Below are 72,089 nucleotides of genomic sequence, written 5' to 3' on the forward strand. Positions count from 1 at the left end.
CCTATTTACCTGTTCTTTGCTCCTTTATGCTCATGTCCTCTTATCTTTCAGCCTTCAGCTTCCAAGGGCTCAATCGACTAAATGACACACAGACTTACGTAAATGAACAACATACACAAATTAGTGCACTAATAGATGACCTCACTCAATTCGATCGAAGATCGAGGGTAAAACAGTCCAACAACCAGACTGTATATTCCTGGACTCTCTCGATCGGATTAAAGGCCAGTCTGATCCTATTAAATGACCTTCAATCCTATTGACAGAGCCGTTGAACTAGTCATTTTATAACTGTTGTAAACTTTTTTCCTATAAAATGGGCATTTGGTTCTTGGAAAAATTGATGGGTTTTTGGTACAATTGGAGCCTAGGTGTTTTTTCACTCAATATCCCTTTCCTAGATTTCAAACCAAAGAGATTCATGACACCCTTATGATTAATTACTTTAATAAGCATTCCAAGCTCCTTATAAAGGCGTTCATATACTCTCTGATTTTTTAGATATTAGACATACACTTATAGGTAAATCCTTGTCCAAACATTCTCTAGAATACCAATCTTGCTGAATTCCTACTAGGAACGAATAACATCATTAATTGTAGGAGAAAAAATCCAACTCCCATTACCTTGGTACTTCATAGGTACATCCTCAAGGTAGCCGATTGTTTAAAGCCAAAGAAGATTAACATCAAAGTTTGGGGGAGCACAAAAGAGGCAAATTCAAGAAATGAAGACACATCTCAAGCAAGGTGCATCAATATGGCTTAATCTGACAAGTTAGGTTGTCAATTTAGAGTCTATATACTCTTTTCTTATGTAGGATTGAGTATAGAGTTTGTGACTCAAACTTGATCAAATCCTTATCTATGCCTCCAATAGGAGTGTACATGTGTTAAGTCTTTATGTAGTCCTCCAATGAGTGTACGTTTGTTAATTCCTTGTGCAGGCCTTTGATAGTAGTGTACATATGTAAGTCTTCATGGGAGCCTCATGTGAGAGTGTACACTGTAAAGGTTGGAGATGAACCTATTGGAAACCTACGAGATAATAAAATCTGGTACACTAAAAAAGAGTGCATCCACTGGGAGGGAGTAGGTAAGTAGCCGAACTACTATATATCCTTGTGTTTGTAATTATAATTTGTGCACATTTCTATTCATGCTTGTGATTTTAATTAGTTGAATTATATAAATGCTTGAATGAATTTTATGCTAGGCATCTAATTGATTGCATACGTACACTAAAGATATCTATCTCACACATAGACTAGTGGGTCAACTTGTTGTATCATTTGTAGTTTATGTAATTGGACCAACTTGACTTGGAGGCCTAAGTGTTTATAGTTTTTAATTAAAATATTTTTTAAGTGGTCATATTCACCTCCTTTAGGACTTAGACATAATTCTAAGCACCCCCAAGCTTCCATGTGCTGTGGTAGATAATCCATGCAATTTCAATTAGTATTAGAAAGAGTTTTTCTTCAAGGACTTAACCATCTAGAATAAGATTTTTCTGGAGCTTTAGAATCATGTCTACACATGAGGAGAGTGTTGTTACATAATCAAATTAATTTGATGGGTCTAACTACACCTATTAGAAAGCTGGGATGATGGTATTCTTGAGATCTCTTGACCTTATGGTTTAGGCTATTGTTGAACAAGGATGGACTGCACCCATAAAACATGTTATCCTTGATGGTAGAACAATTAGCATTGACAAAGACAAATCCAATTGATGCGCTGATGAGAGTGTTATGTTTGCCTATGATGCCAAAGCTCTCAATGTGATTTATTATGCAATTTTCTTCAATGAATTTAAACGTATTTGTACATGTGAAATGGGAAAAGAAGCGTGTAACATTTTTAAAACCACTCATGAAAGAACTTGTATAGTAAAGCATTCCAAGCTTCAATTCATGACTACACAATTTGAGTATATAAAGATGAAGAGTTTGAAATGTTTATGGAGTTTTATAGTAAACTGAATGATATTTACAACTCCATGTGGGGTTTAGGAGAGAATTCTTGAGGATCACATATATACGAAAATACTTAGATCCCTTTTGAATAAGCTCACCTCCAAAGTAACCTTTATAGAAGATTATAGAGATATTGATGGTATGAAAATATAAAAACTTATAGGTTTCATATGTACATTTGAACTACACTTTAGAGAAACTCCCTTTAGAAAGAAACACACTGTCCTAAAGCCTTGATATAGGCACAAGAAAGTTGAATATGAAGATAACAGTAATGAAAAAGATGAGGATAAAGAAATAGTTAGAAAGTTTAAAAAATTCCTTGAGATTAGTAGAGGAAAATATTGTGACAAGAAGGGTAAATCTGTTGAACTCAAGCAAATAGAAAATTTTTTCAAGAAACTGAAAGATATCTGATGTTACAACTGTGAGAGTCATGGACATGTTGCCTTTAAATGCACTATAAAAGTAAGATAAAAAGGCAAGGCTATGATAACAACATGAGATGATACTAAAGAGTCCAATTCAGATTGTGAAGACTCCCAGAGTGATGAAGACCTTAGATATCTTAGAGTTTTAATGGCCTCTATCACTACTTCCCTCACTAAAGACTTAGGAGATGAATCCGACCATAGCACCTTAAGAGAAGAAGAAGAATCATCCTCCAATGAAGAAGATGAAAATGAAGGAGATCAGGATTTGCAAGAGGCTTACGACCAACTCTATGCTAAATGCATGAAGATTTTTAAACAGCCGAGTCGAGTAAAGGCAGAAAAGAATGAATTGATTAATGATCTAAAAAAAAGTAATATATGAGAATACCTTCTTTGTGCAAGAAAAGAAAAAACTCAAGTTTGATTTAGATGAGACTTTGGGGAGATATGCCGACCTTGAATATGAGCTTGAAACAGTTAAATTTGTAAATCATGGCCTGAGTCAAGAGGTTAACCAACTTGAATCTCTTCTTACCAATACTATGGCCAATGTTACCCGAAAAGACCGTGTAGGTAAATCTTTAAGTATGGGCAAACCTTTAGGGGATTTGAGAGGTTTTGAACTTGATAGGAAAACCATTACAAGAACCTCAACCCCTCCGGTAATCTAAAAGGACTTGTTTACTTTAGAAAGTAGATCAAGAGCCTCTCCCGTGTACCACAATTATAAAGATGTGGGCCATTTAAAGTTTGAATGCTTAATGTCTAAATGGCCACAATCCACCTCAGTTCAGAATTGAATAGGTAAATATATCTTGATTGAGAAATTGGCACACCAATAGAGAAGTCCCCCTAGAAGATCGCTGAAAAAGAAGAAGAAGTTTCCAACCCTTCCAAAAATGAACAACCATATGAGAGAGTTATTAAAACAAGTTGATCTTCTCAATGAGAAAATGAAGAAAATATTAAGTTTAGGTAATAACAACCACGGTAGGAACAACATAGAAAAATTTCCTACCAAACATATATCTCCAACTAGGAATTCACCCAAGGGAGATGCATTTAGAAAAATCATTCTCCCTCCTAAAAATAATTAGGGTCGTAGGAAATTCACACCTAAGTAAATTGTGAAGAAGAATATATGAACTTAGAAGGTCTGTGTAAGCTTAATAGGTAAATCTGAGGAGCATAGCCTCATATTCATTTTGATAGTTTAAGTTTTAAAGTTGCTTAATTTTATATCATATGTTTTTTGCTCAAACTATCATTGGTCCTGATTGCTTAATAGATATATTTTTTAAATGATCATAGTATACATGCTTCATGAAATTAATGTTTATATGTATCCTATATTCCTTTGTTAGCATGTACTTATAGGTGAACGTATGACTTATATAGTTTTTCATTTTATATACTTATAAGTATATTTATGGAATTGCCTCCTTGTCATTTAATGACAAAAAGGGAAAAAAAGATCAAATCTTATCAAAACAAGTTGAATGTTATTTTGCGGGTTGTATTTATTGTAAGGAATTGATGAAGTTAGGGGGAGCAATTGAGGGGGAGCATTCCAAGTGGTTATATGTCTTATTGTATTCAAGTTATAAATCGTTGTAATTGAAATATAATATTTTGAGTTGTTTTGATTTGTCATTGGTATGAACTATGAACCATGACAAGGTTTATATTAGTTTTTATCACGTAATTGACAAATTGAGAGATTGTTAATACATTTATTTTTCAATCACATATGTCAGTGAGTCGGTTGAGCCCTTAGAGGCTGAAGACTGAAGACATATGAAGACTTAGAGCATTAAGGAATGAAGAAACATATAAATTGAGGTACCTTGGTGACCCTAACTTTAGACCCATTTTGGTCCAAAACAACCTTATCATCTGGATGATATATTATCTAATAGGTAAACCTTTGCTTAATCATCCCATAGCCTTAGGATTTTAATTTAATCATAATTAAATAAGCTTTCGAGGTATTAAGATGCTAATAAATAAATGTCTAAATCAGTAGTCTTCAAGTGGAGCTCGATCGGATAGACAGGGACCTGATTCAATTAAAGACCTCACTTAATTTGATCAAAGATGGAATGCAAAACAGTCCAACAACCAAACTGTACATTCTTGAATTTTCTTGATCAAATCGAAGGCTAGTTCCAACCTCTCGAAGGACCTTCGATCATATCGAAGGCTCATTCAATCCTATCGATAGATTCGCTGAACTAACCCTTTTATAGTCGTTGCAAATTTTTTTCTATAAAATAGGCATTCGATTCTTGATCAAATCGATGTATTTTTTGTGCAATTAGAGCCTAGGTGATTCCTCACTCAATATCCCTCTTGTAGACTCCAAACCAAAGAGATTCATGACACCTTTCATGTGATTAACCACTCTGATGAGCATTTCAAGCTCTTTTATAAAGGTGTTTATGTATTTTCACATTTTCTAGAGATTAGACACAAACTTATAGGTAAATCATTGTCTAAACATTCTCTAGAACACCTATTTAGGTGAATCTCTACTAGGAACCAACTAAGATCATTAGTTGTAGTAGATTCAACCCAACTGCCACTACCTTGGCACTTAATAGGTACATTCTCAAGGTAGTCGATCATTTGAAGTCGAAGAAGATCGAAATTAAAGTTCAGAAGAGCACAAGAGAAGCGAATTTAAGGAGTGAAGACGTACCTCAAGGAAGGCGCATTAATGGGGCTCAATTTGATAAGTAAAGTTGTTAATCCCCACCACCATATCTCGTAGTTAGAGTGTCATTCGCGATAGATTCCTTCGTAGATCGAGTCTATTATTAGCGGCTGACAGTCCCAATTAACCAATTTTAGATCCGTCGAGAGGGAAACCAACTAGAACACCAATTAAGACCCCTAAATGACCGCTCAGTGATAAAGTAGGTAGGGGTGCAAAGATAGCCAGTAAGTTTGCCTAGAAGCAGCCACCGTATGTAGTATAAATATGATGACTATAAATAGGTAGGCCTTAGGATTTTTGGTTCCATTATAACGATGAAAAGAGGAGTGTATCCAACGAGGAGCCGGGTTGTAAGAAATAGGCAGAAAGAATGAAATGATGTGGCTTCTCACCATACCAACTTAGCTGGCCGGTGTTATTATTGGCAACTAGTACATCATAGGTTGGTTTGTTTCTTACAGTTTTCACTTTAACACTAAATTCCAAGTATATTTTAATAAAAAGTGACTCCAAATAAAAGGCTTGCTCGGGAAGACCATCGTAGAGTCCATATGCTCTTTCCTTATATAGGATTGAATATAAAATTTATGACCCAAACTTGATCAAGTCCTTGTGTAGGCATCTAACAGGAGTGTATGTGTGTTAAGTCCATATGTAGGCCTTTGACAGGAGTGTACATTTGTTAAGTCATTGTATAGGCCTCCTATGGGAGTGTACATATGTAAGTCTAATTAGGAGTTTCCGGCAGGATTGTACACTTATAAAGGTTTGAGGTGAACCTATTGGAAAACTCTGAAATAGTGAAATCCGATACACTCGAGAAGAGTCATCTGCCAGGAGTTGAATATGTAAGTAATCAAACCACTATATATCATTATGTTTGCGATTGTGATTTGTGCACATTTCTATTCATGCTTGTGAGTTTAATTGGTTGAATTATATGAATGCTTGAATGGATTGTATACTAGGTATCTAATTGATTGCACATGCACACACATGATATTTATCTCACACATAGATTAGTGAGTTAACTTGTTATATCATTTGTAGTCTATGCTATTGGACCCTCTTGGCTTGGAAGCCGAAGTGTTAATAATTTTTAATTGGTCCCATCCCCCCCTCACCCAACCTTAGGACTTAGCCATAATTCTAAACTCCACCAAGCTTCCATGTGTCGTGGTAGACAATTCATGTAATTTCAACTTGAACCTAAATCCAATTAAAAAATTGATGGGCGGTTGTTTACATCTACATCTTCCAATAGTGACGGCATGCCTACCGTTGATGTTTGGGGTTGATTATGTGTATGAGATCCAAATAGCCCATCAAATGCACCACCTTATCTTTGAACACAAAAATCATATGCATCCAAAACTAAAGTGAGACAAACCCTAAGGAGTAATATTAAATCATGCAAGAAATTTCTACATTCATGTTATGAGGTTAGGTACAACCTGAGTTATGAGTCGTTCCTTCATCCTCCTAAGTTGCAGCATATGAATGGATTGGATGGTATATACACACCACAATGGGTCTCACAGACAACTAATGGTTGGCGTTCCATACCTACTTATTACTTATGGTGTGGCCCACCTGATTTTTTTGATCAATCTGATTTTTAGGATCCAAGGTGAAAATGGGGCAACATATTTGATGGACGGTGTTAATCTCATGCAAGTTCCTTCTCCCCACCTAGCTATACAAATGCAAGCACATTCTTATATTCCAGTCTTTTTTTTTTCCCCCAAAAAAACTAGTTATTTGTACAGTGGAGCAATTAACACTTGGGGCATATTAGGATACATTGAATTCATATGGAATGGAAATTATTTTCCACAAATAAGATTGTTAGGCCGTTCGGACATGTGGATTTCACACAATAATTATTTCTTTTATTTATTGCTAGAAATTTTTATAAAAAGAACGAGGTGACCATTGTCTGATAAATTTGAAAATTTCACTTGCTATCTAAATATAGACTCATTTTTGGAATTCAAGTTTCTGCTTTGTTGGGGGACTGCAGAAGCACACATAGATGAATCAAAGATAGCTATCCAATAGCACTAAGCAAAATGGAGCAGAACACATAGAAACACTTTTAGGAAAAAATCACGGCACATAAAAATGCTTTCAATATTAGGATACATTGAATTCACATAAAAACGCTTTAAGGAAAAAATCACATAAAGCGACAGGTGATCACTATGAAAGTAGAAATTACAAAGAGAAAGAGCTTATTCGATTCGAACAACCTCGAATTTCCCCCTTGCTACACCCTTTGAAACCCTAGGACAATTTAGAAACACTTATAATACCTTCCAATCCCATTTACACCCATATATATAGCCTTGGAAAGAATTCCAAACGAAATCGGAAACAAATTCCGCAAATTCGCAATTTTGAAAAAAATCTGCGCAGAATCTGTCGATGCCATCGAACACTCATAGATGGCATTGAAACTAATCTTTTAATGGCATTGAACATTCATTGATGGCATCGAACTAATACCTCAACTGTCTAGATACGAAACATGATTTTTCAAAAATTCTCGATGGCATCAAACACTCATCGATGACATTGAAAAGGTGCCCAGTTAGTCCATCTACCAACTGAAGAAAAACGAGAAAATATCAATGGGATCGAGAACTGTTCGATGCCATTGAAGGTGACATCGTACAGTCTGTTGATGGCATCGACATGCCTTGTATCTGACTCGATTTAAGACATGAAATACAACAATCTCCACCATGTCTTCAATCATCAAAGGTGTAGATTCTTATCATTTTCTCTTATCTCTGCATTGCATCATAGCTCTATCAACGCTTCTCATACACACTCCGTCTTCCTTTTGTGCCATCGTTAAGCACGAAGAAGTCGCATAGAACTTAAACTTCTCTGCATGAACCACCTTAGTGAGCATGCCCGCCGGATTCATGTTGTCACGCCTCCTTCTTCAAGCACCTATCGGATAAAGTGGTGACGAATATTAATGTGTTTAGTACGAGAGTGATAAACATAATTTTTAGGCAAATTGATAGCGCTCTCGCTATCATAATTAACTGGCACAATCTCCTACTGAAGCCTCGATTGATTTATCATGCCTCTTAATTAAACACCTTTCTTAAATTCTTTCATCATTGTCATATACTCTACTTCAGTTGTGGAAGGAGCTACCATAGACTGAAGCTTTAACATCCAACTAATTGCTCTACTTGCCAGTACAAACGAGTAACCTAAAGTCAACTTTCTAGAATTCATACTGCCTGTGTAGTCTGAATCCACTTACCTAACCAACTTTGCTCCTGTCTTCTCAAAAGTTACGACGTAGTTTTTTGTACCTTGAATGTATCAAAGTAGTCATTTCACTGCTTCCCAATATTGCTTGTCGGGGTTTGACATGTATATACTCACAACACCGACTGCCTGTGAAATATCCGGTCTCGTACAGACCATGACATACATCAAACTACCAACCACATTCGAATAAGGCGCATGAGACATAACCTGCTTTTCCTCATCTATTTTGGGACATTATTTAGAGGAAAGCTTGAAGTGAGCTGCGTGGAGAACGTTGACTGACTTTGCTTTGTCCATCCCATACTTGATCAACACCTTCTCAAGGTATTCTGTCTGAGTTAACCAAAGCCCGCTCCTCTTCCTTTCTTTAGGAATATCTATGCCGAGAACCCTCTTTGCAGCCCATAGATCTTACATCTCGATTGTTCCTGATAACTGAGCCTTCAGTATATTGATTTCAGACATGTCATTGAAATTGCGATAGAATCGCTATAGTAGAAGTATGGACGTATATCCAAGTGTCCTAAAGGAGGATGAATAGGACTTTTCAAAAATTATTTTCTTATAATAACTAACAATGCCTAACTTTAATAAAAACAAATAAAGCAAAGTAACGTTATGGCTTCCAAGCTAATATAGAGTCCAAAACACATAGGCTTACATAAAATTTACATGTAAAAAACAAGCCTGTAAGGATAGTGTATATGATAATGTGTGGGATGTGATTCCTATCAATACTTATACATTTACTAAATTATTTATTATACTAATCATTTGATAGACATAAGCATAATTGGACCAATGCACAAAAAGCAATCCCAAACACAATCATATATAGTGGTTCGGCTACTTGCCTACTCCACTCCTAGGAGACGCACCCTCTCCTAAAGTCTACCGGATTTCACTATCCAATGGTTTTAAATCAGTTTAACCATAAACCTTTACAACCTACACAAGGTTAACTAAGAGACCTACACAAGGTTGCCTTAGGTGCCTACATAAGGCGACGAGTCCTACACAAGGACATAAAGTAGGAGCCTACACGAAACAACCTATATATGCTTACACAAGGCAACACGTCCTTCACACGGACAATACGTCCTACACAAAGACAACATATTCTCCCGTCGGAGGCCTACAATTAGATCTTAGCGAGTTTGTCACTCAAACTCTGAATCCTAATCCTACACAAGGAAATGGCTTCAGACTCAATGGACTCTTTATACTTATAGATAAGTGATTGAGCTCATTTCTCGCACAATCTGAAGATCTTCAATGTTGATGAAGTGTCTTCAGCTCCCTTGAACCGCAACCGCTTCTGATGCTTCGATCAATGCTCCAAAGTTGTGAGGTTTAGGGTTTTGTTATTCTTCTTTATTTAGATGATATGTTTAAACACATAAAGAAGATTCCCATGAGCTATGCATTTTGGAGTTCCAACACAAGGATTTACCTATAATGAGGGCAGTTGGAAACTTATTGAATGCTAGAATTCATAATTCAATCTAAACAATGAAGATGTTGAGTAAATACTTATGCCAAAGATTTAATGATGAACTCTAATAGGAAAGAGGGAATGAGGAAGATGGTATAAACGCTTCAAAACAACTCTCGCAAACTCTCTTAAATTCTAGCTCATTTTTTCTAAGAAGCAAATTATGACATTTATAATAGAAGAATTATAACAGAAGGAAATTATCTTTTGTATTGTTTTTTAATATATATTTATCTTTCAGAGTTAACAGTTTAGCATAGAATGGACAAATCAATATAAAAGATAATTTTCATTTACATTTAGAATATACAAGAGGCTGCCCATAATGACTTATACAAACCAATGTCTTTGAAATTAACAAATACAGGATTTACATGATTTAATACAAGAGAAGTAATAGAATGCATGTAAATTTGAGCCGCAAGACCGCGCAACTTCTCGTAACAATACAGTCGTGCATCCCTGACCTTGTATCTGGCTCCTTATCAGTCTGAACTTGAAAATTTCTTAAGCTACCTGTGCTACCTGTATGATTATATATTTGATAGATGAGTGACCAACTCAGTGTGAATTCTCCTCAAGATTTCACACCGCCGTCTTAGCTAAGCATAGTTAAAAACAACAAGGCAATCAAAACAATATATGATGCTGTTTTTTAAATGTATGGATGCGTGAACGCACATCGATCTAGGGATGCTCATCCAGTCGAACTTGGGCTCGTCACCGACGCAAAGACTAGTCACCAGCATAGCATATCTCGTACAGTGTGGTGCCAAGTCATCGTACATATCACGTACGTAGGTCACTAGCGTAGCATAACTCGTACAACATAGTGACCAAGTGTCGATAGTCGGTGGTATGAGAGTTAGCGAAATGATACTCCAATAAAAAGGACACGTGCTACAACATACAGAATTAGCCACCCGTCATCGCCAATATGCTATGAATGCGTGATTAGCCAAACCATTATTATTTCAATTACAATTAGCTAATTTAAATAACTCAGTCACTACGGGGGGCTCGTCACCCAGCGTAGGCCGACAGCTCAGGCATAGTGTCCCATGATTACCATCCCCGACTCATGAGATTTTCTCATCTTAAGATGCTTAATGGATGCCCATCGACCAGTGGCCAATCAAATTTGATAATTAATGATTACCATCGTATGGTCATAGGCCATTGAAGTCATACAAGACAATCATTAAAACATGAGACCGGTATTAAATCGCAGTAGTAAAAGGATACTCAGAACATTAAATCGAGACGGCAAATGGGTCAGGTAAGGTTAAATCAGAGCGGCAAAAGCGGTCATTTCCAAGTTACTCAAGCCGTATGACCTATGGATGGTAAGTCCCACATAAATGTTCTGTGTCCCATATAACCTCCAATCGAGGGTCCATTCTTTACCACACTCCATCTAATTACATCCTAAGCATGGGTCCACATACATAAGGGGGATCACCCACCATTAAGTGCAGTGAATAGAGATTCATAAGCAACTCACAAAATCCATGATAAAGCATATAGTTATGGCATGCCAAACATAAGTTGATTCATAATAATCGCAATGAGTCATGAAAAGAACTATTGATTAAAGTTCAAATGAAAACCATCATGTAAGTAGTTATTGTATGAAATCATGGTGCACAACTATCAATATAATTCAAGTTTAAGCCATGCATTAAGAATTGATAAAAGATCGCATGCTATGAGATAACATCTGTGATTCTAATAAAGACTATTACTTAAGCTAATTTGGTAATGGAAAGCTTAAGGGGAAAAGTCATCACCTTATAAATCGGATCGCCACTAATTTTGCTAAGAAGCACGTGTGCCCTTAGAATCAAATCCTACCATGAATTGTAAAATAGTATGGTCAGATATAAGTTTTATATGTTTCTTATAGTTAAGATCATAACCTAGGGTTCGGATAACTTAGGTTTAAGGTTTTGTCTTAGGGTTTAGTTCTAGGCTTAGATTCTAGGTTTTGATTATGGAATTTGAACTCTATTTTGTGTGGCCATTAATGATATTATTAATGGAAATAATAAATGAATAAAATTAATCAAATATATTGGTTATTAATTTTAGGAATATTAACAATGGCTACTATTATATTAAATTATCTAACAACAACCCACGATGACTAATAATACTCATAATTCCAAAATAACTATTAATATTATAGTTAATATTAGCTAACATGACAGTAATAATCATTGTGATGGAAATAAATAGTATGCTCTAACGTCAATAATAATATTTTAAGAATGACAAATACTAGTGTTTTAATAATGATAACTTTTATATGTATTAAGTAATGTTAGTATGGATAATTTACTAATGGTTAATCATATCTAAATTTAATAATCCTAAAAATGATAATAATAGTAACAATGATAATTGAAATAATTTCAATTTGGAAAGAAAATGTGGACTCACCTTAGCCGACTCGGTAGTTCAACTCGACCTCAGTTTGCACCGCCAACCCGTTCTACGACTCAACCTGACTCGAATCAACTAAGTTGACCCAACTCCGCACAATCCTGACCTTAACAAAGTTTGGGCCAGGTGCAATCATGACCCGGCCTAGCTGGACTCGGTCTCAACTGAGTTGACTCGGTCTTCTCTCTCTCCCTTCTTATTTTCTCTCTTTTCTTTCACCCTTCTTCTGCTTCTCTTCTTCCTCTTCTTTCTACCTTCTTCCTACTTTTCTTCAAATGTTGGAATGTCCAGCAATGGACACCCAGCTCGACGTGACTCAGGCCGGACATGGCTGACTCGGCAGTGAGTCAACCTCACTCCAACCCAAACTCTCCCTCTCCCTCTCTCTCATTCCTTTCTCTTCTCTATCACTCTCTCCTTTCCTTTCTCCATTTATTCTCCCACTCTCTCTCTCTTCTTCTCATTTAGAGAGGTCCAGCAACCTCTGGACTTGACCGAACCATGACCCAATCGAGTCAGGTTGGTGCAACAACTTGGTGTCTGTGCAGCCGCACCACCTCTACTCTACCTCATTTCTCTTTTTTCCTTTCCTTCTATCCTCCTCCTTTCTTCCTGATTTCTCTCTTTTTCTTCCCTGGGGTGGACTGGACCGAACCAGCCTGTCCCAAATTTTGAAATGAGTCAGCGACTCGGTTCGCTGAACAATAGCATGGTGTAAGTCCACCACCCTAACTCTCTTTCTCTCTTTTCACTCGGAATCTTACACCAGTGAGTTGCTAGACTAAACTAGACTCAAACCAAGCTTGGCCTAGATGGATTCGGTTTTGCAAGTTAACGACTCGATTTGAGTCGGGCAAGTGCGGCACTAACTTGAAGGGTGTAAAGGGCAGTCTTCCTTCTCTTGTTCCTTCTCCTTTAATCTTTCTTTCTCTCTTTTCTTTTCTATTCGTGTTCAACAAGGCCTGGACGAGACCAGATAAGGGCCGAAACCACCGGTGCTCGAACTATTTCTCAGTGAAGAAGAAGATAGCCATTAATGGCGTCTTTTACATCACCGCTCCTTCTCCATTCTACTTCTTGCAAACGGTCCTAATGGACTCTAGGAAGCTTCCAGAAGAGGTTTTTCAGAGCTTGGGGGTGGTTTGGACAATGAGTTTGTGGCTGGAAGTTTTCGGCCATTTTATAGGTTTTTTGGTAAAAGACTGGTGGAGAGGCATTTCCTCTTCCTTTTTATAGGAAAACCTAGCTTTCCTAGGCCGTCGGATTGTCAATGAGCATTCCAGATTCCATCTGGTAGAAACGACCTTCAAAATAGTGGGTAGGGCCGAAAACGGCCGTTTTTTATTTTTCTGGTATAAGGGAACTCTATGTTATATTTTGTTTTAAAATAATATTAAAATTTAAATTTTCAAATTTTCGGTGATTTCCCTCCACATTTGAAAAGTTTTGGTACTTTTGTGTTGTGGGTTTTATCTCACATCAGATTTGACAAAGTAAACTATCTTGTTTATAAGATAGTCTTTTTGCCTAGGGCTTGAGCCCCTTTCAGGGGGCATGTGAATTTGGTCCTATAGGGGGGCTATACCAATAGCTCTAATCTATGTCACTGACCACACATGTGTGCGCGCCAAGCCGTGCCGAGCCGAGTCCGACGCGACGCGACGCGATAGGATGGGTTGGGCTGGGCATGGGCACGGGTGCGGGTGTGGGTGTGGGTGCGGTGTGGGTGTACTTCTGTGGGTGTGTGTGTATGAGTACTTGTGGGACTTTATTTACGAGAGTGTACTCGCACTTGTGCCTTTTCGTTTTAAACCAGAGAGATGCATCCATTCCAGTTGGTCGCACTTGTTGGGTTTAAACCCAATGGACTTAACCTTTTGTAAAAGGTGTTTATACACCACTTCAGAGTTTATATAAAGACTACCGATTCCAGTTTTAACATATACGAAATTATTATCTCTCTTATAAAACTCTTTCTGATACAGTTTTAAGAATTTTATGAGTTCATCGCTGAGTCAACTCAGCACTTTCGGATTAAACTATAAGTGGTTTGAGCCCGTGTACAGTGAGTGCACCACTGGGACCGGGTCATAGTCATTGTATCCTGGAGGTCGATTGCTCTGGAAACCTGTTGCACTTGGGACGCTATCCAAGGGGAGCAAATTCGATTTCAAGTTGAGTTACTTAGTCACGCCTCGACTCAATTCAATAAGTTCTTCTTTCTTAAAATTTTATTTTCCTTTTTTGGTTCTCGATTTTAATAGTCTATTTAATTCAACCAAATATTCCAACACTCTAAACCACGTAGCTAGGAGTGGGTGGCTAGGATTTCTCTGGCATGAACGGTCAAGATGTAGAGAGGGGAGCTTACACGGATCGCCAGCCTGGCAAACAGGAGAAGGAACAAAAATTTTTCATTTTTGGGAGATGCCGCACCCACATGCCTATCGCACTGGAAATCATGTGCATGCACACGTGCTCCAAGGTCCGAAGCTGGGTGGGGTTTGTTCGGACACGGGCCCTCCATTAGATGGACGGTTTGGATCATGCATGTGGGCACGATGGTGGGCCACGTTCGCAACAACGAACACCCTTTGTTTTTAAAAACGCCCGCAAGCAGGAACAGCGGGAGAGAGAGAGAGAGGAATCTCTCTTGTTTTGGAAAGTTTCGGGTCAGAGCAGTTTGATTGCCCTTGCTGGCTCGGTGCAGCGAGTGCATGTGAACTGTGCACATGCATAGTCCCAAAGTGGGGTCCATTGTGATAACCAGTGAGATCCACTCCATCCATCAAGTTCCTTTGGTCCAAAATGGGTCTCTGACAAAGGATGAAGCAGATCCAAGGCTCGAGTGATCTATTCGCCTATGTTTTTAGCTCTCAGTCGTGGAGTTTCATTGATCTGATGGCCAGATTGCGTTGTTCTTAAACACCAATGGTCAGAAAGGTCCTAGGGACTATTCAAGTGGGTTTCTAATGGCTGTTTGTATGTCTTTCTAAATGGTTTACTAACCAATACTAATATTAATGCTAATTTGATTATTATTACTTTATTATAAACTATATATTGTTATCATTAGTTGTTTCACTTTATTTCTATCATTATTGTTATTATTATTCTTATTTTCTCCATCACACATGCATGCATTTTTATTCATGTCCGTCCCACTCTGTAAGTTAGGACTATCCATCTCATGACTTTATATTATTAAATATTTAATTATTATTATTATATCGTTATCATTATTATTACATATACATTGTTATTTATTTATCTTCTTATTGTACTTATATTTAATATGTGGGACTACTCACTATGAGTCATTTAGCTACAAACCCTGATATTGGGGTTACTTTACGATAAAGCGGGCCGCTCCAAGTGAATGTCAAATTCCTAATTTTTGACATTTGGTTGGTTCGTTTAATTCAGCAGTACGATCGCTTGATTTAAGAATGAGGATTTCTCCCAATGGTCGGATTTAAACTAGAATGAACGTGAACACTTGTTTAACCTAGGTTTGTATTTATACTAAGTTAGGTTACACGGTAACACTCGAGTACTGGAAAGTACGGGGCGTTACAAGAATCCCAACAGTAAAAAAACAGGCAGAAATCTATCATTGTCGATGATATCGAGTAGTCTTCGATTCAATTGAAATTTGAATTTCAATGTTATTGAGCCTTCATCAATTACATCGATTTCCTAGACACATATATTCATTTTTGTGTAGAACAGATTCTTTTCAATTTTATCGAACACCTTTCGATTCTATTGACGTGCACTTCGATGTAATCGAGAGGTAGTTTGATCTCATCAGATTTTTTTCTTTCAGAAAATTACCTTTGGTTGCTGGAAGATTTTGTCATGATATTTAATGATATCGATTATCATTCGATGCTATCGAATTTTGAAGTTTGATGACATCAAATGGTCTTCGATGTAATCGAAAAGATGGATATTCCTTAGTGGCTTGCTGGACAAAATGTTCCTAATTTTCGTTGTAATCGAACATCCTTCAATATTATCGAGAACTTACTCTCGATGTGATCGAAGGTGACTCGATTATATCGATGAACACTTTAATAATGTTTTCTGTATAGAGGGAGTGCCCTAAGTCGATGTCATCGAAGATGGTTCGATGCTATGGAAATTTGAATTTCGATAAGATCAAATTCTATTCGATATAATCGAGATTTCTCAGCAGATGGTTATTTTGTTGCTGGACAGAATGGACCTATTTCTCGATTCAATCAAATCATGTTCGATATAATCAAAAATGGCTTCGATTGCAAATTGATGCAATCGATATTCCCGTATAGTTCATGTTTTACTCCTCTAACATTCTAAGTGTTCAACACTTTAAGCTTACCAAAGATGATTTACAATGAATTGGGGGTAAGGCTTAGTTAAATGGGGTTATATACCTCAAGGATTTGGTTAGAGAAGTGAGGCTTCATTTACTTGTGTGGAGCACTCAAGCTTCTTCCTGGTTGAGGTCTTGATCTGTAATCTTTATCTTGGGGCTCACTTGAAAACTGACTCAACACTCACGTAATTTGACAAACCAGGGCACTTTCAATCATAACTGGCGATCAACATATCATCAACATACTGTACGAGGATGATGAACTTGCCTTCACTCAGTGTCTTGTAATAGACACAATGATCATATTCACTCCTAGTAAAATTTTGACTCAACACGAATGAATCAATTTTTTTATACCATTGCCTAGGTGACTGTTTCAGGCCGTACAACGACCTCATTAACCTGCAAATTTCGTTCTCTACCCCTTTAATTCTGTAGCCCTCTAGTTGCTTCATGTAGATCTGCTCTTCCAATTCCCCATGCAGGAATGCAGTCTTCACGTCCATCTGTTCCAGCTAGAGATTGTATTGAGCAACTAGTGCTAACACGAATCTGATAGACACTTACTTAACCACCGATGTGAATATCTCTGTGAAGTCGATTCATTCGCTTTGAACATAACCCTTTGCTATCAACCTCACTTTGTATCTATCTTGTTTCCTTTTGAATAACCACTTGCATTCGATCGCTTTTTGGCCCACTGGAAGCTCCACCAACTCCTATGTGTTGTTTTTATGCAACGAGTCTATCTCATCATCTATAGTCATCTTCCACTTTTTCGCATCAAGCTCATTAAGAGCCTCCTGAATAGTAGACGGGTCCCTCTCATCTGTAATGAGATTACTATATCTTGCCGAAAATCTACGATCACGCAGTGAGTTTTCTTACAGGTGATTGCTCCACTTAATCCTGTATCTTTGTAAGTACATTTGTCTCAGCTTACATGCCCTGCTCACTCATGTGGCCTAGACGAGCATGCCACATATGAGCAGAAGTGAAATCTGCTACAGCCACTATATCTCCACCTATTGAAGTGCTCCCGATCAACTTGTAAAGGTTTCTGAGCTTCTACGCTTTCATGATTACAAGTGCCCCCTTAGATACTTTAAGGGCACCATCAAATTTGGTGAACTTACATCCTATTGTCTCAAGTGCACCGAGAGAAATCAGACTCTTCCTCATGTTGGGAACGTGCCTCACCTCAGTGAAGGTACGCTCTATCCCATCAAACATCTTGATGCACACCGTAACAACAGCCACAACATTACAGACAATGTCATTGTCCATAAACACTTGTCTACCATCACACTCTTTGTAGCTGGAAAACCAACTCTGATCAGGAATCATGTGATAAGATACCCTTGTGTCTAGAATCCACTCGTCTCTACGATTATCGTATAAGTGTCCGATCATAGACACAAAGAAGACATCACCTTCATATCCACTCATACATTCATCAGACATGGTAGCGTTGGCTTCCCTGGAAGAAGCCTCGGAGTATTCTCTCTTCGATTTAGGATTTGTGCAATCCTACTTCATGTGTCCAGTCATCCCACAGTTCCAGCACTTTAACTTGCCATTGCCCTTGTCCTTGGATTTGGATTTAGATTTAAAAGATCTTGTATCTCACTCAATATTCCTGCCTCTCATGAGCAGTGCATTAGAAGAGGTCTTTATACTACCATTTATCTTTCTCATAGCCTTCCCCTGAAGGGATGAGATTATGGTGTCCACACTCAAGAACTTATTACCGGTGCACAATGAGTCCCTGAATGACTCATACGATGCCGGAAGAAAATTCAGCAAAATACATGCTTGACATCATTTCTGACCACTTCCTCCATGTCTAGCAACTTGCAAATCAACTTATTAAAATTACTGATGTGGGCTTCCACATCTCCACTTTCTTTCATCTTGAAGTTGAATAACTACAACTTTAAGTGTAGGCAATTTTCAAGGGACTTTTTAACATAAACGTCCTCTGACTTCACCCACATAACCACTATAGTTTTCTCCCTCATAACATTGTAGAGAACCTCATCTGTTAAACACAATTGGTTAGAGGATTTGATATTCTTATTAATAGTCTTTCAATCATCGTCACTCACAGATGGTCGTCGTTCCTCAAGAGCCCCATCTTCACCCTACTTAGTTAATAGGCTAATCATCTTAACCTTCCATAACTCAAAATTATTTTTGCTTGAGTACTTCTCAATATCATACTTAGTGTTTCCCATTAATACTAATCCTTTAGATTCAAGTCTGCGCCCCAACGTTAACTTTGATACCACTTGTTGGGGGACCACGGAAGCACACAAAGATGAATCAAGGATAGCTATCCAAAGCACAAAGCAAAAGGAAGAAAAACACAGAGATTTTAACGTGGAAAAACCCTTCCGGAAAAAACCACAGTACAAAGCGACAAATGATTACTATAAAAGTAGAAATTACAAAGAGAAAGAGCTTACCCAATTTGAACAACCTCGAATCTTCCCCTTGCTACACCCTTTGAAACCCTAGGACGATTTAGAAATACTTAAGAACTGTTTGGCTAGCTGCATTAACTGGAATTAGATGGGATTGCATTCGTAATCTCATATAATCTGTCAGATGGTTATGTTTGGAAACTACATATATAATGACATTTAAGGCGTTTTTGGGTCTCCTGCCCAAACCATGAGCGGAAAGAAGGATTTCGCAATCCTTCCTGGATTCGCGTAATCCTTTTCTATATTCCCTAAAAATGACACGTCTTCCCCAAGACATGGATTACATCCTACTTTCGCTCGAATAATATGTGAAATGGCAGGGCTTTGTGGGGCCCACCATGATGCAAATGGTCTTATCCATGCCGTCCATAACTATTTACGGATCATTTAAGGGCATGAACTCGAAAATGAGGCAAAACCAAGTATGGAGAGGACCACAAAGTGAGGATTGAATGCCCACCATTAAAAACTTCTTGGGCCATGCGGACCTTTTGGATCAAGCTGATAGATGTGTTTCCACTTCATCCAGGTTTACATGACCTTATGAATAGGTTGGATGGTAAAAAAAACAACACCGTGCCCTTGGAAAGGTTTCAATGGTAGGTGTCATTGTAACTGCTGCTTCCTTTGGTGTGGTCCAGTGGAGCTGGGACCTGACTCATCTTTTGGATCATGCCGTAAAATGATATGAGGAAATAGATGAACAATGTGGATAATAGCCTTACATCATAGTGGGTCCCACCAAGACCTGCTCGAACAGATGTGATGCAGGCGGGAGGAGGACGCAATCCGCTTCCACTTCCCCATATGTCTCTATCACCACACATTGCATTTTTGTATGTGGATTGGATGTTCATGCGCTTAGATGGTAGGCGGGGCCCATCGGAAGATGTTTGAAAAAATCCACCCTGTCCGAGGGATTGTCCTCATCATTTTAAGATAAAAGCTTGAAAATCTAGTTGATCGAAAACATGGTGGGCCAATGAATGTTTCAATGGTAGGAAATACTCCCACGGGGTATTCTGTATCGTTTGGGTGCCTTAACTTTTGGAAGAACCTATTTTTTTGTATCATTTCCAAAATAATTTATACAAATGGAAGGACGGTTTGGATCTTTCATAAACTTCATGATGGGCCCCACCTAGCATCACGACGCCACAGGTACATGATATGTACTTTCCCTGTGTTAGGTAGATTGCGTTCTTATCCCAGCCGAGGGGATTATGTAACATCGCAGATCCACTGAGTTGGGTGTGATGCCTGACTGTGGGCCCCCTATGATGTATGTGATTACATCTACACCGTCTAATCGTATTGAATTCTCCTTTTAGGGCCCCACCCAAAAAATCTAGTAGTTCCTTGGAATCCATGAAGTTTTTAATTGTCACCGTTCAATCACGTGAACGCACTGTAGTGTAGTCCACCTAAGAGTTGATTGAGGTTTATTTTTGGGATGATTAGTCACCAAATGAATGGTTGCATCAACGAAATCAATGACATCCTTTGGTTGTACTCCATCCCCAATGGGTCCCACCATGTACTAAAATATTTTCATTTAATTGAACAGCTTGGAAGACTCTTTGAATATCCTTCTTGTCGTCATCAGATATACAGGTATGTCTGTATTACCCATTTTCCGATTGTACTAAAATATTTTTATTTAATTGAACAACTTGGAAAACAATTTGCAATTTTAAGTTTAGTAGCTGTGTGTTTGAGTAAAATACTTATTTTGGATTTGCTTAAATGTTATTATGATATTTGGACATGGACTTAGCATAGGTGGACTTGTAATATTTTTACTTTTGTATGTGGTGGATATGACACTTAGACCTCTTGGACTCGTATGATTTACTATATCATTTTACTGTCATTTTACTATATGTTTACTTAAACTAATTGTATAACTATTGGTATGTCATATGCGTTTATCCTTGTATTAATAATACTGTAAGTTCTAATTGTTAATGCAGATGCCGAAGGAAAAGTATTATGTTATATTAGTTGGTTGTTGGCTTGACATATATACTTCATGGGAGGAAGTATGACTGCAGGTCGAAGGATTTAGCGGCACTAATCATCGTTCGATCACATGTTTGAAGGATGTGACGGAGGAATGGGAGAATTTTTGGAGATGTCGTACAACAATTGGATCAGTCCAAAGAGGAGTGATGGAGATGTCGTATAACAATTGGATCAGTCTAGAGAGGAGTGATGGAGACGTCTCCCCATGTCGACATAGAGTCCTACGTAAATATTTGGACTCTGAACTTAGACATCTCAACCCAATCTCAATGTCAGGCGACAACAATGGTTCCACAGGGAACATCAACGGAAGACTTGAATCTAACATTCAGGATACCAACAACAGCTTCAAAGGGTACATCCACAGATGACTTAAATACGACCTTTGGGATGACATTTGTTTTCTTTTTCGCTTCGATCCTAGTTCTTTTTTTTTTCGCATTATATATTGTGATCAAACTATAATAACTTTACTTACTGGCGCTGCGTATTTGTTGTTATCTACTGTTATTTTAAATACGACTACAATATTACATGTTATGTTACATGTATGTATTTAAGTATAGGTGACTGCAATACATGATCTATCTTGTGATAAGGCACAATTTGCCTTCAAATCTCCCTCATTATTTGTATTTTATTATAAATTAATTCCTACGCTGAGTCGATGGTGTGGATTCAAAACAACATATGTAGGTCATGCATATCAATAGGATGAAGTCACATCTAATGTAGGACCAAACCCAGTATGACATCTCCAAACGTGGATTAGTTGGTGATAGAAGGTTTCAAAGTGACCATATGTTACATCCCAAATATGAATATGAAGAATGGTATGTACCTTTTGCAATCCCAAGTCTATTTCTAAACATGGATTTAGTTCAATACTGCAAGATGAAAGATATTCCCATATCTTCCAAACATGGCATTACAAAGCATAGGATAAACCCAATCCATAGATAATACCTTACACATGCATTAATTGCAACTTTTTCAATTCCATTAACTTTAATCCAACCTAATGCAGCTGGCCAAATAGGCCCTAAGAGTACCTCTCAATCCCGTTTACACCCATATATATAGCCTTGGAAAGAATCTCTAACGAAATCCGAAACAAATCCCTTAAATTCGCAGCCATGCAAAAAATCTGCGCAAAATCTGTCGATGCCATCGAACACTCATAGATGACATCGAAATTAATCCTTCAATGGCATCGAATATTCATCGATGGCATCGGACATTCATTGATGGCATCGAACTAACACTTCAATTGTCCAGAAACAAAATATGATTTTTTGAAAATTCTCGATGGCATCGAACACTCATCGATGATATAAAAAAGGTGCTTAGTCCAGCGACCAAATGAAGAAAGACCAGAATATATCGATGGTATTGAGAACTATTCGATGCCATCGAAAGTGACATCAAACAGTCTGCTGATGGCATCGACAGGCCCTGTATTTGACTCGATTTAAAACATCAAATAAAACGTACTTCAACAGAGAACTTATCATTAGACAATCCTTACATTTACTGGATTCCATGCATCCAAACGCGCCCTTACAAAAACTGAAATGAAAACAGTTGTATCTTGATAACACTGTTATTCGCACAGCATATCAGCGTACGAAACACAAAATAGTTTCTGTTGATAGCACTCTTCCTCTGGGACTAGCAATATCAGCTACTCAAAACCTCACCCAAGCCAACTTATTTTATTTATTTCTCCACTAATTTTCTTTGAAAACATATAGATATTTATTTCACTTGCATTACATAGGCATCCATTTCACCTACGATGGGAGAGAAAACTCAGGTAATCTTCAATCCTTTGGATGAATAAAAAATGCCATTCGAGAAGAATATAGCCTTCCCCTTCAGTAACAACAACTAAGAAAATCCCCATCCATTCCATAGCCTGTCTGGTTGATGATCAGCTCACAAAATCTATTCTGTGGGCCTAAGCACAGGTCCAACATCAGGTGGTCCAATGTGATTTGGAGTCGTATTGTGGACCCCACGCTTGTTTATTTTTCATCCATACACTCGCATGTACTAGTTCTTAGTAAGTTAATTTTTATTTTCAATTTAATAGATAGTTTTGCTTAGCAAGCAATTGTATTTGTTTGAATCAAATTAGTATTATGTCCAATGCCTTCCTTTGAATGATGATGTGGATTGCTTTCCTCCAGCCCTAAGCTCTGTGGGGCCCATTGTAGATGTTTGTGTTATATCCACTCCGTCCATCCATTTTGTAACTCATTTTAGGATATGAGCCTAAATTTGAGGTATTTACAAAGTTCAAGTGGATCACACAACAGGAGACAGTGGGGATTGAACATCCACTGTTGAAAACTTCCTGAGGCCTACATAACTTTCAGATAATGCTGATATTTATGTTTTCCCATCATCCAGATGGGAGTCACCTTATGAAGGGGTTGGATGGCATATAAAACTCATGGTGCACGCAAGGAAGGCTTCAACATGAACATCTTTGTACCCAATATTTCATGTAGTGTGGTCCACTTGAGCTTTGGATCATGTATTAAAATGAGCTGGGCAAACAGGATGGATGGACAAAGTGTACATCATGGCAGGCCCCACAGAGCTAAGGGCTTCTGAAATCCCCTAACAGCCCTTGACTGCAGGCAATTCTCATCCTTTTATTATTATTATTTATTTATTTATTTATTTATTTATTTTTATTTTTTTTAACACACCCCTTACATGGGTAGTTGAACCCAGGACTTCAGTGTTCAAACGCATAGCGTCTACCATTGAGCCATGCATTGAGGCCTAGTAAAGTAGTGTCACTATGCCCTTAGGGCTGTCAAGGGCTAGGCTTGGGGTTGGCTTCAGCCTGGATTTTTAACTGCATGGGCCTAATCAAAATTTTGATTTTGCCAAGGTCGAGCCAGGTCTATTGACAGCCCTTAGATGCCCTGGTCCTATTCTTTGTGATCTCTGACGCAGGGGAGGACGTGAGGTCGAGCACCGTCTTCCTCAAGAGGATAACTATTCCGAATCCACGGAACTTCTCTGGACTCCTCACAGAGACTTCTCGAATCCACGAGGAAAGAAAGCAGAAAATAGAAATAAATTCTAATAAATTCGAAATTGATTGATGAATCATTAAAAACGAGTTCACAACCCTTTAAATAAGGGTATCAAGCAATGTGAAAGAAATCATAATCAAACTACAACTCAAACTCCTAGAATCCGCGACTTACTATAAATAGTAAACTTACTATTTATAGACGGTCGTGATGTCTACTAGTGCGCAAGGTTTTCGGCCAAAAATAGTAAGTGTCCTATTTGGCTTCACCAAACCGTTCCCCTAATTATTCTAAGCTCTTTTCACGTTGGGCGCAACTCCTAAAGCCCAACGGATGAAGAGTTATAATCAAACTAAAACTTACTATTTATAGTAAAAACGAAATTAAAACAGGGAAACGACCATCAATCAAGGGGTTTTTCGCAATTCCGGGCTGCGCAACCCGGCATAGCAGGGTTGGTTGGCTAAAGTAGCTCGTTCTACCCCAAAATCATATATTTTACGTCAGCTAACTCATTCCGGATTGCGAGATACGCTCGATCTAAGGTCCGATGGTCCGGATCACTTCTGTCGTCGACCGGGCCTTTTCTGATCCATCTTGGCCATGAAACTGTCCGCGACCTGCTCTACATCAATCTCCCTAACATAATCAAGTACAAGTGTTTTCAGGATAATTGTGACAAAAATGAGAAGTGTGGGCTGTATCTTGATGTGTTCATGACATATATTCTGATCATCATGGACCCCCTCCCAACATACCAATCAATGACTCAGGTGGACTCCATAGGGAACACTTGAGAGGGCATGCCTTTCCCATCCCAACCATTTTCTGCTCACGTGGCACACCTGAGCCATTGATTGGCCTGAATTTTTGGGCCATGGTCAAACATGAGAAGGCATGCATGATGGCTGGAGTAGATGTCATGAACACATCATGGTGGGTCCACACATCTTGTTTTCACTTCAATTATGGTGAAAATGTTTGCACTAGATCATGAATTGTGATCAATAATCAAAGATTTATTAAAAAGGGAAAAGATACTGACTATATCCTACCAATAACCAGAAATTGACCCATGGCTACAAGAAATGACGAATCTGGCCGCCAACGGTCAAGAGAAAACAAGGCATTTAACTCTAGCCATGTTAGCCAGGGTTAGAACACCTGAATAGTTTAAGGGGCGATTGTTCCTCTTCCTTTAAATGGTCCTTTAAATGGCCCAAACGATAGCTACAAAAAATGAAAGATTGCTCATGCTGAGGACAACGAAACCCCATGCATCCAAAAGCTGAAAAATGGAGAAGGGGCATCAACCACTCTACATGAAATTGCTGAAAGTATCAATCCCAAACCCCTGCAGCATAAGAACAATGAATAAGAAGATGATTAACGTTTTCTACATCTCTATGATACATGCTGCACCCATCAACCAAAATCATATTTCTTTTGGAAAGAGATCTAACCGAGAATAGTTGGAAGGATTTATAACCGTGGTGTGTTGATGACATCAATGGCACAATAAAAATAAAAATAATAATAATAAGGACATTTTGAAACTTAGGTGGCCCCAATATAAAGCAACAGTGGTCATCTCCCTCTAAACTGTTCTTGTTTATGTGACCCACCTGAGTCACGGATTGGGCTGATTTTTGGGCACATGGCCAAACAAGGCATGGCATGCAAGATGGTCAGAGTGGATGTCATCAACACATCATGGTGGGCCTTCAGAGGAATCATTTAAATTATAATTATAGTGCAAAAGTTCGCACTACATGATATCCCAACCATAGGTCATCAAGCCTTTTCTTGCTACTTCCACTCATGACCTTTTAGGCCTTCCCTTTACCCTTTTAGATATTGAAAGAGCATTTAGATAGAAATACAATACCACTTTCAAGCAGTGCATAAATGTAAAGGTTAGAAACAATATACCAGAGCCTCATGCATGGACAAGTGATCCCACAGCCTAGATCATTGTTCTGATGGGCCCCAAAGTGGACAAAAGATGGCCCACCCAGAATGGGAAGCTTGCATCCATCCAACATATGGTCTTATTTCCGTCAGATGTAAATCATTTCTGTATTTTCTTCTTAACCATCTATTTGCAAGCCACTAATCAGGAGGATTTTGGGGAATCCTCCATCCACGATCGGGCCTATCAGACCTGCAATCTGGATAATCAATCTATGCGCCGCTCTTATCCAAACTCAAGGCTCAAGAATACTATGGACATCTCCACATATAATTCCTCATATTGAAAATAAATTAAGGTTCTTCCTAAGGGCCTGTTTGGACGCACCGACAAAACCCGGGTTCAGAGACAAAACCCTTGTTTAGATCCGAAGCCTTCATTTTGCAGCATGTTTGGCTCAGGCCACAATCCCCTGTATGGGACGCACCCGATGTAATAGGCAATAAATCTCTGTTTCACCTTTAACTAATCCAATTGGTTTTTGGCAAAATGACAATTAGCGGGTACCCTCCCGCAGTCTACAATTGACAGACAACAGTAAGTCCAAACAGGCCCTCATAGGTGTGTCAACATCTATCCAACAGAGGTGCTCAGCATAACATCTTCCTTTCTTCTGTGATGAGAATGTCCTTGTTACACAGACATGAACATATTTCATTGCTTGCACATTACTCACAAGGTAAGGAAAATTGCTACATCGACCCAAGTCAATCTCTTTCTTTTCTTTTTTTACTGGAATATAGAAATGAAAGAATGAAGAAATGTTTAATTGTGGAAGCACGCAGATTTGAATATACACAAGAGGATGACACAAGCGCATACCTCAATTTACATTTCTACAAGTCAAATGAGCAACCCCAAACCTACACTTTATCCATGCTTTTTTACTGATCAACCCCTTGAATAAAATTCTTCAATCCTGAGACAAAATACAACATCAGTAATCGGTTGATACAATAGAAATTTTCAATCCCAATGTCACGTGAAATCCAGGAACGAATGCCGTTTTATATGTTAGATTGATGGATCTTAAATCCATTTCGATGATGTACATAGAAGTGCATAGGTTTCAAAGATGATGCTTAGGTTGCAGAAGCTCTCGTCAGACATCTCCATTGCCTCATATGGGGGGAGTTGTCTAGAAGCAATAGTAAGCCCAAGTTGTTGGAAAGGCCGAACGAATACCTGACAAAATATTTAAAGGGAAAAATGTAACCGCAATCCAAATCTCTATGCATGCAATGGAAAACCCCACATGAAAATGAGTGCTGATCACTTACTTGGTTCGTCGTGCTTTCTTCTTCCATAAAACAAACGATACCACCCACTGGAATCCAAATCAGAGGAATGAGATGAAAATTAACTTGTGAAGATGGAATAAGAAATCGGGAAAATGCAAGGAATATAGCTGGCAAACATCATTCTCATGTCATGCAAGGTAGAATCTTCTCAGTGAAAATACAGGAGATGTTAAAAAAACACATGTAGGAATCAAAATATTGCAAAAAACAATTATATATAATAAGTTTCTATTTTATAGGGGCCTAACTATGTGTTGTCGAAAAAAATCATAAATAAAAATTTTAACCAATCAATTGATCAGCCAACACTCATAATATCTAAAATTTCCACATTAATTAACAGTGAAAAGCACATTTTTAAATTATTTTTTTAAAAAAGAAGAAGGGAAAATTAGGATTTCACCAATTTCCCTATTTTTCACTAAACCGTTAATTTTTCTACCGCAAATCTATGTCAATGCATGAGAATCATGCATAGACGTGGATTTCCTGCAATCCATGCTAACATTTCAAAAACAATAAATCTATGTGCCCGCCCCGCCCCCCCACCCCCACAAAAATAAATAAATAAATAAATAAATAAATAAATAAAAATCCAAACTTTATTTCAATAACAACCAAGAGTGATCAAATAACCTAAGGAACATATATATATATATAGTGGAGAATTTTTTTTAAATTTTTCTCAATTTTCTGCTAATTTTTAGGCATGTTATCGCTGGTATCGGGGATATTATAGATGGTATTGCTGATACTAGAGAACTTGTATAAGGGATCATTCTCAAAATATCATTGATTTCGATAATATCACAAAATATCACCGATATTATCGAAATATCAGTGATATTTGGAAAATTTTAAACTGTCAACAATTTCAGTATCACTCGCCGATATTTGGAACACCGATAACGATTTACATAAATTGAGCATCCAAACACACTCTGAGGTTGAGTTGGGATGTAGTAATGAAATGAATTGCAATTGTTAGTGTTTAAAGTGGAAACACTGTGATTTCCTAGGCATTTATATTGAAGGTCTGGGCTCCAACTCGCAATTATACTTAAATTCTACAAAACATGATTGGTTTGGTCGCTTCCTCTTGCTTAAAGGGCTGTTAGTGTGTGGGAGGGATATAATGGCACATCTAAGTATATTCAGCGGAAAGGAAAATATTATAATCCAGGGTATTTAACAGTAGTTTCCATCAAACCCACAAAAATTTTGGAGCCCTCTCCATCAGTATCATAGCATTAAATGCAGATTCCAGGACATATTCTCGGAGAATATCATGGTATCTCTTTTCCAGATTTCTCAAATAGCCTCTAAACTGGATGTTCACTATTTTTAGTTCACTCATGAATCCAAACATAGCCTGAGGCAGCCAGTGGATTTATAGTCAAGCAAATTTTCGGGAGAAAACATTTCTGGCCCTACAATGTTCGAAAAAGCACAACATTTGGAAATAGATGGCAGGCCATAGAACCAAGGTTACCTGGATCATGGATCACCCTGCTATGTGGTATGGGAACGGGTACGGGATATGCTATACTTCCTCCCATGTGTGGCATGTTAGGGGTAGGATCATGAAGGTCAATCCGGTGCATACACCAAATGTTGAATCAATGGCCATGAGGCCCTCTTTTTCCTCACCATTCGTGGTGTTGACCTGGATGATTCCCAGAAAAATGTTTTAAACCGTTTTTATTACAATTATATTACAAAATAATATTTATTTTCTAAAATCGGTTTTCAACCATTCAAATCAAAGTGTTAATTGGATTATTGTTTCCAAAGCATGAGGAGGGCATTTCACTTTGGGGTATTGACGATCTAACCATTAGGATGGTGGATCAAGAGTCTATAAAAAAAAGGACTAGCAACCTTGTTGCAAGATACAACAAGAAATCAAAAGAAAAATCCCAGAAAATCCCTACGGTCCAGAAGAGCATACCACCAAACTATTCCCAGTCTCAAAACACTTGTCTCCTCATCTTTTGGACACTGATCAATAGTCCCAATTTTTTAATTTTTACTAGCTATATACAATACAATTATTATTATTATTACACACACACACAAATGAATTTTATTAGTTTAAGTCCCACATGCACATTATTATATATACACGTTGTTGCATAAATCAAAGTATAAATCTCTACTTTTGAATATTAGATTGAAATTACCAGTAATCTACACTAGGAGTATAGAACCATAATTTTCTTTTAAATAAAATTTAAAAAAAAAAAAAGAAAAAAGAAAAAAAGAAAAGAAAATAGCAATCCAGATCACAAATGACCCATAATCTGGAGGGCAGGATTCAGAATGGAAAACTTAGGGGTGCTAGCGATTTAGATAACATTGCATAGAACTCATTGAGTGGTTACCACTTCACCAATGCCACTCTTTATAAGTAGAACTTGAAATCAGAAGCTATCAGTTTTTACTGGATTCTTTGCGAATTAATTCCACTCAATTGCAAAATGCAGAAGACTAAGATGAACCAGGAGGAAGAAAATGATCCCAGCTAATAAGACATGAGGAACTGTTGGATCCGATGCATCAGACCAGAGGTAGTTTCCTGATTCATCAGCCTATGCAAAATGGGGCCCTTAGTTGAGTATTCCACATTGTTGATCGACAGTTGGGATAAAAAAACAGCAACAGCTAAAAAGAAAAACAGAGCCAAAGATGAACATTTCTGCATAGAAGATGTAAAACAGAATTGGACATTCTACAGAAGCATTTCGCAATTGATTTACCTAAGAATAAGTTTTAAATCCATTGTATTTATTTCATCTTGTTATTATATATATATATATATATATATATATATATATATATATATATATATATATACACGGGAAAAGGTGCTATGCGCTCGACCTCACGATAAGCTACCGTGAGGTCGAGCTGTGTGGGCCCCACCGTGATGCGTGTCGACCATCAACACCATGCATTTGATGGGTCCCCCCTAAATTATGGGATATCCCAAAAATCAGCCGTATACGGAACTCAGGTGGGCCATACCATCTAAATCATGTGAAGACACCGTTAAAACATATAAAAGCACTTGGTGGGGGCACACCTGAGTTTTGAATGCTGCTGAAACTTGGTCTAAACCCTCATCCAAGTGGGACACACATAATTGATGGGCTGGATTTGTAAACCACATCTTGGTGGGCCCAAAAAATGATTATGAATGTTTTAATGGTGCACAGCCCCTCCCCACTTCTGTATGTGGTGTGGCCCACACAAGTCACGGATTGACTTGATTTTTGAGACCTAGGCCCACGATAGAATGGTGCATCTGACTGATGGGGTAGATGTTCGAACCGCATCACGGTGGGCCCACACAGCTCGACCTCATGGGATGGACTCATGAGGTGGAGCGCATAGTACCTTTTCCCTATATATATATATATAAGAGAGAGAAGAAATTTGAATCTTTAGCACAATCCGTATGTTAGGAATGGATCCATAATGAAATTTAAGAGATGTATCTAGGGAGGGTTCACATTGAAGCAACTATTCCCTAGATACATACAATCATAGTATTTCACGGTTAAATCAGTGACTGTTTAGGATCTTATGACCTGCAATAATTCTGGGTCATCCTCCATCTTGATGGGTCCCATGATCAACAAACATTGGTCAATTTGATTTTACGTGATGGGTGTGTCAGGAAAATCATGTTATGATGCATAAGGAGCCTATACTTCCATATAAAATGCAGGGATTAACCAACTACATAGTGCAGGCCGAGCAATACAGTACAATTGATGCAAAAAAAAAAAAACCAGCTTGATCATCAACAACGAAAATGGCCAGAAAATTACCTTCAGCACGGACACGACCGAGAAGCAACCGATCACAGACGGCTTCTTCACACACACAATCTTCTCTGGCGACATCTCCTGATAAAGATGCTGAGCAATCTCCTTGAGCAAAACAAGCTGTGCCTTGTCGGTCCGCATTGAGATGATCGCCTGCCTCATCGACTCCCTGTCTGCCTCAAGTGCCTGAAGCCTCATATACATCTTCTGGATATCCGCCTCCCCTGCATCCATCCTGGCCCACGACTCCCTTGGCGTGTCCACATACTCATCCCAAGCCCCAACACCCACCTTTGTTCCAGGATTACAATTCACGCGCTGCACCGAATCGACAGTGTATATCCTGTCGCTCATGTCGTCCCCAAAATCCGACGCATAATCCAAATTCTTCATGCTGCCAATCCGGATCGTTCTGGGTGTCTCCATCTCCCTAACCGTTCCCAAGAACGACCCCGTGCTGTCAGTAGAGAACCTTCGGGAGTGCCTGGGCCGCCGGGGCGATTGGCTCACCGGCAATGCGGTCCTCTCCACAAAGCTCTGCCTGGCTGAAAAGATTCCCCCGTCTGTCTGATCTTGCCTCGGTGTCCGCCCCAGCCGGTGGATCCGAAGCCCCAGATTCTGCAGGCGCTCTCGTGGTGTTTCCCCGAATGCGTATTTGTCGAGATCTGCACCCGGCGACGCAGGGATCTCATTCAAATTGCACCTCAGGGGAGGGTAATCAAACATAGGGGGGACCTCAAATTCTGGCTCGCAAGTCTGGCCGACGTTCTGGGTCTGATCATCGACGTTGGTGAACCCCACATCAGTGAGCCCCACATCAGTGGGCCCCACATCGTCCGCCTCATCCTCGTCATATCCGAAGCTCATCAGCCGGTGCTTGTATGCCTGAATTTCACAATTCAGCGATTGGATGAGCTGTTCGCGCTTGTACAGCAAGTCCTCCATTGCAAACAGCTCGTCCTGATCGTGGGCCATCTTCTCATCGACGAACCGTCGGAATTGCCGGGCCTCCATCTGGGTCTCGGCCTTCTCCCGCTGCAGACGCAGGATCATCGACATGGCCTCGCTGGCAGCCGACGCTGCCGCATTCCGTTCCTCCTCCAGCTCCGTACACAGCTCCTGGATCGCTTGCTGCTGGCTCGCCAGGGCCTCCCGCAGCGCAGCGCACTCGTTCTCAACCTCAATATAAGCCACCGCGTCCGTGCTACTCGACGAATCTCGGCCGTCGGCGACGGCGGCCTGGTCGAACTTCCGCTTCAGGGAACGGTGCCACGTGAAGCAAGAACAGCTGCAGTTGCAGCATTTCGTCGAATCTCTGGAACGAGACGACGGCGACGGCGACGGCGAAGGCGACGACTCAGAATCCATCAACGGCGTCCGTTGGATCTTCTTCCCTTCCCGCCTCTGACGATAACGATTTCGGATCTTTTCTTTCTTTCGGTCAGATTCGTATCTTTTTCGCGTGGAATTAAGAAGCGATCATTCCGTCCATTCCGGAATGGGGATTTTTAGGAAGAATGTGAGGGGTATTTTGGGAAATAATAGGGTCCTACAAACGAGCAGACCTGGAAATCGCAGGCAGATTCGCAGGAATGGGCGTTTGAGGAAGGCAGGGAGTAAGAGGGAGAAGGGTATTTTCGAACCTGGAATTTCTTCTTTTTCCGATATTGTGTTCGAGAGACAGAGAGAGAGAGGGAGAGGCGTCTGGAATGCGGTTTTTTTGGGAGAAGGAAAACAGGTGTTTTCTTGGATTTGACTGGTTAGGATTTGTCGGACAGAGCAGGCAAACACCGCGTGAGATGTTTGACAATATGCTGGAGCGGTTCGCATGAGGACATATATTTGTGAATCGCGGCACGTATGATAACATCTCACATGTGTGAAAGATCCGAGACATTGAACGGATAGAGATATGCGTGTTTATTAAATGATGACTGATTAAGGCTGTTCTAATGTTCTTTTGATATGTAATTGTATATTGAATATAGACCGTTGATGATTTGGTTTTTTATATCCAACTTTAGTGGCCCACATGATGAGCGGATTCGCCCTGTTTGTGAAATACGATAGTGTCCACAAATTAACGGACCGGATATTTTACACTTGTACTAAGGTTTACATCTTCATTGACGTATGATACTCTAGGGCTTCTCTTTGAGGACACGTGGCAGGTGTATATACAAGACGAATTGCACATGTTTACGTAATAAAACCTTGATATAATCCTATCCGTTACAGTTTATATCACTGCACGTTTGACCGTTAACTGTTTTCGCTTTCGACCATCGCTTTTATGTGTACAGATCAGATGGACTGGATTATCTATAGAGAGTAATTGTGAGCCATCCATGGGAGAACCCTCCATGTGGACGGACCTGATTTTCACATCAGACTGACACGTGTCACCATTATGAACGATGGCTCACTTTTCACACGTGGAAAATGGTCTTGAGCTCAGATTTTTTGGGTTGAACGTTAACCGGTGGAAATTTTATTCTCAATGTTACATGTTTATCTGTGCATAATGTGGTTGGACTCACTCACGTGTATTCTTCAAGTGGGCCGCACAAAAATAGCACTAGCACACATAACGTGGATGGTTCCGATCATCTAACCATCTCAATTTACGTGCCAGCTAGCCAGAAAATTATTTGAAAGATATATTGGGTTTGATTGGATTCGTATTAGACAAATATTCGGGTGAAATTTCTTTTGCTATTTATAGCCTTAATCCAGTCATTATTTACATGCTTTTCATATTCTAACTGTTGCTTTAATCATTTAACATTACATGATTTTCTTTGTTTCTACTCCGGCTATCATATGTCCTGTAATTAATTCTACACAGTCATTCTTCAACTAGCTACTTAATGAATGATGTGTTATTGCTGGATGCGTTTTAGCTAAACAATTATAGAATCCTCTTTGTATTTCTCCACAAATCCCCAAATACACCACGCATATCCATTCAGATCACATGCAACTCACTTTCACAGGAATTGGCGATAATAGGGATGGACATTACCCTCACGACTTTCTTTGCTTCTATTCCAGCTGTCATGTGTCTTGTAACCATTTCTACCCAATCGTTCTTCAATCAACCACTTAATAAATGATGTGTTGTGGTTGGATGCGCTCCAGGCGTACTATTATAGAATCCTCTTCCTATATCCCCACAAATCTCCAAATACACCACACAAATCCATTTAAATCACATGTAACTCACTTTCACAGGAATTGGCGATAATAGGGATGAACATTACCCCCCACGTTGCTTCACCTTTAAAAAATGTGAAAGCGACATGTGACCCCTTTATTAATACAATAGTCATTCGGTATCCGTGGCAGTTTTATGGTAACTGTTCGATACATCCCTACACGTCAGCTCTAACTGTCCTTTTTTGAAATAAGGGATAACTCCATTATCACGCGTGTACTTGTATTGTACAAAGAAATTTTTTAATGATGTCTTAATAAATGCTCTGCCTCCTTGGCCAATATAAGCGTCGTTTCAATATTCTTTTCACCTCAGACTTGTATCTTTATCATTCTTTCCCCAAAAATCCTAATTCTTTTCTTCCCTCTCATACCTTAACAATGATTGCCTCATTATCCTCTTCCTCATCTTTTCATCAGGGTGATTTAGTCACTGTGATAGACACCCTTTCTGAGAAATGCTCCAATGAAATAGTCTTCAAATCACCGATTGGAGACTGTTACTGTATGGGGCCAACATTCTTCCCTAGGACCGATGCTGATGAAGTTAATATAATGGACTCTCTATTTCATATTTGCATAGGTGAAACTTTACCGATTTAATTCGAATTTATCCCAGAACTAACCAACGCCCTATAGAATCCTCATCCTAGTCGAAACCACTAACAGAATAGGATGTTTGGTTTGCTCGTATTTCTTCTTAACATGAAGCAACATGGAGAAACTCCAACATTTATAAATGCATCAAACTCTCAATTTATAATTATCCGTTGGGCCCTGTTCTTCTTATAACGATGTTGACATTTTGGAGCCCATCCACCAACACATTCTTCTTTGGATGCAGCCCTATGAGTCCCACAATTTTGGACATTGCAGCTCTGACTCAACTTCTTCTTTTCGGCTAGCCAATTTTCTCAAGCTTTGCTCAGAAAGAAACAAGATGTTTTACAAATAAGGTTGGCAATGCCTATTTACATTTTATGCAAATGTATGTGAAGGCCTGATCGATTATGAAGAACATACGACTTTCCCATTACTTTGGATTTGTCAACATTTACTCTGCTTGAATGCTCTTCATATCACAAATGAGTATTCAACTGGCCGAGGTGCTTGCACAGGGTCGAAAACTTGCTCTAGCACCTTTTGTACTCGGGCGGCTATACATATGTATTTTAAAAATCACCAACAAAGGTTTATATCTTGGAAGAGGACCATTGTGGATTTACAAATATTTTCGTCATTCCCTTATACATGTCCCCATTCATTCCAATGTTTTTTATTCTTCATATGGTCAACGCATCATCCATTATCCTGAGGAGATCCATACATTTTCCATATATATGGACTCCCTATTCTTTTCATTGAATAGAAGTATGCAGAGTCGACCGTTCACCCCATTTCATGATAAAGAGTTTGGCCCAACTTGGTTCATCGACCGATACAAGAATGAAGACAATCAAGAAATATCTTAGATGCATCTTGCTTGGGTAAGTTACCTCATTTGTAGGAATCTCCCTTATAGCAGAACAATTGACACTGGAAGAATGTCAAAGTTGGAATCGAGCAATACTGTCCAAACCTACGCACCCGTCAGTTTGGTCTTGTCTAGTGCATTCCCTGCTCATTCATTCAGACATCCTGCAACCAACATCCCTTCACTCGGTCGATCGTTGATTGAATTGATCTCTATCATTCTCTTAACTCTACTTTTCAGTTGACCAATCTAACTCTCAATCTTCTCATCTATCCAAATCCACCTCAAGTAATTGACACATCTATCCATTAATAGGAGAGTCACTACAAAAAGCTAGTTAATAAATCTCCTCAAGTTATCATAGCTCAACTTTTTTCTTTTATGAAGCTTCAAGGAAAAAAAAGAGTAACACCTTAATCGGCCGCTACTTCTAGCCGAAGACCACATTGGTTGTTGCCTCCATTCCGAAAGCTTCACTGACAGAGACAGTTGCTCAACTAAAGCGCCAAAAAGCTATGGTGAAGGCACATATTTCTCCAAAATCTCCACCGACTCGAACATCTCCATTAGCCCTAAAGAGGATCCTTGACTTAGGAGCTCCTCTCGGCCCACCCTCACAACCTCCTACTTTAGTCTTCATGCACTTCGATCTACCTACTCAACCAACCATAATGAATCGGCCGTTGTTGACCTCATCCAAAGGACAACGACAATCAGGTACTTCCTCAGTCGAAGCCGTATCAATATTTGAAAAATACTTCAAAACCAAATATTACCTAAGGCTCTCCATTAAAGACTATTCCAAATAAATCAAAAAAGGTATAAAACGTCATTAAGAAGTTCACTATGATAAATGTTTGAATAAATGCTGGCAGGATAGAGAAAAATTAAATAATCATGATATTCCGTTTGATGAGAAACATCTTACCCCTTATCACCCCAATCTGTTACAATTCTCCACTTCTACTTGAGCAATGATGATGGTTAAAAAAAAAAAAACTCACAATCCATGGATAGACGATTCATCACCCTCACCGTCCATTCTGATTTAGGTGGAGGCAATTTTCACTCATGTAACTACTCTAGGTCTTTTACCTTATCTTCTTACTAATTCTATTCTTTTTTTAATTATTTGAGAACTATCTGCCACAGAAAAAAAAATAAAAATAAAAAATCATCATAGCACAAACACTACAACAATGCCAACCAGCGACCGATATCCTCGAGATTGCTGAAGTGAAAATTGTTAACTTTGAAGAAACCATCAGCAATGAGGCTCTTCCTTCTCATACTTCTTCTAAGGCTACAATTGTCATTACAGAGCCTGAATATATGGTTGATATTCCTTATACACTGACCATTTTCGTTGATCAAGAAGATGAAGAAGAGCATTTCCTAAGTGTCACTCATAGCTACAAAATATGATCGTCCCCTCGACCCATTCCTCCATCCATTCAGAAACTTCCTTTGAACGTAGAATATCTTCTCTTAGACATTGAAGAACCTCTTCAACTGGATACATCATACTGTCAATCATGATATAATTAATAGCCGATCTCCCCACATCTCTACTGGCTCTAGTGCGTGGGCTTTGAAGATAACTCATGAGAGGATCTATCTATCATTTGACATGCTAATGCGTAATACGATAAAAATGCTAAACTAGTACATTTGAAGAGCCCCGCCAATTGATTTATCACTAATTGTGAATATGTTTATATATACTCATATTGGACATATCTTCTTATTTCAACGCTTGTGGTTGAAGTTGATCAGTTTGGATCAAGCCACTATATCAATTATGGCACACTTATGCACACTACACAAAAAGTAAACCCAAGTGTCGATAGTTTCCACACCGGTCAAAAATTGAATGAGAATAATGAATGGTTGATCATCTGGACCCACCCTACCCTGCTTGTGCTAGGGTGCAAGAATGGGGACATGGATTGCCTGCATGGAAGTTCCTAGTTTGGGCCCAGCATGATGTTTATATGAAATTCATCCTTTCCATCCATTCTGTCCGTTTATATTAGAGCATAAGTTATTAGAGCATAAGTTGAAAATGAGGTGAATCCAAAATTTAAGTGAGCCACACAATAAGAAAAAGTGAGTAGAGAAATGCATACCATAGAAAGCTTTCTAAATTTCCTAGGCTAACAGTTAATAAAATAATTTCTAACGGGATGAACTTAAAATAAAATAAATAATAATAATAATAAATAAAAAGTCAAAATCCAAAACCTCCGTGGCCCTCCAAATATTCTAAAGGTGGATGTTCAATCCTGGCTGTTTACTGTGGTGCGTTGAACTTGGTGCGATGGGTTCGCCGTAGAAATCAGAGTATAACGCGATCAGGTGGGCCGTACATTTACAAAAATGGAAAGTTAAATATAATTGGACACGGGTCAATATTCATGTGCGACCAAATCGCTGACTGGACCGTACATTTCAAATTTCAAGCCATGACACATGCGCAGGAGAGCCCACCTGATGAACGGCCCGCGTATTGCACAAACCTGGGGTTCGGATGACCATGCGCGGCATACGTGTGATAGATCCGGGTCATGTACCAGGTTGGGCTCAACGTAAAATGCACTTTTCCGAAAGCAAGGCTCGTTCTCTCATCAGGTGGGTCACATATGTACGTCCAATGCAAAAGGCATTCTCATTTTTTTTATCTAACTGTTCATTTTCATTGTATGATTATTTCGAGACTGATAAGTGGATTTACCTGATTTACTGTCCACCACATGTTCACTGTAGGTCCCACCAATTGATTGGCCAGGATCTCGTACACGTATGCTACATTTTTGCAATTGCTCCGCGATTCACCTTTTAAACCACCTTGTGCGAATCGCCATACCTTTCTTAACGGATTACATAAGGATAATTACGAAGGGCATTTAAGTATTTTCCTTCAAAAACAAACAAAAATGTGCTTTTGTTCCTGACTCCCGCAACGGAACGGACTACTGTTTTGGCCGTTTGCTAAAGGGAGCTATTTGATACACTAGCAACGTATCCCTCTTGAGACACTGGAAACGTATGACTCTTGATACGCATGTACCTAGGAATGGTATACATGGCATTTCTTAACTCAAATTAAGCTGACTAAATCGTAAAACCACCTATTTCTAAGTTATATTCCAAAATTTTGGAAGTGTTTGATTTTCTATTTACAACCCTAAATTGTGGTAAATAAGTAATGGTTATTTACATTTTGAATTACAGTCCACCCTTACCGGATGTTTGATTGGGCCTGGATTAGGTGTTACCTGGGTAAATGCTTAGTGGGTGTTACCCTTATCGTAGGGTCCACCTTGTTGTCAGAACAATGTCTTCAATCTGACATTGTTTTTTAGGTCTCTTGACCGGTTGAGGGAGTTGCTCAAGTAGTTGAAGCACGCTTGACTCAAAGTCCAGCGAGCATATGTTTTGGGTGTCCGTGATGCTCGACTAGTCGAGGGTCAGGCTTGACCAATCGAGTGGGTTGCTCGACCAGTCAAGGCTCTTATTCGACTAGTCGAGGTTACGCAGATCTTACGCGGACTGCGTAAATTTGAGGCGGTTTCCGGACTTTTCCGGACTAGGTGCGTAAGTGGAGTTTTTTAAACTATAAATAGGGGTCCCTAAGGCTATTATAGGGGATTTTAAGGCTTTCTAAAAGTTTTTCAAGGGTTCCTAAAAGGGTTTTAGGGTTATCAAAGGGTATAGCAAGGGTGTGATTCGAGATTGTTCGAATTGGGTAAGTCATCTCTCTTGTAATTTCTTTTCATAGTGGATTTCTGTCGCTTTGTGCCGTGGTTTTTTCCCACAAGGGTTTTCCACCTTAAATCTTTGTGTTCTCTTGTGAATGCTTGACGTTATTGGATTGCTATCCTAGATCTAGTTCTGTGTGATTCCGCAGCATAAATCTCTAACGAGTGGTATCAGAGCAATCGTTGGGGCACAGATCTGAATATGCAGGATTAATAATAATGGAAAACGACAAGTTTGATATTGAGAAGTACTCAGGCAAAAATAATTTTGAGTTATTGAAAGTTAAGATGATTAGTCTGTTAACCAAGCAAAGTGAGATTAAGGCTCTTGAGGAGCGAAAATCTACCATGAAAGGTGATGAATGCGAAAACCTTGATAGTAATGCTTTAGCCTATATCCATTTATGTCTCACGGATAAGGTTCTCTATAATGTTTTAAGGGAGAAAACTGAGTCTAGTCTGTAGACGAAGTTAGAGAACATCTATACAAAGAAGTCCTCTCAAAATCGTCTACACTTGAAGCTACAGTGTTATACCTTTAAGATAACAGAGCATGGAGATCTAGAAGCCCATATCAGCAACTTTAATAAATTGATGTGCAAATTACTAGATATAGATGAAGTGGTCAAAGATAAGGAACAGACATGTATATTGTTGAATTCTCTTCCTACATCATATGAGCATTTCTGGGATACGATGTGCACCGTAAATAAAACCCTAAGTGTTGACACCATTATTTCAGTCCTTAAAGGGAAGGCTATGAGAAAGCTAAACGGCGATATGGGGGCATCTTCCGATGCACTGATTACGAGGGGCGGAGATTCTGAGCGAGGTACAGGGTCTTCAAGACTTAGATCCAAATCCAAGGGTAAGGGCAGAGGAAAATTAAAGTGTTGGAATTGTGGGTTATCTGTAGAATGAAGAAGGATTGTAGAAATCTTAAAACGAAGAAAGAAAATTCAACGGCTTTTCCAAAGAGGCCAATGTGGTTACATCTGATGAAGAATCAAGTAGTGGTGATGTTCTGTCTGTTTCCATGATTGGTCACTTACACAACAATCATAAAGACGAGTGAATACTTTACACAGGAGCATCTTATCATATGACTCCTCATCGGAGTTGGTTTACCAATTACAAGGATTGCAATGGTGGATAGGTTTTTATGGGCAATGACAATGCCTGTAATGTTGTGGTTATTAGTATAGTGAGCATCAAGATGTTTGATGGGATGGAGCGTACTCTGACTGATGTCAGGCATATTCCTGATATGAAGAAAAGTCTAATTTCGCTTGGTGCACTTGAGGCTATAGGGTGCAAGTTAACCGGTATTGATGGTGTCCTTAAAGTTTCAAAAGGGGCACTCGTGGTTATAAGAGCATAAAGGTACGAAAACCTTTACAGGTTGCTTGGAAACACTTCAGCAGGTGGAGCAACAATAGCTATTATAGACTCCATGTCTCTACGTATGTGGCATGCTCGTCTGGGCTACATGAGCAAGCGGGGCATGAAGATACTTTCTGATCGATGTTTAATTCCAGCTTTTATAAATTCTGAATTAGATATATGTGAGCATTGTATATATGGTAAACAATCTAAATTGTCTTTTAAATCTGGAAAACATGTTTGTAAGGGAGTGCTTGATTATGTGCACTCTGACGTATAGGGGTCATCGTCAAAAGTTTCCATTGGGGGGTTGTCATGGTTTGTTTCATTCATTGACGACTACTCCAGGAAAATTTGGGTTTACTTTATGAAGCGTAAATTCGAAGTTTCACCATATTCAAACAATGGAAGGCAATGGTAGAAAAACAGTTAGAGTGGAAAATAAAGGTTTTAAGGACTGACAATGGTGGAGAATTTACTTCCACTAAGTTTAATGAGCATTGCAAGGATGAAAGGATCATCAGGCACAACACAGTGCGCCGCACGCTCGAGTAAAACAGTGTGGCTGAGCAAATGAATCGGACTTTCCTGGAGAGGGCCAGATGCATGTTAAGTAATGCTACATTGGGCAAAGACTTATGGATGAAGGCTGTTAACACGGCATGTTATTTGGTGAACCGGTCTCCTTCAACGGCGATTGAATGTAAAATCCTGGAGGAAGTATGGAGTGGTCAGAAAATCAACTACTCAGATCTACGTATATTTGGTTGTGAGGCTTACTCTCATGTACCGTCAGTTGAGAAAGATAAGCTAGACCATAGAGCCAAAAATTATATCTTTGTTGGCTATGGCATTGTGTAAAAGGTTACAAGTTATTCGACAAGGTCACACGCAAGGTCATCACTAGTCGTGATGTCAGATTCGATGAAAGCTTCCTATTTCGCAAGAATGATAAAAAGGAGCAAGACGAACCAGAAAGGGTGATCGTAGACGTCCAGATTGACATAAATAATACTCAAGCAGAGACAAATTCGAAGACCGAGGTACAGGATCAGGTGGAGCAACCACCTGTGAGAAGGAATCCACCGTGTGATCGCAAGTTACCGGTAAGATATAGGGACGACTCTAATATTGTATATGCCCTCATTACAGATGAGGAGAACCCGTTTACTATTCAGGAGGCTCTTGATGAGCCTGATGCAGAAAAGTGAAAGACGGCTATGGATGATGAGATGGACTCGTTATACAAAAATCACACATAGGAGCTGGTGGAGCTCCTAGTGGGTCGAAAAGTAATCGGATGCAAGTGGTTATTCAAAAGGAAACAGGATAGATACAAAGTAAGGTTGGTATCGAAGGGTTATGTTCAGAGAGAAGGTATCGACTTCATAAATATATTCGTGCCGGTGGTTAAGCAAGCATCTATCAGATTCGTGTTGGCGCTGGTTGCCTAATACGATCTCGAGCTGGAACAAATGGATGTGAAGACTGCATTCCTCCATGGAGAATTAGAAGAGTAGATCTACATAAAGCAACCAAAAGGCTACGAAGTTAAAAGAGCACAGAAAAAATTTTACAGGTTAATGAGGTCGTTGTAATGCCTGGAACAGTCGCCTAGGCAGTGGTATAAAAAATTTGATTCTTTCATGGTAAGTCAGAAATTTACCCAGAGTGAATATGATCACTATGTCTATTACAAGACACTGAGTGATGAAAAATTCATCATCCTAGTATTGTATATTGATGATATTTGATCGCCTGTCATGATATGTCTGAAATCAATATACTGATGACTAAGTTATCAGGGACATTCGAGATGAAAGTTCTAGGGGCTGCAAAGAGGGTTCTCGGCATAGATATTCATAGAGACAGGAAGAAGAGTAGGCTTTGGTTATCACAGGTAGAATACCTTGAAAAGGTGTTGATCAAGTATGGGATGGACCAAACAAATCCGGTGAGCGTTCCCCACGCGGCTCACTTTAAGCTTTCCTCGGAACAAGGTTCTAAATCAGATGAGGAAAAACAGGTTATGTCTCATATGCCTTATTTAAATGCGGTTGATAGTTTAATGTATATCATAGTTTGTACAAGACCAGATATTTCACAGGCTGTCGGTGTTGTGAGCAGATATATGTCAAATCCTGGCAAGTAACATTGGGAAGCAGTGAAATAGCTACTTCGATACATTCGATTTACGAAAGACTACATCTTAGCTTTTGAAAAAACAGGAACAAAATTGGTAGGGTATGTGGATTCTGACTACGCAGGCAGTATAGATTCCAGGAAGTCTACTTTAGGATACTCGTTTGTACTATTGGGTGAAGCAATCAATTAGATGTCGAAGCTTTAGTTCGTGGTGACTCTTTTCACGACCGAAGCAGAATATATGGTAGTGACGGAAGTGTTTAAAAAAGGTGTTTGGCTCAGAGGTATGATAAATCAGTCGGGACTTCAGCAGGAGGCCATGCTGGTTAATTGTGATAGCGAGAGCATTATCAATCTGGCTAAAAATTCTGTTTATCACTCACGTACTAAACACATTGATGTTCGTCACCACTTTATCCGATAGGTGCTTGAGGAAGGTGGTGTAACTCTGGAGAAGATTCACACTAGCATGAATCCAGCAGACATGCTCACCAAGGTCGTTCCTATAGAGAAGTTCAAGTTCTCTGCAACTTCTTTGGGCTAGTCGAGGCACGCTCGACTCAAAGTCCAACGAGCACATGTTTTGGGTGTCCGTGATGCTCGACTAGTCGAGGCTCTCATTTTACCAGTCGAGGTTACGTAGATCCTGCGCGGACTGCGTAAATTTGATGCGGTTTCCAGACTTTTTCAGACTAGGTGTGTGAGTGGAGTTTTCTAAACTATAAATAGGGGTCCCTAAGGCTATTCTAAGGGATTCTAATGCTTTTTAAAAGTTTTTCAAGGGTTCCTAAAAGGGTTTTAGGATTATCAAAGGGTGTAGCACGGGTGAGATTCGAGATTGTTCGAATTAGGTAAGTCCTCTCTCTTGTAATTTCTTTTCATAATGGATTTTTGTCGCTTTGTGCCGTGGTTTTTTCCCGCAAGAGTTTTCCACCTTAAATCTTTGTGTTCTCTTATGAATGCTTGACATTATTGGATTGTTATCCTAGATCTAGATCTATGTGATTCCGCAGCACAAATCTCCAACACACCTGAACTATATGTTGTATATCTAGTCCATTCATCCGTTTTTCCAGCTCATTTTAGGGCATGGTCCCAAACATGAAGCATATCCGAATCTCATGTGGACCACGCCATAAGAAACAGTGATGATTGAACACTCACTATTAAAAACTTTCTAAGGCCCATTGTAAGCATATCTATAACGTTTATTTGTCATCCAAAATCCGTTAATAAGGTCAAACATAACTAGATGATGGGAAAATATAAAGATTACCTTGATCCAAAACTTTCATGGCCTTCAAAAAGCTTTTAATGGTTATTCACCACTTTTTTTTTCCAATGGAGTGGTCCCAAAGATATGGATATGCTTAAGTTTTGAGATCAGGTCCTTAAATAAGATGCAAAAATAGGCGTGGATATGAAACACATTCATCAAGATGGGCCCACACAGTAACGGTAACACCCACTAAGTTATTACTTGGGTAATAGCTAATCCACTCCTTGTTTGATTGGCTTGACGCTAATGTCAACGGGAGTGAGTAAAACTGTATAAGGCCCGTTGTGGCATATGTGTTTGATCAACATCATCCATCCATTTTACTAGCTCATTTAAGAGCATGAGCCCAAAATTGAGGCAAATTCAAGGCTAAAGTGGACCACACCACAAGAAACAAAGAGAGTTAAACACCTATCATTGGAAACTTCTTGTGGGCCACAAAAGTTTTAGATCAAGCTGATATTTGTGTTTTCCCTTAATTCTTGTCTATGTGACCATATGAATAGGTTGGATGACAAATACACATCAGTGCAGGACCCACATATGGTTTTACCTTTTAATGGTGGATGTCATTATCCCCCTTGTTTCCTTTAGTGTGGTTTACTCGAACTTATAATCTACCTCATTTTTAAGCTCATGCCTTAAAATAAGCTGGTAAAATGGATGGATGGCATAGACTAGACATATACATCACAGTTAGACCCATGGATTTCACTCACGGATTCTCTTCCAATTTTCCAAAAAGGAAATCTCAAAAAATTGAGGCCTAAATACTGGACAATTCCCTCTCATCCAAAGAAAATGAGATGTAATCATTACTTATTTATCACAATTGATTGTAGTAAATAGAAAAATAAACACCCTCTTAAATTCACTTAGGAATGCATGTCTATATGCTTCATTTGGCATATATTTATAAACAGTTTGTAATGTGGTAAAGATTTACACCTTAAAATTTAAACACGTTATAGGTTTCAATTAGAATTGAGATCACCCAAAAACTTAAATATATACTTTTTTTCAACAATATGCACAGTTTTTTGTTGTGAAATATTTTGGAAAACTGAAAAATAAAAAATTAAAGAAAATTATTTCATTTTAGCATCGGGCTAAATCACGTATAAATACGTTGTCCTTAAAGCGTTATTCGCCCCCTTATCAATTGCTGATGGGTTACAGGAGAATTGCTTCTAGGATAAGACAAGCCTTCTATCTAAATCTTGCGTGCAACAATCACGAAGGGTCTACTTAGAAATTTTTTCAACGCAGCTGATCGTCTGGCAGACTGGATTAGCAGTCGTCTAGCAATATTCTCATAAGGAGAAGGTTTTTGGTGATATCTGTTGGAGTTGATTCATTTTGGACCAAAATGGTCCAATTTATATAGGCACCAGAGGAGTGGACCATTGTTAGGTGGTCATCAATGGTTCAGAAAGTTTGTAAAATATTTTTGACCATTGATATTAAATTTGTAGCGTTTCAGATTGTTGGATTAAACTATCTAACTGTTGGATCGTCAAAGCCCTTCCGTTTTCAGATCATTGTGGCTTTTAAGGCTGCTAGCCATTCTCAAAACGGCCGACCATTTCGAATCCATAGATCTGACCATTATTTGTTGCTTATAAAACTCAAGCTTATCTCACACCCCTCGCACAATCTCACAACAGTTCACGGGAGTGCAAAGTGTGCCATCTAGTGCCATTATAGCCACACTGCTTATGCCCACGCCCACGCCTAAGCCTAAGCGCGCGTGCGTGCATGCGTTCCAACTCGAGTATCTTAACCTCCAAATCTCCAAGTAAGAATACTACACACACCTCCACATATAAAGCATAAAATATCTTTCCTCCTTTTCAATGTGGGACTAAAGAAAAAAACCACACTTTTCATTTGAAAATTTCAACATCGTTTTGGTGGGAAAATGAAATTTTCAAATATTTTATTTTTTTAACCAAAATTTTAACATTTTTAAGGAATAACAACTATAAGCATATAATGATCGAGTTATTTTCAAGGCTGACTAATGGAGACATAATATGTCACATCCCAAAATTTGACACTTGGGTTGGTCAAACACCGATCTTATATCCTAGGTCATGATTTATAATTCAAGCATTAACAACCATAATGTCATGAATACTACACAATAACATTACATACTATCATAAAATATATTTTTAAAAATAAAATGTTACTGAAATCTCATCCACTCTTTCACTAAATATTTTTTATTAAGTACAATTAGAAAAGATAACTATAGCTAGCTAGACATATGACTAAATCTCCACTCCGCTTTGCTCCTTAATTAAACTCTCTGTCCTATATATTATCAAGATGGGTTGAGTTTACATGGTCAATGGGATTATATCCTTACCAAATTTTAAAATTTGTAGATTTATATAAACAATAAAATATAATCAAATTAAAGCATAGAGAAGTAAGATCATAAATTAAAATAATCAATTGAAGAGATGTTATTCATGCAATGTGTTCCTTGAATAACTTAAATGAACGTAACGTCTTGTCTATGTATACTTTTAAGGAAAGCAGGGCAGTGCACTATGTTCATTTTAGGAATATTTAGAGAAGAGCATCATGCACGTTATTTGAAGACTATTTTAAGACAGATCATCATGATCCTTTTTGTCCAAAGGAAGAGCACCTGTATTACTTCTAAGGGACTTAGGGCAGAGCATTATACACGTCATTTTAGGAAACCCAAGGCAGAACACTTGTATTACTTTTAGGGAAACCTAAGGCAAAGCACCATGCACGTCATTTAAGGAAACCCAAGGCAGTGTACCTGTGATCTCAATCTCAATCTTCATTCAATGATAATATGCATATGATATGAATGCAATCTCACAGTCAACATTCTGTTTAGAGATATAAAAATCTAAATTTGAAAGTACGAGCTATAGAAGTCCTGGGGATGTGAATAGGACTATAAAATATTTCGATATAATACTAAATAATAAAACAATTATACTCAATTGCTTAGAGTATTGAATTCTTGATATCAAATAGTTTGTAGGAAAACCTTCTCCTAAAAGATTTAGGCAGGACAACCTTATTTCACGACGTCTTTGAAATCAAAATATCAAACTTATCAAAAGCTAATCAATTACAAGGAAAACATATAAAGAATTAAAACAATCACCACAATGTACAGAAGAGTTATAGTGGTTCGAAGCTTAAACCCACACCTACTCAACTCTCAAAATTATTACCCTTGTAATTTTAGTTTTTTCTATTTTAAGGTTTTCATATGGCCACCTTAACAACCTTATACAGTTCTTGTGATTTTCACAGGTTATCACAACAAAACACACTTTGTGATTTTCACAGAATCACCACAAAACAATTCGCTAAGATTTCTGAGCCATTTAAAAAAAATCCAAAATGAAATGAATGTAAATACAGTACTTATCTTCAAATGGCGAGTCAAAGACATTACTGTAGCTTGATTGCAACGATCTTCTTTCTTGGGATATTGATGAACCATGTATGAGTTTAACCCAAAAAATATATATATAGGGATCTAATGTGTTTTTAATATTTATATATATAAAAAAACCCTAATTGCTATAAATTTTATTATCTAAATCTCAAGTAGAGTTTAGATAACTCTCTTAAAAATAATTAAATCTAACTTGAGAAAGAGAATAAAATAGGCTAATAGAATATTAGAATTACAGCATAAATAACTTAAGGAGGGCCTGGCTTTCTCTCTAACTTTGAGGAGGTTTCTCATAAATTTTCATGTGTTGAATGAATAAGAGAAGACCTCTATTTATAGCCAAAGGATTTGGAAATTCGTTTGGCCTGACTTTTTGTTCGGCTGGTCGAATTCCAATGATTGCGTTCCAACAACTCTCAAATTTTGTGGGATAAGATCTTTTAAAAACTTGGCTAGCCGAATCTCCCTGAATTATGAAGAAATACATTGTTGGAAACTTGACCTGCGAACTTACAGGCTGGTCGAACCCAAAGTTAGATTGGGTGAACTAGAAGTTAGGCTAGTCGAACTTAAAGTTAGGCTGGCAGAACTTGCAAGAAATTTTCTGAATGTTGTTTTATACTTGACCAAATATTGTTAGGCTGGCCGAATTTGGTTAGGCTAACCTAACTAAAAGTTAGGCTAGCCGAACTTCAGAGAATTTATATTATGCATATTATATTTATGATCAAGATTTATAAACACCTAACCTAGTGTTATTATAAGGTTATACCACCTGATGGTTGACACATAAAAAGTGCTTTAGTCTTAAACCATATAAAGTCTTTAACGCTCGAGATGTTGAGCCGATCTTGAGATGTCGAGTCTATCTTTAAGTGATCTTCATGAGTTGCCGAAGAATACTAGAGTGTGCTTGTGATCCATCCGGAACTACGAAATTTAACAACACTAAGTGTGCTTTAAATATAATCACTAACAACATTCATTGTAGCCATATATCCTTTTAGAGATACGAAACACTAAATTCATCGTAACCACACATAGTTTTAAAGATATGAAACATTAAATTCATTGCAACCACACATCCTTCTTACTCTTAGAACATTGTACACAATTCTTTATCAGGTTAAGATTTTAATACAAGTTATAATTTAACAATTTAATTTTTAAAGATTCAAAATTTAATTATATTATAATCTAATCTAAATAAATTTATTTTAATTCTTGTAAAACTTAATTTTAATAGAATAAGTTTCATAAACTTAGGATTTAAATTGGTTCATTTTCTATATGATCATTTTTTAACAATTTAAGCATGTTATCACATAACTGAAGGTACAAATCTAAAAGATGTGCTCAATGGTAATTAGTGTTGTAAGTCTACAATGGTGATCATGGGGTCAAACGGAGGCGAATTGATCTCAAGAATAGATGGTTTAGAATCGACATACTAAGTACAGGTGGGAAATCTTATTTACGAAGATTTCTAATGTAATTAAAATGTCCTAATTGAGTGGTTTTGATACATGAGTTGTGGGTCACAATCGGATAAGTTTTAGTGTATGATCACCAGTTAAATTATGGATGAATGGGTGGTCTTGTGATTGTGAGTGGCGAGAGTGCACGTGTATATGTACATACACATGCACGCACACACAATCATATAATTCATAATTACATAAATCAGATTCACATTAAATAGATCGACCATGCATATCAATTGTTACAAATTTGTGCAAATTGATGGATGCATAAGTGAATAGATGGATCTATACATATATGCTTGAATGAATGCAAGTATACATGCACAAATGTACACAAAGGCTTACAAAACCCCTAGTCATTACATAATATACCTTAACAAATATATCACTTTGATGCATGTTTGTGATCCCATGATGAAGCTAATATGTACAAGTTAGGTCATCACGATAAAAGTACATCTTTACAATAGTATCTTAAACCTGCATGGCCATTTTGTCTGACTTTAATGGGCCACCAATCTCCAACTACATATAATGAAGTAACTAACCATAACAAGGAAGTTGTTGTTGTTCCAAACTTTATGTGACGGGTCATCTTTAAGTAGTTCGGTCTTATTTCCATTTACATTTTATAATTTCTTCGTTCCGTCGAGATACATTTTGATAAACTAGAACCACATTAAGTAGTTGCAACCATCAAGCTTAAAGTGGTGATACCTGAGTTAGGATAATCAAGGGTGTCCGTTGTAGTATTGTTAATCCTTCAACGAAATGGCAATACAAATGACTAATAACACCATGATGAAATTGATAAGATAACCACAACAAAATTTTATGTCAAGAAGTAGGGAGCTCATATATCCCAGGAGAAGTATTGACAATAAAACAACAATGGAGTAGTGGTGTGTGACCACTATTACATGGCTAAGTGCCACTACTGCCGACAATGGGATTGAGTAGTTGAATACCGCTATTTATAGGTGGCAGTCGAAAGAATGAGAGAGAGAGAGAGATTGGGGTGAAAAACTTTAGCTTTTGTACTATATTATGGGAAAAATTAGGGTTAGGATAAGCTATGAGTGAAGAGTTTATCACCTACAGTCGCTTGCACCATAAGGAATGGTGCCAACCATTTTAAGTCCTTGGATGCATTTAAATGGAGGAGATTAAAAATGTAAATAATGGATACAATGCCTTAAATGCACTATATCAGCCATTGTGGTACAAGCTCCTATAAGTGATTTGTTCTTTAGTTCTTGATTGATATTAGCTTTAGAATGTGAAAAATGCAAGTAGAATGTCACTTACCATAGAAGTTGTCTATGGTTGTAATCATGCTTCTAGTAAAAACACATTTAATATGAGATTTTGACCAAAATGGCCTCATGGTGTGACATTTCTACGTCATTGTTTTTGTAAGGCCCGTATCCTAGACTGTACCGTTCCATAGGCTTCTGCGGTCCTCCCGGTCGAAGTCCGGTAACCCGTGACCTGTAATCAGTGTTTGAGCGCGACCCTAAGTTGCATCCCAAAGATTTGAGTCGGCTTGACTTGAAACTTGTACCCTAGCGACCGCGCCCTCGCCGCGGTTCTAACGCCACGTCTCATGTGTCGATGCGATACCACGCTAGGAGTTGTGGGCCCGTGTTTATTTCGAGAAAAAATGCTGTATGTTGCGAATTCTGAGAGAATCTCTACAACCCATCACATCAATCAATCACCTCAAGTCAAGTACACATCCCATCACTCCCCTTACAACACCCATACCTCTCTCATTTCCAAAGTCAACTCTCTCTCTCCACCCATCCCTTCCTTACACCTATCAACCATCACTCCATCACCTTTTCACCCATCACTCACTCTTACAACATGTCTCTCTCTCTCTTTCTCAAACCATTTCTCAAGCAACCAAGAAACCAACGTCCAAACCATTCCAAAGAGCTAAGAGTGGCCCACTTCTTCCCCCCCCCCCCCCAATCTAACCATCCAAATTTCATTATCCTCCGTCAAAGAAAGAGCTTAATTAGGAGATTAGCATTCCAAGAAGCTAAAGAAGAAGGCCAATTGGTGGGTGATCTAGGACTTCCATTATGAATTTATATGATTTGATGGCCCACTTATGGTCGGACCCATTTGTTGTATACATTGTAAGAAAGGGAGGGCCCAAAGTGGCGGAGCCCCTCCCCTCCATCACGTTCTCCCTCTCTCTCTCTCTCTTTCATTTTTTTTGGTGATGCTGAGGTGTGTGGCCCACCATGACCCAGTGTTGTATCTGCACTATCCGTGCAATGGCCCACCATGATGTATTGGGGTATCTACACTGTCTGTGCAGTGGATCTCACCATAATGCAATGTTATATCCACACCGTTCAGACAGGTTGGATGGTGGAAACTCCTGTCGAATGGGTCCCTACCATGATATATGCGTTATATCTGTGTCGTCCATTTGCTGGACGCTGGGTCAGTAGCCCACTAGTCCAGCAGCTGGATAGCTGTTGTATCTGACATCAACAAGTTCTGTGGGTCCCATCCCATGATGTATGTGTTGTGTTATGCACACCATCCATCTAGACGATGTTGTGTGGGCCACCCCATAATGTATGCGTTGATCCACACCGTTCAAATGGGTGGAACGCTGTTGGACCATTTGTTCAGCAGTTGTAGCGGCCCACCTTTATGTATGTATTCTGTATCCACACCGTCCAAATCTGGACGATTGTATGTGGGGTGCACTATAATGTATTTATTATCCACGCCGCCCATCTGATTTCTGGACACGTGTGGGTCCACCTTGTGATGTGTTGTATATTCATACTATCCATTCACGTGGCCCTTACACGATGTACGTGTTTAATCCTAGCTGTCCATCTGGTAGGACCCATTTGAAATGTGTAGGGCCCACCTTAATATGATGTATTTATGGCCCATCCATGAGGCCCATCTTGAAGCATTTATGGCCCATCCATGAGGCCCACCTTGATGTATTTATGGCCCATCCATGAGGCCCATTTTGATGTATTTGTAGCCCATCTGTTAAGGCCCACCTTGATGCAATTGCAGCCATTTGATGAGGCCCAATATGATGTGTATGAGGCCCATTGGTGCGACCCATGTGAGATGTATGTGAGGCCTTTGTATAAGGCCGAATGTGATATATCTGAGGTCCATTGCAATGTGTGATTCTACCATGATGTATGTAGTGATGTTTATGGCGGGCCATGCCTTGGGAGCAATGATGGTTTAACGTCCATATTGTAAGAGCAATGATAGTTAAATGTTCGCATTGTAACTCTCCCTTGGGCCCATTGTTAAGCCCATACTTGTTGTGTGTAGGCCATTTAGGCCCATCTTCATTATGAAGATAGTTTATCACCATATAACATGTTTAATATAACTCCATAATTCATGCCCGTACGCATCATATGGGACTCACTGATAAGAGTTGCCCACATGAGTGCGCGGTACGTGCAAGATTGCTACATGATTGGAGAGTGTGATTCATGCTTCTTGCATCTATGTGACATGATTACTGTACGCCCTAGAGACATCAGGGCCGTAGCCTCCACAGGCATATCGTGGATGGTAAGATTGGATATCTAAAATACTATTATTAGCATCGGGGTACCATAGATGTCCCTGGGTGAAAATTCTTAAACCTGATAGTACCGGAAGACAATCCAACATCGAGATTGAGTGGATACATGAGCGCACGAGGGCCGAATACCAGGAGGCCGCATCTCTCACTATGTCATGGTCAGTTGGAAGGGGGTGTGGCCTTACCCACCCAGGGTAGGGGCATTACTAGACTGAGTATGACCAGCTCATAAATGGATCCGCTATCGACGTGCGGATAGGTATTGGCAGACTATTGGCCAGGCAGATAGTGAAGTTTCTTACGCTCACTTAGACTGCGTGCTTGGGAAACGGGCAATGTCATTTGGAGTGTACTAAAACCTGGTGATTGTCCAACGTGAGAACTGTATTGATATTTGATGTTCTAGTGATGAGCTACATTGATGTGTGGATTCGAATGAGGACTAGTATGCTTGAGTTACATCTCACATCACATGGCCTTGATAGGGCCGATAGCATTCATGCCTTGCATTGCATTACCTTAGTACGGCTGATAATATTCATAGATTCGGCAGTATATTCTACATTACTCTGATATTGTATTTTTAACGCGCTTATATTGTGCACACACTTTCACCACTCCCTAAGCTTTCTATAAGGTTATGCACGATTGATGTGTGCAGGTGAAGCTAGACCGTAGCTGAGCAAGAGCAAGAGCGTGTCGCAAAGCTTCTAGAGCTTTTTAATTATCGATATTGTATTTCCCTTTATGCGCATTGTACCTTAAAGCTTTTGATCATAGTGAATTTTGTGATGGTGTCTTGGATATTGTTCGTGGGTTATGCTTATGGTTATGCTTGTTACGAAATAAATTCATATTGAAAATCCTCCTTGTAGGATCCCAGGATCGAACCTAGTATATGGGTGGCAGGATCCAAGAATGGGGTACTACGGAGGTTGTCGGTGTCGGATTCAGCAATCGAGAATTTTTTGAGCCCGGTTTGGGGTGTGATAGGTTTCCCTTTACAAAGCCTTACTATTTTTCTTTGCCCTCTAACGATAATTAGAAAGTTAAAGGGATGAAAATGCCCATACGTGTTGAGCCTAGTGCCTGTCATGGCATAATGTGATAGGGATTCAAATTGCGTATTGCACAAGCGTACTAGGTAAACTCTATGGGCCCACTATAGTGTTTGTGAGAAACCCACTCCATTCACATATTGTTCCAAATCATTTTATGACACGAGCTCAAAAATGATGTAAATTCAAAGTTCAAGTGGGCCACACAATAGAAAATAGTGGAGATTGTATGCCCATGGTTAAACATTTGTGGGGCTGTAGAAGCTTTGGATCAGGCTAGTAATTTGGTTCTTCTAATTCATCTTAGTGGTAATGACCTTATGAATAGTTATGCCACTTTATAAATGGTTTGGATTGCATATAAACATCAAGGTGGAGCCTAGAAAGGTTTGAACGATAGGCAACCCCTTTCCACTGTTTCAATTCATGTGGCCCATTTGAGTTTCAGATCAACTTAATTTTTGGTCTCATGTGTTAACATGATCTTCCAAAATGGATGGCTGAAGTGGATTTCTGTTCACAACCCCAAGTGTAGGGTTGCGATGTAATAATAACTCGTGAGAAAGAGGTCGAATCCACAGGGACTGAACTTGTACGTATTCTAAAAAGAACTAGAGCTAGAACTATAAGAAGATCTAAATCTAAATTCTGGAATCAAAGAGAGTAATTGTGAATAATGTTTAAACTATCAATTAAAGGTGGGAACTAGGATTTCAAGGATCCACTTGTAGCTATTAAGATGCTACCTTGATTGATACAATAAACACAATTGGAATTGGAGTCCTATCTTATCCAATTGGAAGATAAAGCAATTTAAATCAAATCTAAACTTTTCATTGACCTTATTCTCAATGGAGGAGAATTTGAAGATTGGAATGGATTCCATCATCCTACCATGCCCAAGAGACGATGGTGAACAATGGGATTATCCCAACACACTACAAGCTTCACCTCTTAGCCCTAGCTAAGAAGTTTAGCCAACATAAACATGATTGAAACCAAATCTCTTAAACAAAGCATGAAAAATAAACTAGGGAAGAAGAAAAAATCTTTAGTAGCTGCTCCACCCTTATGCTATGCTCCTTGAGACCTTTCTAAACTCTAGAAGATGCTTTGAGACATCCTAGGGGGTCTTATTTATAGTTGTGGAACTCCAACTTTTGCACCTAGTTGAAAAAATCTAGAAATTGCCTCAAATTTACACACTTTCCGCAGTTTGCTAAATTAAACTTCACTCTGTGTAGTTTTTCAAAATGTACTTCACTCTGCACAACTTAAATAGACTCCAAGTTTTAGAATATACTTTTTCAGGACAATTTCAGAAATATGTTTGTTTTCAGAACAATTTTAGGATTCATTTTCTTCACTTCAAATCTTTGATTCTCTTCATTCCTCAATTGGTTTTCTTGCATCTTTAGCATGTGAATTCTTCATTAATGACTTCTAAATCTCTAAATTTTTATTTAGTAATCTTTTGAGCATAAATCTTCCTTCAGGCATCAATTTCACCTTAAGCTCTCAAAATCACCTCGCACATGAAAACATGCATAATTAAATCAATTAAGCACTATCATGTTTATAAAACCATGGTATAAATAGGGAGAAATATGTAATATTTCATACTCAACACACCCCCCAACCAACATTTTGCTAGTCCCGAGCAAAATATGCATGAAGTGATCATCAATTCTTAATGTTCAAAGTTCTTCAAGAAAACAGTCATTTGTGTAAACAAGTATGAATGGGTATAATCCAACGAAGCGAGAGTGAAAATTTATAAACCTAAAGCTGAATCAAACGAACAATCAATCAAATAGATTCTTCATCAATCAATCTAGAGCATAAGTTCATATATCAAGTTTTCCTAATGTGCTTAGTGAATTTCAATTTACTTTCCATAAAAGTATACTATCATCACATAATATTAGTCATGATCATCACCCAAGATTAATTGAATAATCAAGTATTGATTCTGAACTTATCAATTTTTCTTCTTTTTTCAGTTTTTGATTTTATATCGACGGTTTCTTTTTATTTATTCATTCTTTTCAGACTTTCCATTCTTTTACAGTCTTTTCATCATATACGACCTTTTTGTTGATCTCACCATTTTTTTTAACTGGTTCCTTTAATCTTTTAAGGTGGATAAAATTCTCCAGACTTAATTCACAATCATCTATCAATGCTTCACATACTAACAATCAGAAATTCTAGCATAATTCATAGAAAGCAACTTGAACGTGTCTTGTGACTTTGATTAACATGATATTCAAACTTCCTCTTAATTAATTGAATGTAAGAACTGTAGGTGATAGACTACTTAGTTGATCAAACTCCAACAATTCAAAATTCAATCTCAATTTATCATCATACTCAAAACATTATTTATATACACAATTTATCATTTCCTAGACAGATTTCAACTTGAAACATTGAAATTTTTTTTTAAAAAAAAAATTGCTCAGAACTAAGAAAACACTGATTAGTTTACCTAATCCACCCTCCCAACCTAAAATCGATATTGTCCTCAATGTAATATATATCTATATATATATATATATATGTATATATATAAAAGCATGCAATGTATATGAGACAATGAAAAGAAATGAGAAGTGATGGAAAGGTAGTACCTGAAGAAAGGAGATTGAAGCTTTTCCAAGGTTCTCAATGTGAAGATGGGTTCGCATAAAGATTCAAACAAACTGAAAGCAAACTATCCTAATCATAAATCCTACTAAAACAATAAAAGCTAACTACACCTCCATCAGACTAGGAGATCAATCCTGATACACAGGATCAGTCAAAGGCATAGAGATATCCTCTGAGTCAAATTGCTCAACAAATGACTTTAAATGATGTCCGTTCACTTCAAAACATGGCTATTCATTGCATTCTTTATCTCAATGGCCCCATGTGGATAGACATTAGTAACAGTAAAAGTACTGGTCCATTGAGATCAGAGTTTACCTGGAAAAAGGTGTAACCAAGAATTATATAGAAGGACTTTTTGATTGGTTATGAATGATTTTCGAAAGATGTTCCGATCGTGGAACACCTTCATCCTGTCCTTATAAATTCTTGAGTTCTTATATATGTCGTTTTGGATTTCCTCAAGTTCATTCAACTGTAGTTTGCACAGTGCACCAGCGTTGGTTCAGATTTTTGATAGCCCAATAGGCTCTATATTCCTACTCTACAAGCAAGTGGCAAGCTTTCACATAGAAAAGTCTTAAGGGAGACATTCCAATGGGGGTCTTAAAAGTTGTATGGTATGCCCTTAAAGCATCAGTCAAACGGATTGACCAATCCTTACGGTCAGGGTTAACCGTTTTCTCCAGAATGTATTTAATTTTTCTATTGAAAATCTTAACTTACACACTTGTCTGCGAGTGGTATGGAGTATTCTGTAAGCCCCGTATCCTAGACTGTACCGTTCCATAGACTTTCGCAGTCTTCCTGGTCGAATTTCGGTAACCTTCGACCCTTAACCGGTATTTGCGCGCGACCTTGATTCTCATGCCGTCAACCTAAGTCGACTCAACCCAAGACCTTTACCATAGCGACCGCGCCGTCGCAGCGATTCCGATGCCGTGACTCGCGCACCAAGGTGATACCCTGGTCGGGAGATGTGGGCCAGCGTTCGATGCGAGGAAAACGCCGTTTGTTGCAAAACCCGAGAGAATCTCTACGAGATGTCACCTCAATCAATCAATCAATCCATCCCATCATGTCAAGTACACATTACCTTTCACCCATTCTCAAGCAACTACAAAAGTCAAAAAGATCTTACAAGCCCATACCTTCTCTTACACCATTAGCCACAAAAGTCAAAAAGTCCCTTACACCCATCACCCACCACATCCATTACTCCATCACCCATCACTCTCTCTCTCCCTTTACAAGTCTCTCTCTCATTTCCAAACTCTCCCAAGCAAGAGAAAATCCACACGTATGAGCCTTTCCAAGCATTCCCAAGCATCAGAGGTAGCCCACTTTCCTACCCCTTCATCTCCCATCTCAACCATCCAAGCCTCATCTCTTCCGTTGGAATCAAAGTTAAGGAGCTAAGGAAGCCAAGGGAGCAAGAAGATCAAGTGGTGGGTGCTTTGATAGGGTAGTTTTTAATGTTTTTAAGATGGGCCAAGTGAGGCCAATCGATCAATGGTTTGGATCTCACTTTGGACCTTAAGATGTGGCCGATGGCCCACTTGGATCATCATGATCATTCCATGATGGGGCCATTCTCCATGGACCCCATCATGATGTTTATTTTCCTTGCATATCTAGGGTCATCTAGACCGTCTATTTTTGTGGAGAATGGATCTCCACCGTTGGATTTCGATTTAATGGGCCCACTTGATTTATGTTGTAGATCATTGAAGGGAGGGCCCATAGGCCGGGGTCCCTCCATCACGCGTGTCCCACTCTCTATCTCTCTCGCCCTATCTTTTTCATTTCTTTTTTTAAGATCATGATATGATTGTGTGGCCCACTTGAATGGACCCCACCATGAAGTATGTATTTTGTCTAAGCCGTCTATAAGTGGGACCCACTTCATGTGTGTAGTACCCACACCATCCATCATTGGTGGCCCACCTTGCACGGCCAGACCGTCCAGCGTACCTGGACGCTGGACGTTTGTTGGAAAACACAAATATTAGCTTGGTTCCAAGCCTTTGGGTGGCCCACTCATGTAGGCCCCACCTTGATGTATGTATTAAATCCACGCCGTCCATTCCTATTCCAAACTCGTTTTAGGTGTTGAGCCGAAAGATGGGACCAATCAGACTTTCAGGCAGGCCATAACATGGCAAACAGCGGGTTTACCGTTGAAATATCCCCTGCTGTTTCTATACACCAAAATAGGCCCAATATTGGGCTTGTTTTGCTTGTCTTGAGCCATGGAGGGCCATTGGACGGAGTGGATTCTCAGACGTGGGCCCCACTTATGAAAAACCACAGGAAAACATCATAAAAAAAATAAAAACACAACAGCAGCAGCAGGCGTTGCTGCTGTGTCAGAAGGCAGCAGGCGCAGCCTGCGCACAGCGGACGGCAGACGGCGGGTGGGTAGCAACCCATGGCCCCAGCCGTGGGCCCCACCATGATGCATGTTTACCATCCACTCCGTTCATTAGGTGGGCCACTTCCTTAAGTGGGCCCCCTCCAAAAATCAGCCTGATCTAAAGCTCTGGTGGCCCACACCGTAGGAAACAATGGGAATAAACGTCTGCACTTGGAACCCCATTTCTGGGCCACAGAAGTTTTGGATCCAGCTGAGATTTGTTCTCCCTATTCATTTGGGTCCGTAGGACCTTGTCAACGGATCGGATGGTATGTAAACATTATGGTGGGCCCCACGTGGAGCCCACAGTGATATATGTGTTTCATTTCCACTATCCGCCTGGATGGTGGAGCCCACTGACACTTATGTGTTATATCCCCACCGTCTAGGGGACGGTGGGTGTGTGTGTGTGCATGTGCGCGTGTGTGTATATATATATATATAATATTAAATTATATGTATAATATTGTATATACTATATATAAAACATATATTATATTATATATATAATATACTGGGTGGTGGGCCTTCATGTGGACCCCCACCATGAGGCAGGTGCTGCATCTAATCTATTCATCCGTTTTAAAAATGTTATTTTATGGCATGGGCATAAAGAATGAGCCAGATCCATAGTCCAAGTGGACCCCACCTTGCCATGTTGTAAGGCTCATTAGATGTATTTGTGGCCCATGGGTTAAGGCCCATTAAGATGTATTGGAGCCTATGGGTTGAGGCCCATTTGATGTACATATGGGGCCCAATTGGTGTAGCCCATTTGATATACATAAGACCCATGAGATTAGGCCCATTTGATGCATTCTAAGGCCCACGGGTTATGGCCCATTGCAATGTACATAAGGCCCATTGGTGTGGCCCATTGATGTGGCCCACTTGATGAATATAAGGCCCATGTGATTTGGCCCATTTGATGTATTTAAGGCCTAATGGGATATACCTAAGGTCCACTGCAATGTGTGATCCCAACATGGTTTACGTAATGATGTTTATGACAGTCGTGCCTTGGGAGCAATGCTGGTTTGACGTCCACATTGCACGTTTAAATGTTGGTTAAACGTCCACATTACGACTCTCCCTAGGGCCCATTAATAGGCATGTACTCATTGTGTGTAGGTCGTTTAGGCCATCTGCGTTGTAAGGATAATGCATTACTTTATAACATGTGTAGTATAGCTTCATAACTCATGATCATACACATCATATGTATGCTTGATATGAGAAGTGACTGATCATAGCATATGCCTTCGGGCAGATTGTTTAGGGGCTCCCGGATAGGGGGTGTTGCCCTACATGAGCGCATAATACGCGCAGGATTGCTGTATGACTGGATAGTATGATTCATGCATTCGCATTGTGTGATATGGTTACTGTATGCCCTAGCGACATCAGGGCCGTAGCCTCCACTGACGTATCGTGGTTGGTAGGATTGGATACCGAAAATATTGTTCTACATGGGGTACTATAGATATCCCTGGGTGAAAGTCCCTAAACCCTTATGGTACCAAGAGGTTGCTCCAACGTCTAGACCGAGTGGGTGCATGAGCGCCGAGTGCCGATTACCAGACGGTTGCGCTTTCCACTGTGTCGTGGTCGGTTGGAAGGGGGTGTGGCCTTACCCGCCCGAGAGTAGAGGGCAATGCTAGGCTGAGTCTGACCAGCTCGAGGAATGGGTCCGCTATTGACGAGCCGAGCCCGATATTGGCAGGCGGATAGTGAGGTCTTTTCCACTCACCTTATTGCGCTCGATGGGGCGACAATCTGGCTTGGAGTGTACTAGACCCTAGTGATATTCCAGATTTTTAGTTGTATTGATATGTGGACTTAGATGAGGATTTGTATGCTTGAGTTACATTTCGCATTGCATGGCCTTGGTATGGCCGACATTATTCATGCTTTGCACCGCATGGCCTTGGTACAGTAATGGTATTCTTGGCTTTCATCAGCATGTTCCGCATTACTCTGATACTGTATAACTGCATTACCACTTTGAGCACACACTTTCACCACCCTCTAAGCTTTCTATAAGCTTATGAACAACCGTTGCGTGCAGGTAATGTTGGATCGCAGCAGCGCTGAGGCTTGAGCACGTGGCAGATTATTTTGGAGTTTTGTTCATCATCATTGTATTTTCCTTTATGCTCATTGTGCTTGTAAAGTTTTTGATCATAGTGAAAATGTGATGGAGTTTTTGGTTGTTGATTGTGGGTTATGCCTTTGGTTATGCTTATTACGAATCAAACTGATGTTAAAAGAAATCCTCCTAGTAGCATCCTAGGATCGAAACCTGGTGAATGAGCGCTGGGAGCCAAGAATGGGGTTCTACGGAGGCTGTCGGCGCCGGATTCGGCAATCAGAAATTTTGTGAGCCCGGTTTCCGAGTTTGGGGCGTGACATGTTCACCTTATAAGAGATGTCATCTTTCTTCATTAAGTTTTCAAATGGCCTATTACAGAAGTGTGAACCTCCATCACTAATGATGGCCCGAGGTGTTCCAAACTGGGAAATGATATTTTCTTTTAAAAATTGAATGACCGTATGATAGTCATTGTTCCGGCACGGGATCGCTTTGACCCACTTAGTGACATAGTCTACTGCTAGCACAATATACAAATTCCTAAAGGACTGGGAGAATGGCCCCATAAAATCGATGCATCAGCAATCAAATGCTTCAATGACAAGAATAAGGTTTAGATGCATCATATTCCGATGGGACAATGCACTCCATTTCTTACAACGCTCATAAGCTTTGTAAAACTCATGAGTGTCCTTAAACATAGTGGGCTAGTAAAAGCCGCACTGCAGAATTTTGGTTGTGGTCTTTTTAACAGAAAAGTGACCACCATAGGCCTGTGAATGACAGAAGGAGATGACACTTTGATGTTCATTGTCTGGCACACATCTCCTTAGAATTTGATCTGGACAATATTTGAATAAATACGGGTCATCCCAGAAGAACTCATGAACCTCAGCGAAGAATTTTTTCTTATCTTGTGCATTTCAATGAGTTGGCGTGAATCCTGTGGTAAGATAATTAGCAATGTCAGTAAACCAAAGTAATTAGGAGAGTTTAAACAATTGTTCGTCATCGAACATATCATTTATAGGTGTCGTTTCAAGGGAATCGGGGAGATCAAGTCTCGAAAGATGGTCAGCCACTACGTTCTCTACTCCTTTTTTGTCCCATATTTCCAAATCAAATTTCCAGAGTAGGAGGATTATCAAGTGGAGCTTAGCATCATTCTTAGAGAGAAGGTACTTCAATGTCGCATGATTAGTGTAGATGATGATCTTGGATACAATCTAAGTAGGACCTAAATTTGTCTAAAGCGAACACTACGGCTAAGAGTTCCTTCTCCATAGTAGAGTCATTCACTTGGGCATGATTTAGAGTTTTACTTGCATAGTGAATAACGTAGGGCTTCTTTTCTTTTCTCTGGCCTAACACCGCCCCAATAGCATAGTCTGACGCATCACACATAATCTCAAAAGGAATACTCCAATCGGGCGGCTACATGATAGGTGCGGTAGTCAACATGCCCTTGAGCTTAGTGAAAGCTTCCTGGCATTACTCAGCCCACTTGTATGGTACATCTTTTTGAAGTAGATTGCATAAATGATGAGAGATGTAACTAAATTCCTTTACGAAGCGTCTGTAAAATCCGGTGTGTCCTAAGAAGGATTGCACGTCTCGTATTCTCTTGGGTGGAGGTAGGTTAGAGATAAGATCAATTTTAACATTATTTACCTCAATACCCTTGGACGAGATAATATGTCTAAGAACAATCCCTTTATGAACTATGAAATGACACTTCTTCCAATTTAGTACCAAATTCTTTTCCTCATATCACTTCAACACATTTTTCAGATTTTCCAAACACTCATTGAAGGATGGACCAAAGACAGAGAAGCCGTCCATGAAGACCTCTAAATATTACCCCACTATGTCAGAAAATATACTCAACATGCATCGCTGAAAAGTGGCGGGGGCATTACACAGTCCGAATGGCATCCTTCAGTAAGCAAAGGTGCCAAAGGGGCATGTGAATATGGTCTTTTCTTGATCTTTAAGAGCTATCTCTATATGATTATAGCCTGAATATCCGTCAAGAAGTAATAATAACAGTGACCAGATAGCCTTTCCAAGATTTGATCAATGAAGGGCAAAGGAAAGTGGTCCTTCTTCGTGACGGTATTCAACTTTCTGTAGTCAATACACATTCTCCAACCAGTAGTAACTCTAGTTGGCACGAGTTCATTATCGTCATTAGCTACGATGGTGATTTCAGACTTCTTAGGAACCACTTGTGTTGGACTCACCCATTGGCTATCAGATATGGGGTATATGATACCCACATCCAATAACTTAAGTACCTCAACCTTAACCACTTCCTTCATATTTGGATTTAATCGATGTTATGGTTGTCGGGAAGTCTTCGCATTATCTTCAAAATAAATGCGGTAAGTATAAATCAAATGGTTAATTCCCTTGAGGTCCGCAATCGGTCATCCAAGGGCTCCTTTATTGTCAATAAGAGTAGAGATAAGTATACTCTCCTGTTCTTGCTCAAGGTGAGAAGAAATCACCACTGGATATGTCTCATCTTGACCTAAATAAATATATTTAAGATCATATGACAAAGGTTTTAGGTCAAGCTTTGGCGCTTTGAGGCTAGACGGTAGATGCACTACCTTAGTTTGGGATAATTCTTTAAATTATGGCCTCCACCGGTTAACTTCAAGCATCTGCGTAGCATCAAGCATAGCATCCATCTCCCTAATTGTTTCATCAGGGGAGTGGGCTAAGCATGTCTCTAGAGTGTCAGAGTATAGAGTCAAAAGTATCTTATCTTCCACGAAAGAACCGATCATGTTAATATCGTGGATATCGTCATCATCCTCTGACTGTTTGCTCATATTGAAAAAGATGTTGAGTTCCAATGTCATATTTCCAAAAGATAGATTCATAATCTCATTCCTACAATTAATGATAGCATTTGATATAACAAGGAATGGGCGACCAAGAATGACAGGTATCTGAGTGCTCACATCCACTATGGGTTGAGTATTCAGAACAATAAAATCTACTGGGTAATAGAATTTATCAACCTCGACCAACACATCCTCGATCATCCCTCTCGGTACACGAACTGATCGATTAGCAAGTTGTAACGTGGTCCGGGTGGGTTTTAATTCACTAAGACCCAGTTGTTCATAGACCGAGTAAAGAATCATATTTACACTCACCCCCAAGTCAAGAAGTGCATGTTCAATCCGGTAATTCCCAATTACACAAGAAATGGTTGGGCTACTGGGATCTTTGTATTTTTGTGGCACATCTTGCTTAAGGATGACACTTACTTTTTCTGTCAAAAAGATTTTCTTTTATATGTTTTGTCGTATTTTGGTAGTGCATAGATTTTTCAAAAATTTGGCATATGAAGGGATTTGTTTAACGGCATCCAGTAGAGGGATGTTGACCTTTACTTATTTAAGCACCTCTAGAATATTTTGAGAATTAGATAGAGGTTTTGGTGCAATCAACCATTGAGAGAATGACACAATCGGCTTACTTTGATGTTCCAGTTGTAACCCATGTGGAGTAATGTTAAGTTTATCATTCTTATCTTCTTCAGGGTCCTTAGGCTTTTCAGCCCTTATTGGAATAGATTTGTCAATTGTCTTTCCACTCCTAAGAGTGGTGATAGACTTGGCTTGCTCCATTTGATTTGAAGAGCTTGGGTCACTAATTTCACATTGTGGCTTTGGATTGGGGAGAGGTTGGGCTAGAAGCATCCCTTTCTCCCCACTCGCTAAGTGTGACTCAATCCTTTGAATGGATGATGCAAACATTCTCATTGTTGTTTTGATATCCTGGAATGCTTATACCGTATTCTGGTTGAATAGCTCTTGGTTTTGTGTGAATTTTTGAACTATATCCTCTTGAGGCCTCTTCTGATTTAAAAATTGAGTAAGAGCCTCTTGTGGGTTAGCTATTTGTCTATTCCTCCAACTAAAATTTGGATGGTTTCTCCAGCTGGAATTGTATGTATTTGAGGTGGTCCTCTGAAAGGTCTTTGGTAGTTGTTCACGGCATTCAATTACTTATTCAATATCTCTTGAAAAGTAAAAATTGTTAGGCAATTCTCAGTTGTATGTATGTTATAAGTACAAATACCAAAAACAACTTCTGCAACCTTATCAGATTTGATAGGTTCTGCCTTCTTAAGTTGCATGACATCGACTTTTCTTGTGATATTGGCCACTCTTGCATTCAAATCATCTTTCTCTTTTAAAACATAAATTTCTCCCATTTCCTTTAATTGAATAGGCTTAGAAGTGGTGAGTCTGGGAGAGGTGTCCCATGATTCTACGTTTTCTACCAATTGATCAAGGTAATCCCATGCATCATCGGCCTCTTTGTTCATGAATTCACCATTACACATAATCTCTACGAACTGGTGCATTGGTGAAGTCAATCCATTATAGAAAAAGCTTATTGTTTGCCATACTTCATAGTCATGATGTAGGCAGGAATTCATGAGATCTTTGAACCTTTCTCAGCATTGGAAGGTCTCTTCCTCTTTTTGGGCAAAGTTCATGATTACCTTCCTTAGAGTGTTAGTTTTATGAAACGGAAAAATTTTTTTGAGAAATTCCCAGGTCATCTCGACCCATGTGTCGATGGATCTTAGCTTTAAGGAGTGCATCCACGTCTTAGCCTTCTCTTTCAATGAAAAATGAAACAATTTAAGTCGCACTGTGTCTTAGACACATTTGGAAAATGTAATGTAGCGACTATCTCATCAAACTCCTTGATGTGCAAATATGGACTTTCAGAATCTACTCCATGAAACTTAAGGAGTTGTATCACTCCAGGTTTGATATTCACGTTTCCTGCATTAAGTGGAAAGACCATGCAGGAAGGTGTACACACCCCCGCCGGTTATAAATAATCGTGTAGAGTATAAGGCGGGGGTGCATTATGCACCTCGTTTTCATCTTGAACTTTCTCAACTAGTGGTTGAGGTTGAGGTTGATTTGCATTCATCACTTCAATTAACTGAGAGGATCTCAAGTGGTGTCTAATCTTTTGATGGATAAGCAACCCTTTGACTAATCCTCCTTCAATCAAGAGACGTTAAGTGTTCTCACGAACGCACTTGGGCATGAAACACGCACAACCCTCAAGTAACTAAACAATTAAACCTAAAAAAGAAAATTAGAAAAATTAAAACAAATAAAAGATCTAAAAAAATAAAAGAAAGAGAGAATTGGAAAGGTGTTACCGGATTGAAGTTGCTATATTAGGATCCTACAAAACAGAAAACAATGTTAGTTTCTAAAAAAGATTTCAAAGAAAAAAAAATTAAAATCTTAACCTAAAATCAAAGCAGAAACTTAACCCTAATCTTAACATAATTCTAATACCAATTAATTCTAGAAAAACGTAGTCGTAGTCCCCGACAACGGCGCCAAAAACTTATTCACAACCCCAAGTGTAGGGTTGCGATGTAGTAATAACTCGTGAGAACGAGGTCGAATCCACAGGGACTAAACTTGTACGTATTCTAAAAAGAATTAGAACTAGAACTAGAAGAATATTTAAATCTGAATTTTGAAATAAAAGAGAGTAAATGTGAATAATGTTTAAACTATCAATTAAAGGTAGGAACTAGGGTGCCAAGGATCCATATGTAGCTATTAAGATGCTACCTTGATTGATTCAATAAACACAATTGGAATTGGAGTCATATCCTATCCAATTGGAAGATAAGTAATTTAAATCAAATCTAAACTTTTCATTGACCTAATTCTCAATGGAGGAGAATTATAAAGATTGGAATGGATTTCATCACCCTACCATGCCCAGGAGACGATGGTAAACAATGGGATTTACCAATCTCACTATTTCAAAACAAGAAAAGAAGATATTCAAAGCTATCATAGCATCTATTGTAATTTGAGTAATAATAAATCATAGTAAACTAAAAATATTCCTTTAATATCAAACTAAAAATCAATGAAGTTCAATAAGAACAAGAATTAAAGCAAAATAAACATCCCAACACATTACAAGCTTCACTTCTTAGCCGTAGCTAAGAGGTTTATCCAACCATAAATATGATTGAAACCAAATCTCTTAAACAAAGCATGAAAAATAAACTAAGGAATAAGAAAAAATCTTTGGCGGCTGCTCCACCCTTGTGTTATGCTCCTTGAGACCTTTTCAAATCCTAGAAGATGCTTTGGAGCATCTTAGGATGTCTTATTTATAGTTGTGGAACTCTAACTTTCACACCTAGTTAGAAAAATTTAAAAACTGCCTCAAATTTACGCACTCTCCGTAATTTACTAAATTAAACTTTACTCTACGTAGTTTTTAAAAATATACTTCACTCTGCATAGCTAAAATAGACTCCGATTTTCAAAATATGCTTTTTCAGGACAATTTCAGGAATATGTTTATTTTTAAGACAATTTCAGGATTCATTTTCTTCACTTTAAATCTTTAATTCTCTTCATTCCTCACTTGGTTTTCTTAGATCTTCGGCATGTGAATTCTTTATTAATGACTTCCAAATCTTCATTTAGTAATCTTTTGAAAATAAATTTTCCTTTTGGCATCAAATTCACCTTAAGTTCTCGAAATCACCTCGCACATGAAAACATGCATAATTAAATCGATTCAGCACTATCATGTTTATAAAACTAATGTATAAATAGGGAGAAATATGCAATACTTCGCACTTAACAATTTCTCACAAGCATCACGGTGGACCCAACATAGCTTCTAATGGCAAGAACTTCCTGCAAAAGGCTTTTACTGAAAATTTACGTCCATGTGATGGGACATGACGCGGATTGGGTACCACCCCAACAGGCAATCAAGTGCTATGTGGGGCCCACTATGATGTATATAGTTTATCCACAATGTCCATACATTTTAAAGATCATTTTTGGGCATGAGTCTAAAAATGAGGCATATCAAAGGCTCAAGCGGACCACACCACAAAAGTAGTGAGATTGAAAACTTACCATAGAAAACTTTGTAGGGGCCACAAAATTTTTGGATGAAGCTGATATTTATGTTTTCCTATCATATAGGTGTACATGACATTAAGAATAGGTTGGATGGCAAATAGACATGACGATGGGTCCTAAGAAGTTTTCAATGGTAAGAGTTCAATCCCGGGTTAAACCTTAGTGGGCGTGTAACGACCTTGGAAATTTTGTGTTAATCTTTCCTTAAGTAGTTGTTTTTGAGGTAATTAGCGCTATACTCGATTGCTTGTGAAATTCGCATCAATCACTTTAAATTGTATTTGCATGCTCAAAACTTGTAGATTAGTTAGCGCTACGTTACTCTAAAATCTGAGATCCATCGCTAAATCCAGTTATTCTGGAGAATTTTTGGAAGTTCTGGATCGGACCTGGACCGCGCGTCGAAAGTCCGATAGCGATGATCTTAGGCTATTGCGGTCACTATGTTGGGCTTGACCATCACCTCGAAAATCAAGTCCATGTGATGTTCTGGGTCGATTTGTTTGAGATCGGAGTGAAGAGTGTGAGAACGGTTGGATATTTAATAAGTTTTTATGAAATCTGAGTCGTGTCGCTTGCGCGATGATTTTAAGCTATCTGACCGTTGGATTCTGACCCAATTTCATCCTCTGATCAGGGAAGGTGGCCCAGGCATATCCTTGTGCTTGTGGACGTGATCGAGATTCTGTGACCGTTGGATTGAGTGTGGTCCGCCACGGCTGATCTGAAGAGCCGGTCGATACGAAAACTCAGGTTGACCTAGATCCATGGTCAGTGAGCTTAAGTCCGACCTTTCGTGGTTATAGGCCCACCAGAAGTGCTTCGTTGAATCGTAAGAGACAAGTTTTGGTTATACCCTAAGTATACCTTGACCCTGGAGTTATTTTCATCAATTTAAGGCCTATTTATACTCCTTAAACCCTAGCCCTCTTTTCCATACGAATTTTCTCTAACCCTAGCTTGGAAAGAGAGTGGAAAAGAGAGAGATAGTGAGAGAGAAGTTGGTGAATCATCTTGGATTCTTTCTTGTTCTTCTTCATCTTTGAACCTTCACTTTGAATCGTTATTCTGACGGTTCAGAGTTCATCTTGGGGTAAGTTAACCTAACCCTAATCTGTGTTAGAGCTTAGATTAGTCTTGGTGTTGTTGTATCTCATTTCTATCATTGTTTTAGGGTATTCTATCGCCGTTGACGAAGACAACTCGTCTAAATCAGTTCGGTGTTTCCTTCCTTGCTTAAGGTGCGGACTTTAAGTGTATAGGTTATGGTTTTCAAGGCTTTCAATGCCAGTTAATGATTTATTCTTGTTATGGATGAGATTTCACATGCCAAATGTTGTGTTTATGTTGCTTTCCTGATATGCATATGTTATATTGAGATTTGTGTATTCTATGTGTATGTATAAAGTACCGTATACGTATAAATATGCACTTGTGTTTGCCATGATTATTTGTCATGTATGTATGTTAGATGTACGTGTGACGACTCCTTAGGGAATTGTCTAAATGCATGTATTTCAACATACGTCATGTATGTTGTGCCATGTATTCTAAGTGTTTGTAGAAATGCCTGAATGATCTAAAGTGTAACTTATTACACTAATTGCGGGCGTTGAGAAGTGATTCTCAACACTCTTATTGATGCGCATGATTTCCTTTATGCAAGTTACATTCCATGTTATTTAAATTCAAGTATTTCTTATGCTTACGTTTATGTTAAGTTGATATTCTTCAGATGCGTATGTACCATGATTTAAGTTGTTGTTCCATTACTGTTTTACATTCAACATGAATATCTGTTGTAGTGTAAGGTGTGTGGGACTATGCATTAGTCCAGAAAATCGATAATCGACCCTATGTTCATGGTTGAGGTTGCTTTCGCCACGTAGGACGTATTAGACGAACCCGAGTCGTATTAGAGTTGTCGGCAGTGGTTTGGCCACGCGGAGTGTTTGCGCACTCTATTTCGTTCTACTCAACGTGCGCTCGTGCTAGTCGAGTTCGTCAAGTAACCCAATTATCCGATGTATGTTCACCATGTATGGACGCTACTGTTTGAATCTAGGGTATCGAACTTACCAGTGAAATCCTAATAACCATGGTACCTTGATCCGCTAAGACTCATGAGCCGGACATGGTGGTATGGGACACCGTGGTCGAGCTGTCGGCCTACGCTGGGGTGACGAGCCTCCCCGTAGTGACCAGTGAGCAACTAAACTCGTGAGCCGATTATGGTGGTATGGGACACTATATTCGTGCTGTCGACCCACATTGATTGGTGACGAGCCCTTCGTAGTGACCTCGAGCATACCTGGATACCGCAATGAGGTGACGAGCCGAACTGTGGTAGTAAAGGTGTGAAAGGCGTGCATTGATTGGTGACGAGCCCTTTGCTACGACCTCAAATATATGATCGTATGAGACGACTAGGATTGACGACCCTAGAATGGATCACTGTTTGGATGGTGACATGAGGAAGGTATCTTAGCTTCCCAATCTTGCTGTGTGAAATGGACTAATAACAACTTGGTAACCATATCCATGCACCGCATTTGCATGTGCTTTGTAGATGTGGCGCACTTTGAGGTGGTGTCATGCGTAACGTAAGATGAAGACGCTGAGGGTGTACGCGTGAGGGCACGCATCATTTTGCATACATCCCTGCATTAACAAGAGTACTTAGGATTTATTTAATTGTTCTGCTTTATCATTACTGTTTGATTGAACTGATAACATGTTAACCAGTGCCTTATTGTTCCACTGAGTTGATCACTCACTCCCACGTTTCTGGGGCGGTGTTAAACACCCACTAGACTCTGTCTTAGGTTCTGATGTTGCAGATGTTGATGCAACGTCTAAGGCAGAGCGGGAGATGGATGATGATGAGGTTGCTTTCTCTTATATGCAGTTTTCAAACGAGTTCTAACGAGCTTGTTCTGATGCGCGAGACTCTGGGATTATTTTTTGGGAATTTAAATGATGTAACTTGATACTTGTAATTTTTTTAAATAACACTTTCATCACGACCTGGCTTGTGCATGTACTTCAGGGATTCACACTTGTACACATATATTTCTATAAGTCTTCCGCTTGCTTTAATCACTTATCCCTAAATTATATCTGTGTTTTGGCTTAATCTATTCTATGTTTTATGCACTAATACAGTCAACATACATCCATCATTAAATATGTTGCATAAGTGATGTTTTGGAACTCAGGAGCTGAGTTATGCTCGACCCCCGAATTTCAGGGCGTTACCCTAACAGTGTGGGGACCACCTTGATGTATAATTTATTGTATATCCACATTGTCCATCTTTTTTTCCATCTCATTTTAGGACGTGATCCCAAACCTTAAGAAGATCCAAATCTCAAGTGGATCATACCACTAGAAATAGTAATGAATGAGTGGAAAAAATCACCCAGTCCATCCATTTTGCAAGATCATTTTAAGATATGCAAAAAAATGAGGCAAATCCAAAACTCAAGTGGGCCACATGAGAGGAAAAATTGGGGAAAGAAACACACACTATTGAAACCTTCCTGGGCAATCTCAACCCTTAACACATGACAACCTCAACCTTTAACACGTGACAACATAGACCTTGACAACCTTAACCCTTAACATATGACAACCTAGACCCTTAACATGTGACAAACTAGACTCTTAACATGTACATGACAACATAGACCCTAACAA

General features: G+C 38.9%; 1 protein-coding gene across 1 annotated transcript; it reads right to left on the reverse strand.

The window, feature by feature from the left end:
• Nucleotides 1-26,970: 26,970 nt before the first annotated feature.
• LOC131233371 (myosin-binding protein 7-like) lies at nt 26,971-33,216 on the reverse strand. The gene is made up of 3 exons (XM_058230060.1): nt 31,411-33,216; nt 27,554-27,600; nt 26,971-27,458 (listed from the first exon to the last, which is right to left on the reverse strand). Exons 1-3 carry the CDS (start codon nt 32,773-32,775, stop codon nt 27,356-27,358), a joined length of 1,515 nt encoding a protein of 504 aa, XP_058086043.1. The 5' UTR covers nt 32,776-33,216; the 3' UTR covers nt 26,971-27,355.
• Nucleotides 33,217-72,089: the final 38,873 nt, after the last annotated feature.

Source organism: Magnolia sinica, chromosome 18, assembly GCF_029962835.1.
Source record: "Magnolia sinica isolate HGM2019 chromosome 18, MsV1, whole genome shotgun sequence".
Taxonomy (NCBI): Eukaryota; Viridiplantae; Streptophyta; class Magnoliopsida; order Magnoliales; family Magnoliaceae; genus Magnolia; species Magnolia sinica.

What these genes read in the sequence shown, in the direction of transcription:
- LOC131233371 (XM_058230060.1), bottom strand. Translation starts at nt 32,775, where the DNA reads ATGGATTCTGAGTCGTCGCCTTCGCCGTCGCCGTCGCCGTCGTCTCGT. An exon ending in CGGTCGTGTCCGTGCTGAAG is followed by an intron (nt 27,601 to 31,410) that starts GTAATTTTCTGG and finishes TTTGGATTCCAG; the next exon opens with TGGGTGGTATCGTTTGTTTT. An exon ending in AAGAAAGCACGACGAACCAA is followed by an intron (nt 27,459 to 27,553) that starts GTAAGTGATCAG and finishes ATATTTTGTCAG; the next exon opens with GTATTCGTTCGGCCTTTCCA.